General features: G+C 45.9%; 2 protein-coding genes across 3 annotated transcripts; both read right to left on the bottom strand.

The window, feature by feature from the left end:
* Window positions 1-17730: 17730 nt before the first annotated feature.
* LOC105493980 (intestine specific homeobox) lies at window positions 17731-43960 on the bottom strand. 2 transcript variants are annotated; one of them, XM_011762028.3, is made up of 5 exons: window positions 43598-43960; window positions 42747-43319; window positions 24232-24383; window positions 22385-22501; window positions 17731-21449 (listed from the first exon to the last, which is right to left on the bottom strand). In XM_011762028.3, the coding sequence occupies exons 2-5, from the start codon at window positions 42973-42975 to the stop codon at window positions 21210-21212; spliced, it is 738 nt and encodes a 245-aa protein (XP_011760330.1). In that variant the 5' UTR covers window positions 42976-43319; window positions 43598-43960; the 3' UTR covers window positions 17731-21209. The 2 variants fall into 2 exon arrangements, with proteins under 2 accessions (XP_011760330.1, XP_011760328.1); XM_011762026.3 differs by having other exon boundaries at window positions 42747-43960.
* LOC105493979 (GSK-3-binding protein FRAT2) lies at window positions 27230-29431 on the bottom strand. Its single transcript, XM_011762025.3, has one exon. It carries the CDS (start codon window positions 29317-29319, stop codon window positions 28618-28620), a length of 702 nt encoding a protein of 233 aa, XP_011760327.2. The 5' UTR covers window positions 29320-29431; the 3' UTR covers window positions 27230-28617.
* Window positions 43961-71345: the final 27385 nt, after the last annotated feature.

Genomic DNA, 71345 nt, shown 5'->3' with positions numbered 1-71345 from the left:
AACGACACAACGTTGATGAAAGCAATAGAAGAGCTGGATAAATGGAGAGACGTGCTGTGTTATGGATCAGAAGACTCAACGTAGTACATCTGTCAGTCCTTCTCAAATTGATATACATATTTAACACAATTCCTACCAAAATACCAACAAGATTGTTTTTGTAGATACAGACAAGATTATTCTAAACTTTATGTGCAAAGACAAAGGAACTAGAAGGTAAGGTAAAATCATTTTGAAAAACAAGAATGTCATTTCACAAGAATAAAATCATTTTGAAAAACAAGAATAATAACTCAGTTTCAAGACTTACTGTACAGCTACAGTAATGAAGACTCTGTAGTGTTGCTGGTTTACATTCTCTTTCACCTATGGTGGAAGAGAATGTAGAACCCAGAAAGAACGGAACACAAATATATTCAACCTGTTTTCAATAAAAGTGCAAAAGCAATCGAATTGATGAAAGATAGCCTTTTTAATGAGTGGTGCTAGAACAATTGGGCACCCATAGGCAAAATAGAAACCCCAACCTACATCTCACACCTTAGATAAAAATTAACTTCCAATGAATCATAGACTTAAATGTAAAAAGCAAAATGATGAAACTTCTAGAAAAAAATAGAACATCTTTGGGCTCTCTCGCTAGGCAAAGAATCTTAGACTTGCCGCTTAAAGCAAGATCTACAAGGGAACAACAATAAATCGGGCTTTATCAAAATTAATAACTATTTCTCTGTGAAAACCCTGTTAGGGGGATAAAAGGACAAGCTGCTATGTAGGAGAAAATCCTTCTGATCTGCATATCAGTAAAATGATAGTACTTATAATATTTAAATGACTGTCAAAATTCAGTACTAAAAAGCAAACCATTCAGTGAGAACACAGTCAAAAGATATGAAAAAATTTTCACTGAAGAAGATAAACAGGTGGCAAATAAGCATGTGAAATGATATTCAATGTCATTAGCCACTAGAGAAATGCAAATTAAAACCACAATGAGATATCACTATACATCCATCATCGTGGCTAAACTTAAAAGTAAAGTTAACATTGATAAGGATGCAGAGAAACTGGATCACTCATGGTTGCTGGTGGGAATTTAAGATGGTACAGCTACTCTGGCAAACAGCTTGGCAGTTTCTTTAAAAACTAAACATGCAATGTGGCCATGGCATTCCCAATCATTCAGAGAAATGAAGATGCGTTCACATGAAAACCTGTATTCAAATATTTAAGGCATCATTATTCACAATAGCCACACACTGGAAGGAACTCAGGTGTTTTTCAGGGGGTGAATAATGATAAAACAAACTGTGGTGCATCCACACCATGGTGTAGTGCTCAGTGGTAAAAAGCGATGGACCATTGGCACACGAAGCAACTTGAATGGATCTAGGGAGAGTTATGCTGAGTAAACAAAGCTAATCACTAAAGGTTACAAACTGCATGATTCCACTTGTATAAACGATTGAAAGGACAAAACGATAGAAAAGCAGAACGGATTAGTGTCTGCCAGGGATTAAAGACAAAGTGAAGGTGGGAGGGGTGTGAGTATGGTTATAAAGGGCAACATGAGGAATCTTGTGTTTTTGGAAATTTTATGTATCTTAACTGTGTCCATGTCAATATCCTAGTTGTGATAGTGTTTTGCCAGATCTTACCGTTGGAGAAAACTGGGTAAAAGATATTTGAGATCTCTGTATGTTATTTCTACCACCCCCCTTATCTTCCAAAAGTACCCCCAGAAGGCTGACTGCCCACTGTTTTGGGTGCAAATACCTGCCCCAACCAAGGGCGTGTGTTGTCATTGAACAGAAAGCCACTCAGTCTAGCTTCAGCCCCACAGTGGGAAGGAAACGAGAGATGCAGGTGCAGATTTCCTGAGCTTTGTTGTGTTATTAACAGATTTCGGTGGGGGTTAAAAAGCTTGGTGGTCAAAGTCTGAGACACACTGGGTTCCACACAGTTACGCTTTCCTGTGGAACCTGGTTTCTTTCCTGTAGATCTTCCCAGAACCTTGGACACGCAATGAGCTCTGATATTCTGTACGAGGGCGCCACACTTTACAAATTTCCCAAATCCATTTGTCCTAGGAAACGTTTAATCAAATACCTACAAACATCTCAAGAATCACAAGATATCCAGGGTTTCTATTTGGGAAACGTTGGACTAGATGTTTCTTGAGGCTTTCTAGCTCTGATATTTTGCGGTTCTGGAGAGGAAACTTAGAGGGATGGGACATGTTTCTCCCACTAAATCCACAGCAAGGGGTGTGTCCCACCCACATCTGCCGTAGAGAGCAGCCCGCCATAGAGCTTTAAAAAGCCTCCTCTTCTCCCATTGCCATGAGCAGCCATCTTTCCTTCTCTCGTCTTCCCTGTCTATTCCCCACCCCCAACCAGGTTCCCAGTTTATGGCCCCCTTCAAATAACATCTTGGGATTCTTGGGGCGATAAGAACCACCCTGTAATTGTTTGAGAGCTGTAAATGACTTAAATTGGTTAGGATTCTAATTACCACGAAATGACTTTATTGCCTCCTGGCTGTAGCCTTCCTCCCTGGGGAGTACAGGTCCCCATTCCCAGGGGTCACACAGCGGTCAGGGCCCAGGCTGCTGGGGAAGAGGTAAGAGGCAAGAGGCCTTCTTTTCCCAAACCCTGAGAGTGCCTGGGAGCAGCCCGGGCTGGCGAAAGTGACCGCAACGGAGGCCCCCTCAACCCCTCTCCTCCCTCCAGCCCTCCATCGGCCTCCTGGTGACCTTGGCAGACCCCTGCCACTCTCTGTCTGAGTCTTGACACTCATCTTCCGGACTGCTGCTCTATCCCAGATGGAATCCTGGAGCCTAAATCCATTTATTTATTCCAGCATTCACAAGTTTATAGTAGTGGGGGTTATTGTAGGGAGAGGCACAAAGCTAAGTAGTGAGAATGCAGGATTTATTCATTCATCTAATATTTATTGAGCATTTACCATATGCTAGACACTGCTAGAAAAGAGAACAGACACAGGGCAGAAGGGGAGGCTGTGTGTATATACACAGTGTATACACGCACGAGCTAGGCATACGTACATGCACACATCATGTGCACATTTATAGAGGCTTTGACATTATGCAAGCCTGAATTCAAGTAACTGCTGTGTAACACTGAGTAAGTTGCCTCCCCTCTCTGACGCTTATGATGCCTGTGTCATGGGATTGGTATGAGAATTAAAGCATTTGGCACATGGTAGGACCTCAGTACATGGGGCCTCTATAATCTCAATAAAGGTATATCATGTTGTGGGAGTGAAAAGGAAGAATCACTATAAAAGATAATATATAACTAATCTATGATATCTATCTATAAAGATAATATAACGCTTTTTCTAAGCTGCAAAGTCATATGCATGTAATAACCCCCAGCACATTCTAAGCAGTTGTGTTATACGAAGCGTGTTCTTATTTTAAAGGAGGGAGTGAGGACTGTGAGGGGTGGGAGGAGGGCAGCTGTTTGAATAGGGCCTTGAAGTTTGAGTAGAGTTACAATAGCTGAAGAGAGGAGAGGATATTCCCGACCAAGGACAGCGCAGGGAAAGAGTGTGCGCTAGGAATGTACCTGAGAGCTGGGAATGTTCCTGGAGCCTCAGATGATTCAGAGTGGTTGGGAGGCAGGGTCCTGCAGGGCTGTGGTGGAGGAGGGGTTGCAGAGGTGGAGGGAGAAGGGGAGTTCGGGAAACTTCCTCTTCTGGTTTTCATATTAAACTTAAACTTGCCTTTCTAGATTTTGCATTTTGGTCCCGGTTTTGCCTGGTGGGGCAGTGCAGAGCAAGTCTTCCCTCTTAGGCCAGACAAGCTGTTCAAATATTTGACCATTGGGGTGTATCTCAGAGGCCCCCAGCTGCCTCCCAAGCACCTAGTTCTTTCGTGTGACCCTCAGGAGACCTGATTTGGAGAACCTGTGCCTTCCAGATAACTTTTTTCTGTTCTTCTCTTCCTTTTATTAAAAAATAAATAAATAATATCTGGATTAAAATTTTTTATTACGGAACATTTCTAGCATATACAAAGGTAGAGAAGATAGCTTAATGAAACCCCATATGGCAGCAAGTTGCAACATCTAGTGACGTTTTGCTAGTCATTTTTTAAACTCTCTCCAACCCTTTTGTGTGTGTGTGTGTGTGTGTGTGTGTGTGTGTGTGTGTGTGTTTTCTGTAGTATTTTAAAGCAGGGCCCAAATATTATGTCTTTTTACTCATAACATTTTCACGTGCATCAGAGGAACATCAAAAAATCAAATTATGGGTTAAGCAAGCTTGTCCAATCCATGACCCGCTGGCCACATGCGGCCCAGGATGGCTTTGAATACCCCCAAACACAAATTCATAAACTTTGTTAAAAAATTATTATTTTTGCCTGTAATCTCAGCACTTTGGGAGGCTGAGGCAGTTGGATCACGAGGTCAGGAGTCCAAGACCAGCCTGACCAAGATGGTGAAACCCCGTCTCTACTAAAGATAAAAAAACTAGCTAGGCATGGTGGTGTGTGCCTCTAATCCCAGCTACTCAGCAGGCTGAGGCGGGAGAATCACTTGAACCCAGGAGGCAGAGGTTGCCGTGAGCTGAGATTGCACCACTGCACACCATCCTAGGTGACAGAATGAGGATGTGAAAAACAAACAAACAAAAACCAAAATAGTATGATTTTTTTTTGCAATTTTTTTAAAAGCTCATCAGCTATTGTTAGTGTTAGTGTATTTTATGTGTTGCTCAAGACAATTCTTTCATCCAATGTGGCCCAGAGAAGCCAAAATATTGAACACCCCTTGGTTAAAGGGTGCAATCATATGGTAATATAAGAGGAATATATTCAGTGTTTGATAGCAGAATTGTACTTGGAGGATGGATATCTTAAATACCCTGACTCGATCACTATGCATTATATACATGCAACACAATTCGCATGTATCCCATACATTTGTACAAGTAAAAAAAAAACCACATTATTATGACAATCAACAGAATTAACAGAAAATTTTAATATCTTCTATTACTCAGTCCATATTCAGAGTACCTTGATTGTATCTAAGGTTTTTCTTAGTGTTTTTTTTTTTTTTTTTCAAAATCAGAGTTTAGAAAAGATTTACATAGTGTGTTTTCTTGCTATGTACCTGAAGTTTCTTTTAATCTGGAATAGTTCCTCTCCCATTTTTTCCACGCTGTAGTTTTGTTTTTGTTTGTTTGTTTGTTTTTTGAGACAGAGTCTCTCTCTGTTGCCCAGGTGGCAGTGCAGAGGCACAATCTCGGCTGACTGCAAACCTCCACCTCCCAGGTTCAAGCAATTCTCCTGCCTCAGCCTCCTCAGTAGTTGGGATTACAGGCTTGTGCCACCACACCTGGCTACTTTTTGTATTTTTAGTAGAGACGAGGTTTCACCATGTGGGCCAGGTTAGTCTTAAACTCCTGACCTCAAGTGATCCTCCTGCCTCGGCCTCCCAAAGTGCTGGGATTACAGGCGTGAGCCACCATGCCCGGTCCATGCCATGGATTTGCTGGAGAAATGGAAACATTTGTCCTGCTGACTGTTCTATATTCTGAACATGGCTGACTACTTCTGCATGGTGTTTAATTTTTTTTTTTCTATCCTCTGTGCTTGCTATAAATAGGTACTTAAGTCTAGAGAAGAACTGGAGTCAAGTTCAATTGTTTAGGTGAGAACACCTCACAGGTGGCACTGTCTACTCCCTATCGCCTTAGGTCAGGATTCACGCAATGTGGTCTATTCCAGTCTTAGAGAGACTAAGACTGATTGTGGGTTCAGATGGTGCCAGCCTGATGTCTCGGCAAGTCATTTCTCTTGTGCTTGGTCCACTTTGTCTACATTTCTCTCTTACGAGGAAGCACCGAGAATGAAATGCATCACTCCAGTTAGGGCTGGATTACAGAGGAGTATCACCTCTCTTAGTCTTCACCTAATGCTCCCATTTATGCAGCTGAAGGTCCCATTAACTCATTAGGGGGGCTGTAACACATTGCTAACTTTCACTGAGCTCACCTAGGAATAAATCTTTTTCTCGTAGACGATTACTAACCCACCTCTTTTTCTTCATGAACTTTTCCGGTTGGTTTTCTGGTCTCAAGGTCAGGTCTTTATATTTGTTGACATGAAGTTTCATCTTGTTTCAGCCAGCTCTTCCAGGTTTTGTTCCATTGTGATTTTTCCATTGTAAGAAGGCTTGTAGGAGAAGGGACCTCAGAGAGCAATGATGTTCATGCTTTCACTTTACAGATGAGGAAAATGGAGTGCAGAGTGATTGTTTTGAATTAAGTTGTTCAAGGTCATGCACCATGGGGTAGACTGTTAGACTGGTGGCCCCCCCAGTGAATCACACTTCCAGATCTTCACATGCTTGTGTAGTCTCCTCCCACATGGACCCTGGGTGTGGTCTTGTGACATCAGCAAGCAACGTAAGCAAAAGCTCAATCAGCACTTGCACACTGGGGCTTGTCTCCTTGGAATGCTAGCCCTGGGAAGCCAGCCACCTCACTGTAAAAAAGATCAGACTTGACTACACGGTCAGGAGGCCTGGAGGGTGAGAGGCCTCAGCCTGCATGTTCTAGCCCCAGCGGCATGAGGGACCTCACCCTGTGCTATGTGAGCAGAATAACCATCAGCTGAGCCTGGTCAACCCACAGAATCATAAGAAATGATCAATTGTGGCCAAAAGCCTCTACTTTTGGGGTGGTTTGTTATACAGTAATAGATATGGAAACAGAGCTGTCTATGGAAGCTGGGATAAGAACCCACTTCTGACTCAGAGTGCCAATCCCTCTCCACAGGGCCAGCTTGTCTCCTCGGGCCATTCGTCTTTAAGGTGGGCATTCACTCTTAAACCTTTGCTCAAGTCAAATCTTCTTGTAGAGGCTTCCCTTCATTACTGCAACCTGCAGCCCACCTGCAGTGCTCCTCTTCCCGTTAACCCTGCCACATCTTTGCTTTTATTCTATGTCACTTATTATGTTTTGGTATCCTATACAGTTTACTTGTTTATTGTGTTTATTTTGTTTCTTTCTTTCTCTGCTAGAGGGTAAGCCCCTTATAAGGCTACTGAACACACACACACACACACACACACACATATATATATACACACACACGCACACACATATGGGTAATCTCTACCAGGGCGGGGCTTTGGTCTGTCTTGTTCACCACTGAATCCTAGCACTTGGAACAGGGCCTGGCACATAGCGACTTGATATTATTGGTTGTATGGATGAATGAATCTACTCTTTCGCTAAGATTCTGGTTCTCCTCCAATGTTCTAATCATAACGTCTGTATCATTATCCAAGCAGTTAGTGGAAGTGTTGAATATTTCTTAGGGTGATAGCAATCTGGTAATTAATGCCATCATTTCACAAATATTTATTGAGTCTTTACTGTGTGCCAGGCACTGTTCTAGACACTTAGGACCCACCAGTGCACGAAGCAGTCAGGAGTCTGAAGCTTGCATGCTATAGGGGAGATAGGGAGCAAACTAAAAGAAAAGTAAATCATAGGGTATACCAGGTGCTATAGAGGACAAGAAAGCAGAGAAAGGGCTATGGTTATGAGGAGGTGGGAGTGGGAGAGTTTTCATGGTAAGCCGTCTGGTCAGGGAAGGCCTCCCTGGGAAGGTGGTGTTGGAATAAAGGCTTAAGGAAGGTGCGGGAGGGGTCATGTGGGATTGTGGGGAAAGAGGGTTCCAGGCAGTGGGAACAGCTAGTGCCAAGACCCTGAGGCAAGAGTGTGCCTTTCGTATATATCCTTTAGTCTCTTTAACTTTTCCACTTGGACTTGCATCAAGCCAGTATTTCTCCAAGTTTTCCATGAAAGTAAAAGTCTTCGTCAAATGCTTCGACAACACCCATTTGTCTGTTGCAGTCGGTGTGACCAAGGTCCCAGTTTGTTTGGTACAGTCCTGGTTTATACCTAGTTGTCCTACTATGACTATTAACAGCCTTTCCTTTTCATTCTCAAGGGTGTCCTGGTTGGGATGCTAAATTATCTGGCCATCCTGGTTATGACTATCTGAACTTGTTTCCCCTGTTAAAGGATCATTTTCAAAATTAAAATTGTAATTCTCTTAGAAACATAAAACAAACACCTGGCAGAGATTTCATTTAACTCATTAATTAATGAGGGAGCCAGTAAGATGTTACAAGTGGTTCAGTGAAAATTGGACTTCAGGGAGAGCTATATTCTCTATTGGACAAAATTCATTTGTGCTACCATGGACAGGAACCCCATGCAGCGCTATGAATGGGAAACATCTGGATCATTGGGAGTCCTCTGCAAGTTAACTTCTATCTATACAGAGCTGCAGAAGAGTCCAGCCAAGACAGCCCTAGGTGCAGACTCTGCAGAGTCCGCTTGCCCCTGGGGTCCACTAGGCAATGCCCGACTCTCCATGGGAAGGACACCCAACAGGGCCAGCCTCAATATGTGACCTGTGTTGTTACCCAGGGCTCTCTTCTTAAGAGGAGCACACACTTAGTTTAATGCTCTGCTGTTGCAGTCTTGTAATTCTTAATCCTCTTTTTTTTTTTTTTTTAAATTATACTTTAAGTTCTAGGGTACGTGTGCACAACCTGCAGGTTTGTTACATATATATACATGTGCCTTGTTGGTGTGCTGCACCCATTAACTCGTCATTTACATTAGGTCTATCTCCTAATGCTATCCCTCCCCACTACCCCCTCCCCACAATAGGCCCTGGTATGTGATGTTCCCCTTTTTGTGTCCTAATCCTCTTTTAAAATGGGGCCCTTGATTTCATTTGCACTGGGTCCTGTGAAGCTTGCAGCTGGTCCTGACACCCAATCTTCTATTTTGCCAGTGGTTCACAGTTTTCCCTGACCTCCCCCATGACTCCAGCCCCTTCTGCTCTTGCTTTGTGTTTAGTTCCAGATAGATGTTTGAGGTGATGGATATGTTAATTACCCTGATTTGATCAGTACACCATGTATGCATGTATTGAAACATCATATTGTATCCCATTATTATGTATAATTATTATGTGTCAATCATAAAAAAAGAAACCAAACAATTAATTTGAGTGACTCGGCCCACAGGGGACCATTTTGTTAGCCATGGCCCCAGAGAAAGATTAGTAATAACTTCCATTTGGAACCTTTCTCTGCAGACCCTGAGGCTCATGGCAAACCATGCTTATTAGTCCTGGCCTTCACCTTTCGGGGAGAAAGGAGCTAGTGCTATTTGAGCCAGTTTCTGACTGGGATCCTGGGACATAGAGAGGAAGTGACTCATCTCCTGGGAACTCAGGCAAGGAGTCTAGGCTCAGAATCTGGCTTTCTGCAAACTGGAGAGCGTTTTCCAGAATATCAGAACTGGAAGGTACCTCAGAAGTCATATTGATCAGTCTTATTGGACAGATGAGGAAACTGAGCTGCTTAGAGTGGGTGGCAAATCGGTCACTGCCTGCTGTGCGGGATGGGGATGTGACCAGAACTCAGGATTCCCAAATCCCAGGCTAGAAGTTTACATTATATCATGAATGTCTGAATGAAGAAAGAGTTCCTAAAGACCCATGTGGAAGAGGTTAAGTCTGACCAGGGCCCTGGGAGAGGGGAAGCAGGAAATGGGGCTGGAACGGGAGGTGGGCTCTGATTTGTGTAGGTGGAGATAAGATGGACTTGGTGTGAACAGCAGAAACAAAGACTAGAGGGCAGGAGAGTCACTCATGGGGGCCAGATGGTGAGGGCCCTGGTGTATTTCAACATGGTGTGGTATAAAGTACTATGTGTATGGCCCGAGGGGTAAGAGTCTAGGCTTTGGAGCCACACGGAGCTAGGTTTGAATCTCAAATGGAGATACGTTGCTAGATCCTGGGCAACATAGTGAGACTCTACCTCTACAAAAAATAAAAAAAGTTAGCCAGGTGTGGTGGCACATTCCTGTAGTCCCAGCTACCTGGGAAGCTGAGGTGGGAAGATGGCTTGAACCCAGGAGTTCAAAGCTGCAGTGAGCCATGATTGCACCACTGCACTCCAGCGAGGGCAACAGAATGAGACCCTGTCCAAAAAAACTGTTGCTGGGAGCAATAAACAAAATAATACATGTTAAGTGCCTGGCATTAAGTGCTCAATAAACATTTGCTGGGCTGGGCATGGTGGCTCATGCCTGTTATCCCAGCACTTTGGGAGGCTGAGGCAGGTGGCTCACCTGAGGTCAGGAGGTCGATACCAGGCTGGCCAACAGGATGAAACCCCATCTCTACCAAAAATACAAAAATTTGCCGGGCATGGTGGCAGGCGCCTGTAATCCCAGCTACTCAGGAGGCTGAGGCAAGAGAATCGCTTGAACTCAGGAGGCGGAAGTTGCAGTGAGCTGAGATCATGCCATTGCACTCCAGCCTGGGCAACAAGAGTGAAACTCTGTCTCAAAATAAATAAATAAATAAACAAACATTTGCTGTCATTATTGCTGTTATTGTCATTATTGCTAATGTAATGAACATTATGGCTGGTCTTCCAACATTCATTTGCTCTGTGAGAATGTGTCTAAGTTAATCATGCCATCCTCTTCTCTTTGCTAGTAATTGATTAGGATTGGGTTGTAACACTGTTTTGACCAATAATGTGAGGGGAAGTCCACCAAGGGGCTTTTTGGGAAGGTTTCTTCATTTTCAGATCAGTTATTGCTCTCTCCCCGTCTGGACATTGCATGCCTGGACATGCCTAAAACTGCTGAGGATGAGGCCAGCCCTGAGGCTGAGAGAGCAGCCTAACCGTAAGCCATGAGTTTCTGGTGATATTGTGGAGCTTCCGAATCCACCAACCCTGCAGCTTACTCTAAATCTGGACTTCAGTGAAATAATGGTTTCCCTTGCCATTTAAACCAACTTGAGTTGTGTTTTTTGTTATCTACATCTCAAAGCATAAGACATATAGGATCCATGCAAGAAAGGACATCTTTTCTCTTACTTTTCTATCACTGGCAGCCCTTAGTAGCATGTCTGGTGATATTCAGGGTGCTTAACAGATGTGAATTGAATGAATATTGGTAGTTCACAATATCTGTTTCTTGTGTTCTCCAAGAGTCCATTAGATATCCAAGGTCCAGAGAGGTAAAGCGACTGTCCAAAGTCAAACACCTTGTGGTTTGGCTCAGATTAGAACTCAGCAATTCTGGCTCCCAGTCCAGTGACTTTTCCACTGTGCCACACTCTACCCGTAAGGTCATCAAAGGGCCCAGAGAGTGTGGCAGACACAGTTGTTTTGGATTACCCGATATCCATTCCCAACCTCCTTCTCCATTGCCAGCATCTACTATAGAGGTTTGGGAAATCTAAGTACTTGCTTTCTCAGCTTCCCTTGCATCTAGGTGTGGTTTTGTGACCAAGTCCTGGATAAAGAATCCTAAGTGGAAATCTGCTGGGGGATTTTTAGGAGAGCTTTGTTCTTCCTGATAGAAGAGACAGATGTAGCTACACTCCCTTTCTTGCTTCTTCCTAACTTGAATGCAGATGTGATGGCTGGAGGTGAAGCAATTACTATGTGACCATGAGGGACAGGCCAAGAGAATCATGGATAGGCTGATCCTACTTCTAGTTACTTGTTATTTGAGAAATTTAAAGCTATATTTGTGTAAGCCACTGTTGATTTAGTCTTCTGTTTCCTGCAGCTGAAAGCACTCTAAGTCGTACAAATAGGTAACGTTTTGAGTTCTGTAATAAAAGCCTATTGGTCATCAACCCAGCATCCATTTCCCTGTCTTCAATATCAGCATCATCGTTTTCCCAGGGATTCGTATTTCTCCACTCTCAATCCACATGGTTTTGGCGGAGCTGACTCTACCTCTTCCTGTACCCCAGGAGGGATGTGCAACCCAGCCTTAGTCAGAACTTAGCTCCCTCCTGCCTCCCCAGTCTTAGGGATAGATACATTGAGGGATGGTGTGTACCTCAGGGATGGCCAATGGCACACAATCCAGGACGTTTGTGGTGACCCTTGGAAACAGTCTCTTTCCTTTGGCATGAGGCTGGGAAGATGTGAGCCTGAGCGGCTGGCTGGTGGAAGGAAAAGCAGAGTGGAGAGATGGGGACTGAGCCTAGATACATGACTGAGCCTCAGACCCTGCCCTAACTGGACTTTTCAGTTACTTGAACTTATAATGTCTGGCTGAAGTCAGAACTTAAGCCAGTTTTTGTCACAACCATAAAAGAGTCTCTTTCCTTTCAGGAGTCTAGACTCGGTGATTAAGAGGGGCCAGATAGGGCTGGGCGCGGTGGCTCATGCCTGTAATCCCAGCACTTTGGGAGGCCGAGGCAGGTGGATTGCCTGAGGTCGGGAGTTCAAGACCAGCCTGGCCAACATGGTGAAACTCCGTCTCTACTAAAAATACAAAAATTAGCCGGGCATTGTGGTAGGTGCCTCTAATCCCAGCTACTCCAGAAGCTGAGGCAGGAGAATTGCTTGAACCTGGGAGGCGGAGGTTGCAGTGAGCCAAGATCATGCCATTGCACTCCAGCCTGGGTGACATTAAGACTCTATCTCAAAAAAAAAAAAAAAAGGTGGGGGCCAGAAAGGTTTAAGTAAAAGTTCTGAGCACAGAGCAGGGACTCAAAACCTTGTCAAGTGAATCCTGTGTTTTGCCGAATTCTGCGGATGACTTGCTTATAAAAAGGACACTAGAACCCAGTCCTCTCCCCACCCCGCCACTGCCGTTCCCCCTGTAACATCTTGCTTAGATATTGATTAGAGGCCTCAGCTCAGGCATTGCCATCATCTGTATGTGTATCTGTCCGAGAAGCTGTGAACCAGCTCCCCGGCCTAATCTCCACAGCAGGTGGGTTTTTGTTTGTTTGTTTGTTCATTTATTTATTTCTTTTGAGACAGAGTCTTGCTCTGTTGCCCAGGCTGGAGTGCAATGGTGCCTTCTTGGCTCACCGGAACCTCCGCCTCCCAGGTTCAAGCAATTCTTCTGCCTCAGCTTCCAGAGTAGCTGGGATTAGAGGTGCCTACCACGATGCCCAGCTAATTTTTGTATTTTTAGTAGAGACGGGGTTTCACCATGTTGGCCAGGCTGGTCTTGAACTCCCAACCTCAGGCAATCCACCTGCCTCAGCCTCCCAAAGTGCTGGAATTATAGGCATGAGCCACATGCCTGCCTGGCTGGAGGTGTTTTTTTTTTTTTTTTTTTTTTACCTGCTCATCTTCTGCCTTGATGCCCCTGAGATTACTTTACAAACCCATCTTATGTGTAAGAGCTGTTGCTTGGGCGGGGGGGCTTCTTTTCTCTAATTCTAGGCCTGCCATTTTTCTCCATAATGGACCTGATCTCCTTTTGCTTTGGGTCCCAGAGTTCCCTGTTAACTTCTCCTTGTCCCCTGAGTCCTGCTCTCCCTCCTCTGGATAACCCCTTCCAGCCCTTCACTTCTCCCTCCTGTTATTTGCAGGAATGGCTCATTGGCTGACCCCCCAGTCCCCATGGGAGACCCCTCCAGCATCAGAAGAGGCAGAGTAACAGTTTCTTTGGTAGCAGAATGTAAAATTGTAAAATGTGAAAGATAGGAGAAACACTATTAATTGTTCTGTTATTTATTGACATTTTAATTTATAGAATTATAGACTTACAGCAAAAATTCAAACACTGAGGGTCATCAGTGAAAATAAACATTTCTGCCTCTATTGCATGATACTTCAGCTCACTCTCTGGATGTAATTGTTGTCATGCATTTTTGTGTATTCATCTAGAAATTTTCTATGCATAAATAGACACATGCACATGTGTGTGCACGCTTCATGTGCATAAAACAAATATTGAGTGCCTATGATGTGCCAGGCACTGTTTGGTTTCCTTGAAACCAGCATTCTACTGTTGGGAGATAGACAATAAGTAAATAAATAAATGGATAATATGTGAGGTGTTGATGTGCATTATAAAAACGATAAAGTGGGGTGTAGGGCTAGAGAATGAGAGTGTGTGGGGGTGGATCTGTAGGTGGTATTTGAGGGAAGACAAGGAGAAAGGGAGTGAGCCGTGCAAATACCTAGAGAAGGATGCTTCAGACAGAATGAGTAAATGGTAAGTAAAAAGCCTTGGGGCAGGACGATTTGTGTCTTGGATCAGCAGGTGGGCAGGAGGCCAGCATGGCTGGGGCAGAGAGCACCGGGGAAGTGATAGGAGACCCAGGGCCTTCCAAGCTGGCCGTGCGAAGGACTTTGACTTTATTTCTGTTGAGACATAAAAGAACTTAGGGTTCTGAGAGGTGTGATCTCACTCGCATTTTGCCAAGAGTTCTTGGGCTGCCCAGTGAGGAATAGAGCCCAGTGGGCAAGGTGAGAGCAGGGAGACTAGGGAGTGTCTGTGGGCATTAGGGCACACACACTGGCGTCTGGTGTCAGGGAGGTGGGGTTGAATGCTGCGTTTGCCAGTTGATTAGAAAAGAAAGTTACTGAGGATGCTGTTGGGATTTTAGCCTGGGCAACTAGAAGAAAGTCATTGCCATTTGCTGGGAGGGGGAAGGCCGAGGAAGAAGCAGGTTTGGGGAGGGTAGTTCATAGAGTTTGTACATAGACGTGTTAAGCTTGAATGCCTATTTGACAGACATACAAGTGTAGCTGTCAGGAGAGTTCAGGGAAGAGGTCTGGATGAGATGGGCCTTGGGAGTCATGGTGGGTGGTAAACAAGGCATGTGATATGGTTAGGCTTTGTGTCCCCACCCAAATCTCATCTTGAATTATAATCCCCATAATCCCCATGTGTCAAAGGAGAGAACAGGTGGAGGTAATTGGATCGTGGGTCGTTTCCCCCATGCTGTTCTCATGATAGTGAGGGAATTCTCATGAGATCTCATGGTTTTATAAGCGGCTCTTCCCCTTCACTCAGCACTTCTCCTTCCTGCTGCCATGTGAAGGAGGTGCCTTGCTTCTCCTTCCCCTTCTGCCATAATTGTACATTTCCTGAGGCCTCCCCAGCCATGTTGAGCTGTGAATCAATTAAACTTCTTTCCTTTATAAATTACCCAGTTTGGGGTAGTTCTTTATAGCAGTGTGAAAACATGCTAATACAGAATGGCACTTGGCAGCACTTCCCACAAAGAGGAGGAATCTACTTTCCCATGCCTTCACTCTGGGCTGGTTTTGTGACTTGCTTTAACCAATAGAATGAAACAGGAGTGATGTATGAATTCTGAGCCTTAAGCTTCAGGAGCCTTCCTTAGCTTCTGCTTTTGTGCTGTTGGAATCCAGTGACCCCTAAATGAAGAAGCTGATGAGAGCCATGTGGCCCACTCACTTTCACCTCAGCTAACAGCCTGCCAACCCAGACCTGTGAGTGAGGACATTCTAGATCACCCAGTGGCCATAGACTGACCAGCTGAGATTAGTTGAGTCAGCCCACACCAGATGAAGAACCTAGTCAAGCCACAGAACTATGAACCACAGAAGTGACTGCTGTTTCAGGTCACTAAATTTTGGGGTAGCTTGATATGGAGCAGAAACTGACTTATGCAAAAACCGTTGGCATATAAAGGATGTAGATTAGTACAAGCATGGAGCACGGCATGAAGACTTCTCAAAAAACTCAACATAGAGCTACCGTTTAATCCTGCAGTCCCACTACTTGGTATCTACCCAAAGGAAAATAAATCAATATATCAAAAAGATACCTGCACTCATACATTTCTTGTAGCACTATTCACTATAGCAAAAATATGGAATTAACCTAAGTGTCTGTCAATGGAGGACTGGACGAAGAAAATGTAATGTTCAAACACAATGGAATACTATTCAGGCATAAAAAAGAATGAAATTACGTCTTTTGCAGCAACATGGATGGAACTGGAGCTCATTATCTAAGTGGAGTAAATCAGGCACAGTTAGACAAATATTGCATTTATCACTCATAAGTGGGAGCTAAAAGATATGTACACATAGACATAGCAAATGGAATGATAGACAATTGAAAGGATGAGGGGGCGAGCGGGGGATAGATGATGAGAAATTACTTAATGGGTACAATGGACATTATTTGAAGGATGGATACCCTAAAAGCTTTGATGATCACTATACAATCTATGCATGTAACAAAATGGCACTTTTATCTCATACATTTATACAAAAGCTTGTTTTTATAAAGATATCATGTTTTTCTTAAGTGAGATCATAATACTGTTCTGCAACTTGATATTTCTATTTAATGATATATCTGATGATAATTTCTCATGAGGCATATTACAATCTATTATTTTTAACAGCCAGATGAATATATTACAATAAACTCAACCAGCATCCTATTTAGATGGTTTCTAGTTTTTGCTATTATAAAGCCTTGGTGAACATTCTTATATACAGTATTTATATACATGTATATTTATTGGATAAATTCTTGCAAATCCAATTACCAGGTCAAGAGATTTACATTTAGAATATATTAATAGTTGATGCCAAATTGTCTTCAAAAATGATTTACTAATTCACACTTTCTTATATATGAGAGTGCCTGTTTCATCAATTCCTCACCAACATTTTAAATATTTGCCAATCTGAAGGGTTAAAAATATATTTCATTACTAACTTACTTACATTTTTAATTATGAATGAGGTTGAGAATATCTTCATATGTTTAGTACCTATTTGTATGTTTTTCCTGTGAATTTCTTATTTTTGATTTTTGCCCATTTTCTATTGTTTGGTTAGCCTTCTTTTTTTCTCTTTTCTTTTTTTTTTTTTGAGACAGAGTCTCACTCTGTCACCCAGGCTGGAGTTTCAGTGGCACGATCTCAGCACACTGCAAGCTCCGCCTTCTGGGTTCATGCCATTCTTCTGCCTCAGCCTCCAGAGTAGCTGAGACTGCAGGCGCCCACCACCACGTCCGGCTAACTTCTTATATTTTTAGTAGAGACGGGGTTTCACCATGTTAGCCAGGATGATCTCAATCTCCTGACCTAATGATCCACCTGCCTCGGCCTCCTGGTTAGCCTTTCAAGAAATTGAACTATAAAAGGTCAATGGATATTAAAGAAATGTTACTATAGTTCAAAACACTTTACAGATATGGGCTTTTAAACTTGAGTTCTAGAGGAGCTTGAAAAGTAATAAAGATTTCCTACACTCCTGAAGTGTTTTATAAGCACAAAACTATACACACATCATCTAATATAATCTTCACAGCAGTCTTCTGAGGCAGGTCTTATCATCCCCATTTAATGGATGAGGAAAGTGAGATTCAGATAGACAAAGTAACTTTATGAGGGTAAAAATTTTTGAAAGATTTTGAAAAGGGCCTATAAAGATTACAGGGTATATTGTCTAGCACACTCTTTCAGAATATCTGCATCTTTATTATCTTTGAGCTACTTTTCAACTTAAATGAGTAGAAAATGGTTAGAAATGCAAAGGATTCTTGTCACGAGAGATGCAAATAAGTCATGTTTAGTGGAGATGAAATTGATTATTTCCCTATGGCTATTGACTCTTGTTTTTCTTTATTTGTAATTCATTTCAGCATTCCTGATTGCCTGTATGCTTGTCTGGTCTTTGAATATGTGTGTGTGTTCACCTGCACCCCTGACCCACCTAGGAGTTGGACCGGGAGTTGGGAAGCCTAGGTCTTAGTCCTACACTCCTTCTAATTTGCTGTGTAACCTTACCATTAATCTCTCTGGACCTCAGTTTTCTCATCTGTTTTGGAGGTAGCAAGGCTAGCTCTGCCTTCAGGCATGCAATATGCCAGAACTACAGACAACAGCCCACAGGATCCAATATGTTGAGCTGGTTATAACATCTTAGTAGTTCTCTCATTAATTAATAAGCTGAATAAAACTTGGGTATTTGTTCATTTTCTATTGACCTTAGTTCATTTTGTGCTGCTATTATAGCATACCACAGCCTGGGTAATTAATATATGAACAGAAATTTATTGGCTCATGGTTCTGAAGGCTGGGAAGTCCAAGAACAATGGACTGGCATCTGGTGAGGGCCTTCTTGCTGTCAAGGCATGTCATCCCATGGTGGAAGGAAAAAGGTGGGGGAGTGGAGGAGAGAAGGGGAGAGAAGGTGCCAGGGGTTGGGGGGTGGAGAGAGAGAGAGAGAGAGACTGAACTTATCCTTTTATGAAGAACACATTCTGGTAATAACAACATTAATCCATTCACAAGGACAGAGCCTCATGGCCTAATCACCTCTTAAAAGTTCTATCTCTTAACACTGTTACAATGGTGATTAAGTTTCTGACACACACTTTTTGGGGGGCACATTCAAACCATAGCAATATTTTTTTATTTTACCTTTCTAAAATAGTTATCCTTGATCTTCTCTCAAGTCTGTAGTCCTCATAGCTAGAATATGAAGCTGTCAAGATCTGACTCAGATACGTCTGACAGGGATTCTTTATTATTATTGTTTTTAAGCCCCAGAGCTCTTTGAAAAACTGATGAAAGCAATGAACCCTTTCCTTAGAAAAGATAAACACACAGATACACACAATTTTGCATAGTCTCTTGGGAGCTCCTTGACTTCCTGGAGACTGGTTTAAGAACTCCCGGAATAGAGCCTGAGATCAGAATGGATGTTCAAGCTCAGAAGTAGAAAGAGGTAGAAGGTGTATTTGGGAAAATGAGTTTTTCTTAATATGGCTTGAGTGCCCACCATGTGCCAAAATGTATTAACTCATTTAATTGTCACAGAAATACTAAGAGGCAAGAAATTGTTGTTATCCAGGGAACAGGTACAGAGAGGGGACATGCCACTTGCCCAAGGTCACACAGCTGGCAAGAGTTCTAAAGTGATTCCTTTATCCCACACACATAAGGTAAAGGGAATAAAAATAGTTATTGGGGAGAAAATTCCTAGGGGGAAAGAAATGGCCTCACAAAATCAATGTTTACCTCAATAGTGAAGCTGAGACATCTGGTCATCTGAATCTCTATGGCTGGGAAAATCCTGTTTCAAAAGGAGCCTGGGGAAGAAGAGTATGTTGCTGAGAAGGGGGAGTGGGACCCCAGAGAAGAGAGGACCTGCATCTTTTCCACTCTTCTTACAAGTTTGGAGATCTGCAAATCTCATCCATGACCTGCCTATCACCAGGGCAAGAGAAATGGCTGTGGGAGGTCTAGAATGAGTGAGACCTGCTGCCTGGCCCAGGGCTCCCATGACCCTAGAAGTGTGTGGGAGAGTTGTCAGCTTTTCCTCTTGCTCACGAAAGAGAGAGGAAGCCAGCGAGGATTCACAACTATGGTGAAAGGCTACAGCGGAGGATGTGGAGTGAACCCCCAAAAGGCAGTTGAATGGGGTGGTGAGTCCTTAGGGCAGAGGGTTCATGCCCAAGACCAGGCTAGATAAGACACTAGCAGGAGACTGAGAAAGCTGAGAAGCAAACATACCCTCTGGGAGGCTAGAGGTGGCATTTGCATAAACACTTCTCTAACCCTCCCCCTCAGCCTAGCAAAGACCCCTGTGGGAAGAAGGGGAACAGAGGCTAGAAGTTACCAGAATACATTTCCTGCAAAACAACATAGAAAGTAAATCCAGTTATAGCAAAATGATAGAAATTTTATTTTGCACATTTAGGTTTAGGATCGTAAAATGGGTACCTGCTACCCAAGTGATGAGCTACTGCCTTTGTTTGTTAACTGCTCTTTCCTCCCTCAGCCTCTAGCCGCCTCCTTTCATCCAGCGGTGCTAGAGACCTGGTGTTGATATCCACATTCATAGGCTCTGGGTGATCTGGCACTTTTAAGATGGCAAAGCACTTTTGCATCCTGTGGGCTGTTGTCTGTAGTTCTGGCATATTGCATGCCTGAAGGCAGAGCTAGCCTTGCTACCTCCAAAACAGATGAGAAAACTGAGGCCCAGAGAGATTAATGGTAAGGTTACACAGCAAATTAGAAGGAGTGTAGGACTAAGACCTGGGCTTCCCAACTCCCGGTCCAACTCCTGGGTGGGTCAGGGGTGCAGGTAGATTGCAGAGGATCTGGGATTTGGGGAAGATTCCTGGAGTTTACTTTAGGCTTGTGCAAGAGGTCATTCCAGGCTTCCCAGCTTAAGGGAGCAGGGCCCTGTCCTTCATCTGCAAGGACAAGAATCAGAGACACCTTTGCAGAAGGGACACTCAGCGGATGACCTCCCTGAGAGCAGGAACTACTCATCCTGGGCTGGGATCCAAAGCAGCCACTTTTGCAGTGGAATCTTGGAATAACGATATCACTCCACACTGGGCCTCGCCCTCACTTTGCAAAGTACACTCATGTCCTCTCGGAGCCTCCTGAATGCTCTTTGAGGCAGGCCAGGCTACCTTCATTTTACAGATAGGAAAACTGAGGCTCAGACAGAACATGTGGTTTGCCCAGGGTCTTTGCATGGAAATAGGGAGTTGAATGAAAGCTTAGACTTTCGAGGACAGAGTGAGGCTGGTCTTCCAGCTGGTCCCTTTTCATATATCCTAGAAAGATAAACTAAATGAAAAGAGCTTACCGTTCTACTTTTCATCTGTGCCAGAAATGACAACATCCCTTCCCCATCCAACGAGATAACTAAAGACACTAAATCCTGTTCAGAATTTTAAAAACTTTCTGCATTTTTCTCTCCCTCTGAGATGCTCACAGTCATAAAGAATGTGTTAGATTTGGGCTAACAATAAGGTTGTTGAGCAAGTATTCTGCTTTCAGAGGTGGGCCAGAACCACCCTTTGACAACCGTGGACAGAACCCAAATTGTTTATCTCTACATCCTGTTCTGTTTATGGAGTCCTCAGTAGGTACTCCTGTGTCATGGATGAACACATGCATGAACAACCTCTCCTTGGCCTCCTCTGTGCCTCGGTGCCCACCATGGAAGGGTCTTCAGCAATCATCTTATCCAGCTGGCTCCTCTTACAGATGAGGTCCAGAGAGGGTGAGTGCCCGGCTGGAGGTCACACAGCAAGTTAGAGGAAGCACAGGTGCTTTTGGAGGATTACCTCCCTATTTCGGAGCTCAGCCTGAGATCTCATCCAGCCTGTCTTCTGAACCAGGAGAGCAGCTTTAGCCAGGACAGACGAAAGCTGTCCTTTATTGTTTACTTTGCTTTCGAGTCTGGTGCAGCCTTCCAACTGGCATGTTCAGGGTAGCTTCCTGGGCTGTGGACCATTTTTGGATTGTGAGATCGATTCCCCCAGAGGCCCAGGGCACATCTGCTACCTGCCTTCACCTAGATAGGAAAATGGCTCATTTGGGAGAGGATGTCTAATCTCTATGTTGAAGTAGCACAGATGCTGCCCCATTTGGGGTGTGGAGGTGGAAGGATGCATAACACAGGGATGCAAGTTTGATGGATGGGAGGACTTGGGACAGGCTGTGTGTCCCATGGGTGCCCTGGGAGGAGGGTGATCCAGGCAGGAAACCAGGCAGAGGCCAGCTGATCTTGAGCCGATGGACAACAGCTTGTGGGAGGAGCCAGCCTGTGCAGAGCAGTGGATGTCCACATGGGCCCCTGTCACAAGGAGAGGTCAGGAGAGAGAAGTGAGTCCTCAGCTGTCTCTGCAGCTTCTCAGCCTTTTCCTCCCTGGCTTGGGCAGCTAAGGGTGGGTAATGTGATCCACTTGTTCTGGTTTGCTTAGGACCTTCTGGGTTTAGCTCTGAAAGTCGTGTGTGGACCCATGCAAACCTGGGCGGTTGGTTACTGTAGGTGGGGAGAAGTGCATGGTCTGGGGATTTAAAACCTGGCTTGAATCCTGGTACTTACAATTGTTTGACATGGAAAAGTCACTTTGCCTCTCAGGGCCCAGCTTCTGCATTTGCAAAGAATGAATAAATGAAAAATCCCAGGCATTGCCGTGGGTATGTAAAAACCTTTAACTCTAGGGCGGAGAAGTAGTGTCTATTTTGTTTATTGCTCTATCCCCAGTGTTTAGCACCTGGTGCCGACTCGAAAATATGTGCTGTCTCCATGGATGGCTCCCTAAATACTTAGGGAGCACTTCCTAGGTGCTAAGCATCCTCTATGTCTCGGTTATTTCATCCTCATCAAAAAACTTGATTACACTCTCTGAGGGATTAGGTGACTCTTCCAAGCCACACCTCAGGCAATTCAGAGCTGGGATTCGAACTCAGGCACTCTGACTCCAACGTCTGTGTACTGCACTTCCCTCTGTGATCCTGTTTTGTAAACTGAGAATTTTTGCACGGGAAGGACAGGCACCATGATGATCACTAAGGGAGGAGGACATGAGGACAGAGAGGCAGCCACTTGTCCCAGGCCTCACAGTCTTCCAGATTTCTCCTTGACCCATGCTGTTTCTAAAAGATTTTTCCTTGCACCTCTTCCTGTAGACAGAGCCCCCGAGGTGCTTCTTCACATCTGGGTCTGACTGGGATATTCCCAGACAATGGCTCCCTCCACCCTTCCTTGAGTCCTCAGCCACTTACAGCCACATCCAGATTTGTGGGCAGGGCCACGCTGGCTTCACTCAGCTGCTGTGGAGCCCCCAGGCTGCCAATCTTCTCCTGCTTCCGCCACTTGGCTCGCTGATTCTGGAACCAGATCTGTAATTAGGGAGACAGGAAGGGGATAAGCAAGAGTTTTCCTCCATCTAATACCACCTCCCCCAAATTCATAATAACTATGCCTTCCAAGGGACTTCACTTTACAGTTTGTAAAGCTCTGTGGCATCCAGGATGTCTTTGGATCTGGAGGTCAGCTTTCTGAGAGGGAACCAGGGTTTCCACCTTCAATGCCTACAGGGCCAGGGGGCCATGCATGAATGAAGCAGCTGGTGCTGCACAACTGGGAGTGTTGGGGTCTGTGGTGAATAGAGCCAAAACGGGGCAGCTTCTCAGCTCCTGTCAACAGTCACCACGTGGAAATGTGAGGTTGTTGCAGGTCCGGTGTTGCAGGTTCATGCAGTCTCCAAAGTGGAATCTTGATTTTTATGTGAAAGCTTCTGAGTTTTAAACTACTGTGCAGACCAAATGGAAATCATGTGTGGGTCACCAGTGGGCCACCCGTTTTCAACCCCTGGGGCCCCTTGGCAGGCTGAACATTGGCAGCTCCCTGCATTCCTGAGCAGGTGCTGATGGTCCCTGACTTGTGGCCATTTATCTTTGGTAATTCTGCACAGGCAGGTGTTGAATTCTGGGCTTCGTGGCTGATACAGGGGCTTCCCATTTAGCCAGTGCCTGATTCTAGATGGGAAGAAAAAGGAGAGAAGTCTAAGACAGGAGTGGTCCTCAGCCAGAAGGATAGAATAAAGAACCAAATGTTGGCCTGATTTTGAATTAGAATGAGTCCATCGCATTTGTGGAAAGAAAAAAAGGAGTGCGACTTACAAAACTATTTTAGAGAGAATGCTAATGGTGCCACAGTCGGATCTGGTGGAATGTCACGTGCTAGAGTGGCACTTGCAAAGCTGGGTGCATGTGAAGAGGGCAGGAAATACCTCTCGTGAGTGACAATGGGCTACTGTATTTCTAACCCTGCTAGGAAGCAATACATAACTGGGGTGAAGAGATCACAGATGAGAGATTAGCCTGTTGGTGCTTGAACCAGGTCTCCAACTAAGACCATGAATTCAAGACTTTTTCCACTTTGCTACACTGCCTCCAAAGGAATCCCCATGTGTTCTAGATCAGGGGTTGACAAACTGCAGCCTACAGGCTAAATCTGTACTTCCACCTGTTTTTGAATGGCTCATGAACTAAGAATAGTTTTCACATTTTTAAATGGCTAGAAGAAAAAAAGAAGGGTAATATTTTATGACACGGGCAAATTACACAATATTCAAATTTCATGTTCATAAATAAAGTGTGTTTACATATTTTCTGAGGCTGTTTTTGTGCTACCTTGGCCTGTTTGAACAGTTGCTCTGACACTGACAATATACCCTGCAAAGCCTAACGTCATTACCATCTGGCTCTTTGCAGAAAGGTTGTTGACCCCCGGTCTAGATGGCTAAGACCTATTTTGTGAATGAGGCTTCATGGTGAACGACATTTTGGAAGTGTCGCCAAGTGGGGAGGAAGGGTATGGAGCAGAGATCCGTGGTGATCACTGATGCCACTTCACTCCCTTTCCATTCCCAGAGGAGAGAAACCATTTTGGAACTAGAGTGACCTCATTTCACAGAAAATAGTATTTGGCCAAAATGACTGTACTCATAGGATAAAGCCGACAGAAACTTTTAGATGGGGCAACCCCAAAGGGCCCAGGATATATTGTGTCTCACACATGGTCCCAAGGGCATGGAGGCTGGGGGCTGAGGAAGGGATGGCTGTACCTGCACCCGAGCTTCTGGGAGGTTGATCCTGGCTGCCAGCTGGCTGCGGATGTGAACGTCTGGGTAGTGGGTAAAGTGGAAGATCTTCTCCAACTCATGCAGCTGCTCGGTGGTGAAGGTGGTTCGAACCCTCCGCTTGCTCTTCCTCCCTTCTGCATGGGAGAGGGTCCAAGTTGGGTCAGTGGCCTTGATGTCAGCACCTAGGCGAGGTTTTTGTGTTGCCTTGTCCTACCCTTCCACCCCACTGCTGCTCCCGAGCCTTGGCCTCTGGCTCCTCAAGCTTGGAGCTTCACAGTATTCTCTTTCCTAAAATCCTCTGCCTCTACACCGACCCTCACCCACCATGGACAGTGAGGCCAAGTTAACCTTCTAGAAAATCTTCTCTGATTGTGCCTTTCTGCTACTCAGTTGCCTTCAATGACTCTCTTTTGTCTACAGCAGGAGATGGCCAACTATGGCCACCAGGCCAAACCTGGCCCACTGTCTGTCTTTAAATAAAGTTTTATTAGAACACAGCTTCTCCCTTTGGTTTACATATTGTCTCTGACAGTTTTTGCACTATAACAGCATAGTTGAATCATTGCAACAGAGACCATGTGGCCTGCAAAGACTAAAGTAATTACCACCTGGTTCTTCATAGAAAAAGTGTGTCAGTCTTGGTCTGCAAAGTAAAGGCTGAGCTCGGTAGCAGTCAAAGCTGTTGACGGTCTGTCTCCAGCCCACCCGTCCAGCTTCCATTTTATTCAGGGCTGGCTGCATCATTTGTGGGGCCCAGTGCAAGATGAAAATGTGAGGCCTATTGCTCAAAAAGCCAAAGAATAGCTTTTTATTTTTTCCATCGTCTCTTAAACTGTCATAGTGGGTTTTTATTTGCTATTTCATGTCATGCATCCCTCAGAGAGCACAAGGATACTCACAGGGTGAGAATAGACCTCACAGGGACCTGGAGACCCACCCTAAGACTTGCAGTCATGGATACCCCATGAAGAAACTTGGTTCCACTCTGCAACTCAGTGCTTGACCTCAACCCTCCGTGAACCCCTGCCCAGTCCCCTTCCCCACCAAGATGGAGGGAACAGCAGTTGCTGGGTAGGAGCAGAGAAACAGTTGACCAAGAGCCCGTCCTAGAGAAGCTGGGAGGTTATGAGAAGGCATTGATCGCTTCTGGTGCATTCACCACTGTTCCACTGGATTTCACTAATCAGATATTCAAATGTGCAGTTATTAAGATTTCAAGATGGTGACAATATGCATTCAATCCCACTCTCAGGGCCTCCTTCTAAGCACAGGGTCCTGAGCATCTGCATTGGTCACACACATGCCCATGAAGCCATTCCTGCCTCCAGTACTTTGTCGACTCACATACCTTGCTTCATTCAAGTTGGGCTGCTTACCATATCCATAACACATCATGTGTGTGCTTATCACTTTGTTTTTTCTAAGGCAATCCCCTCTGTCTGGGATCACCTCTTCTCTCTCATCTGCAATTCTAATGTCTGCTGATTCTTTAGCACCTGCATTCATTCTTACAATCTCCAAAAATTATGTCCTAATCTTTCTAACCCTGGGTGATCTTCCTTACTGGCAATATCTTCATTCTACTTGCTAGCTTTGTCATTCATTCATCCACCTTTTTTGTTAAGCACATACTTCTTTGTGCCAGGCACAACAGTAGGCAGTGAAGTGTAGAAAAGCTGAAGGCTTGGTCCTTGATTGGAAGCACTCATCATATGGTGAGATAGGGGGTACAGATAGGCTTGCTCATGACCTAGAATACATGGTGGTCACTGAGCTAACAGAGGGAAGTGGACACCTGTTGGGATTTATCTGCCCAGAAATGCCTCTTTTCTGGGACCTGCCCTACCCTCCTTTTGGAAACTATTCTTCACATACACCAACCAAGTAGTTGTAGTGGGAACTGGATTGGTTCAAGTGTGGGAAGCTGAACTGGACCTTTTGGAATCAATCCCTGGAAAATTTTTGTTACACGACTAGGAAAGAGAATCAAATCCCTCTAGTGGTTCAGCGGTGGTGGATGTGAGACGTAGGATGAGATCCATCAACTACCATCTCTCTTGTCATGCTGCTGAAGTTGTTTGCAGGGAGGTATAGAGCTAATTATGGGATATATTTTGGAGAGAGGCTGTCAGGTGAGGTTGGTGGATTATCTTTTGGCTGAGATAAATCAGGGACAACAGTTTGGTTTTGGCTCGAGCAAAAGATGTGTGTGTGTTCGTGTGTGTGTGTTCATGTGTTTGTATTATGGGGAAATTGGGTGTTCATTTTGGACATGTTAAGTGTGTGATATCTATTGGCTAGCCATAGGAAGCTATGGAATAGGAAGATGCATTGATAAGTTTGGAGCTCAAAGTGGAACTGAGGATGGAGGTTCAAATTAGGGAATTGTCAGCATCTGTTTGGCCTTTGTAGTCATGGGAATGGGTATCACACAGGCAGAAAGTGTAGGTGGGGAAAAGGAGAGGGCCTGGGAGCAAGTCTGTGGTGCCTTCACCATGTAGAGGTTCAGCAATGGGGAAGGCAACAAAAAGACCAAGAAGGGAGGCCTCTGAAGGAGGAGGAAAGTGAGGACTGTTTCAAGAAAGAAGGCACAGTCAGCTGGATCCATGCTGCAAACAGACCAATTACAATGAGGACAGAAAAGTGGTCCTTGAACCTGGCCACACAATGGAGAGTAAGGAAGATTGCCCCATCGGCAGAATGGGAGACTCAGCCAGCATTGCCTGTAGCTCCTGGTTGGAGCCAGGTGACAGACGACGCTGGAGGAAGGACCAAACCAGGTGGCAGTGGGTTTGTTTACCTGACCATGGACTTCTGAGGACAGAATTAAAATCCTTGTCTTAATTGGACTACAGATTGTCCCTGTGATGTGATTTTAGGGATTGTAGAAAAGGCACAAACCGTCTCCCCAGATCACCTTCATTTTTGGGACCCAGGGGAATTCGTACCATTCTAGCTGACACCTTGCCTCTCCTGACTTTTTCCTCATTCCTTTTTTTTTTTTTAATTCAGCAGACATTTTAATTATGAAATCCTATAAATCAGGACCACCACAATTTCAGACACTCCGTTGCGAAGTGTACATCAACAGCTACATCTGGAGGATGAACAAGCCATTGAATCTTTTAAAAATTGGTTTAGCTACCTTAAAGTCTGGGGGTGGCACCTTACAAAAGCGCCGTCAAGTTTCACAAGGGTACAGCCAGCGGCTTCTCCTCTAGGAGAGTCACATTTTAAAACTGGTTTCAGACACAAAAGAAGGGCTGGCACGGGAGGAGGAAATAAATAGTGCGGGTGAGGAACCGCCAAGGCCGAGGCCCATGGCTCCATGGAGGGCCAGAAGAGAGCAGAAAAACGTCCAGGGTCTCTCATGCATTCCTATAGACACCAGAAAGGGTGGAATAAGAAAGCTCAGCTGGGAGGACAGGAGAGAGACTCAAGAGATTGTTTATGACTGTTTCTGAGACAGTTCCTGGCATGGCCGTGAGTGGCCTACCGGGAGTCCTGGAAGCCGGCGAGGAAAGCACAGAAAACAGGAAAGAACTCCCTACACGTCCCTCTCTGCCTGTTTGTGTCCTCGGGAGACTCCAAGTGGTGGTAAAGCACCGACAGGGCTCTTCCTGGAGCAAGAGAAAGAAGACTCCGAGTGAGTAAGGTCTCCCAGGAAGCCCACAGCAAACCGTGACTTTGACCACAGGTGGCAAGGTCAAGTCATTCACAAGTCCACATTCAAATCCAACTCTCCCACCTGCAAAATTCTTCACCTCCCTCCAGTCCCTTAACTGGAGTTCACATCTCCCACGTTCACCAGCCACGGAATCGGTGGGAGAAAGGGGCAATGCCAACCCACCCACCACCAAACTTTTACATTCTTCTCCACTCTGGAATTTCTTTGCACAGCAATTGTAGCACCACTTTCACTAAGTTCCTCCACAGGAAAATAACAAGAAAATGTATGCGTGTCGTTAGTTTTCAAGTATTGTTATAAAGCCATCACGATTCCTGCCCCTGAGCCCTCTTTAAACAATCCAAGCTCACGACGCCCCCAAGGGCTAAGTGAGGTACAAGTCGATGCAAGTAGCTGCCATGGTTCTCCCAGTTTATCCCAGGTCCTTGGGCTTGGATGGCCCGGGAAATTCTCATGCCCCACGGACGCACCCTGGCGCACGCATTTCTCCACGCTTAAGTTTTCTCCGACGGCCTCGCCGCAGCTGGTAACTTCTCGCGGCTTGAGATCTCTCCCCACGCGCCTCCCCGCAGCCAAAGTGGTCGCTCCCAGGCTGGCGACGTCGGTTTCAGCTCATAGTAGGAACTGGACGCTGTTGGGTCTAGGCAACGGCCTCCACTTTCTCCTCCAGGAGGCCTGGGTCAGAGCAAGGAGCCTGAGGGCTGCAGGGCAATGGGGTCGGGTCCGCTGCAGCCTCCCCCGGGCCCAGGGGCGCTTGCGGGGCCCGTGGCTGCAACCGCGGCGACGGCTCGTTGGAGCCTCCGCACGGCTTCCTTGATGAGGTTTCCCGAGAGCACCAGCTGCTGCAGGAGCCGATGCGGGTCGTCGTCGCCGGAGCGTGCCCCGGCTTGGGTCCATCGTCGCTGCTGCAGGCGGCGGGAGGTGACCGCGTCCCTGAGCCATCCTCGCCGGCACGGCCCCGGCAGCGCGCTGGGGCCTGCGGCGAGCTCGGCCACGCAGTAGGGAGCGGCGCGTCCCCGCACGCGGCCGCGGTCCCCCAGGGCGCAGCGCAGGGCCCCAGGGGGCGCCGGGCCCACCGTTTCAGCCGATGCAGGCGGCAGGAGCAGCGGTACCGCCGGGGGCCGGGCCTTGTCCGCCGGCACCGCCGCAGCCAGGGACCCCGGGGCCCGCAGCGGCGCCCCCGGGGGCGCGCACGGCGAGGCCGGGCTGTCCTGCGCCGCGTCCAGCTGCAGCGTCTCGCCGATCTGGGCCACCAGCCGGTCCACCTCGCCCGAGCTGCCCAGCGTCACCGACTGCTGCAGCAGGAGGAAGCTGTCCTCCTCCTCTTCCTCCCCCTCCGCCTCCTCGCCGGCTTCCTCTTCCTCCTCCCTCTGGCACGGCATGGCCCCCAGTCCTGACACCCGGAGCTGTGCGGGCGTCGCTGGGGGCTTGGTTGCCCGCGGGCGCGGGGCTGCGGGAGAAGCCGGGGCAGGGGCGGACGCGGAAGCCGGAGCCCGCCAGGAACTCTAGCCGCGCGACTGCCGCCGCGGGAGCCCCCTCATTCCTTATAAGAAAAGTCGCTCTCAGGAATTAATTGAGAACCTAGGTACTTCCTGTCCCAGGGTCACTCATACTCATGCTCAGAGAACGCTAAGCCTCCCGGGGAAGGAAGCCTCATGTGTCTTCTGTCATCCATCTCTAGGCTGTGAGCCCCTGGAGGGCAGGGACTGTATCTGAGTAGGGACTGTATCTGACTGTATCTGAGACCAGCTGAGGAACTGGCTCCCCGTGAGAGCTCAACAAATATGTGCCTTGAATGGATAAAAGTAGAATTCAGGCTCTGCTCTCAGTCCTGTTGGACAGAAAAGACTTCCACAGGATTTGTCTGAAACTCTGTACTATGTCAGATGTCACACATCAGAAAGGATGGCTGATGTGAGCCGAAGCTGCTACAAAGGAGGGGTGGGAGTCTGAGCTCCAGCTGAGGTCCCTGGACTCCCACCCAGCCCACTTGTTTTTTACCCCAAATAAGAGTGGTAAAGTCATCACACACTAAGAATTGGAGTAGACACTCAGTGAAAAATAGATTTCACTTCTGAGGGTTTAACACCTGAAAAAATCAACTAACTTGTTTTCTTTCTTGGTGCTTATGATTGATCCTGCTGTCATTGGATAGTAGAAAACCCAGTGAGCTGGACATCAGAAAATCCGAGCTCTGTTCCTGGTTCCACTATGCAACTTGTGCCACATTCTAGATTCATTCTCTGGGCCTCAGTCTCCCCATCAGTAGAATGGAGGGGGAGAGAGACATTGAATGATCAGGTCACTAAGGCAAAATCCACCCTGATATTTATAATCCTCCTTCTCTGGGATGGAGGATGAATGGCTCAAAAGTCCTTGCCTCAGGCTTGCCTGCAGGACCCGTTTACTTGGTGAAAGGGACAGGGCCAGTGAGATTTCTCTCTGGGAAGCCACCAGGCCCGGTTGCCTCAGTTGTAGAAATGGGATTTCAGGTTTGCTTTTGTTCTCAATCCTTTCTACCACCCTTCACTTTTGTTGTTAATCCATTTTTATCCTTTCAAAGTACTTTTGCTCACTTTTGTGGATTCTTGGAAGCTTCTTGGGAGTCGCAGGCAGTGAGGCTTTGAACATTACTCCCCACTAGAGTAAGCTATTGGCCTGTGACCCACCTTTATAGGAGAGCCTCATCTCTGCCTCTCCCTCTCGACCCCTTTCCCTCCCCAAGTCCACACTGCCTTTTTAACTTCGTGGTTCTTTAAAAAGATATTTATTCCATGTTTAGAGCTGGTGTTGTGTTTAAGGGATACAGCTGAAAGCAGTCAGAATTGATGTAGAGAGAAATGGCAGGTGTTAATTCATTCCAAGAGCTCAGTGAATGTTGTCTCTGTAACCAGCAGCTAATAGGCACTGAGGGCCTGTCTGCAGGTGTACAAAATGAACAAGCCATGCCTGACAGTATTGGATTTACTCCTTCATTCATTCACTCAGTCAGTCAGCATATTAGATGATAGTAAATGATATGGTACAGTTCTGCAGGAAGCTGCAAAAAAAAAAAAAAAAATTACAAAAGGGAAGATTCCAGGTTGACCTGGAAAACTGAGGTGTCAAGGACAGTAGGGAATTGAGGTCTTCCTGGGACTATAGAAGTGTGAGAGAGAATGTGGGATGTGGAACCAGAATACAGAACATGAAACAACGTGGAGAACACAGGAGTAGAAACAGAAGACGGGTCGTAATGAAAATAAGCCATCTCCTCCATTTACCCCAGAAAGAAACGCAGGTGAACAAGGATTGATGGCTAAGAATAGAATCCATAATAAAATAAATATTTCAAAGCTTCCATTTGTGTAACTAAAGGAGCAGCTTTTAAGACATGATGGCTTTTTTTCCTGTTCCCAAGAGTACTGGAAGAAGGTAATTTAGAGGTGGGGTGAAGAAGGAAAGGATCTAAACTCTGCTCTGCAAAACAGCCTCACTGCTGACTTCATGGAGGAGGGGCTGCCTGCCAAGTCATAGGCTGGTGAGAAAAATATGTTTTCTCATCAGCTTTGAACTACACATTCTCAGGATAAATGTTTGTCTTTGAGAGGTGATGATTATGGTGATGATGATGTTGTCCCTGTGTCTCACAGTTTTAGTGGCCTCTCTCGGAGTAAGGAGGGGTGCCTAAAATTCATACTGGTGAGGAAGTATGACTGGAAAGACCCAACCAGAAGGCCAAGAACAGTTTTGGGAGAGACAAATAAACTTCAACCTGGAGTCAGGGAAATGAGGTTAGGATCTGAGGCTGTGCCTTGTGAAGGGTTTAACTCCTTTGAACCGCACTCTCCAATATGATAGCCCCTAGCTATATGTGACTATTTAACTTAAATAGAGTACAAAAATTCAGTTTCTTAGTCATACCCTCCATCGCTCGATAGCCACATGTGGCTAGTGGCTACGATATTGGACAGTGCAGATATAGGACATTGTTATCATCACAGAAAGTTCCGTTGCACAGTGCTACCTTAGAGGGTTTCCCACTGGATTTTTGGAAAAGTCATATTCTGGGTCTAATTTTAAGTTTCTCCCTGCATTGCAAGTTCCTCTAACTGCCACATAGTAGAATGCTAGTTACATTTCTTTTACCTTTTTATCTGTATTTTCTATTTTTCTGTAATATACAGGAATTTCTTGTGTAAATAAACAATCAAATAAAACAGCAGGGTGGAAAGAGATGAGAATAAAGAAATCACTGAAACAATTAGGAAAGATCACTGAAATCTCCCACCTGGAAGGAGAACTGGATCAGGAGTGAGAAAACCCTTGGGTTCCCATCCAGCCCAGCATCTCCCTACCAGGTTCTGGGCAGAGAAGCCAAGAAGCAGGTGGTCACAGCCCGGCCTACCTGGGGAGTGGGCATGTGGGGACAACAGTGGAGGGGGATGGAGGCAGCAGGAAAGAAAGAAAGTATCTGACAGGTATACTAGGAAAGAAAGTATAGTGTCAGCTTTGATGGCTTTGGGGAAACCGGAAGTATAGGGAAGGCGAGAGGAAGAGAGAACTGCCCCACACTCACATCTCCGCTGGTGCCTGGGGAGAAGGAGGATGACCAGGGGAGGGGATGGTGCCCAGGAGCTCTGGGCGATGAGTCAGAGCAGAGTCCCCTAATTATGGCCCACAAAGCAGTGTGGGAGTGTAAAGAGCAGTGTCCAAGGGGGCAGCTCAGGAATGATGAAGGTCAGCACTTCAACTTTCCTGCAGGAAAAGAGGAGACTGTGAGGGCACCAGGAAGGCTGATGCTTGGGTTACAGATCACAGAGGGTTACAAATAAGGGAATAAGGTGGGAGAAGGCAGAACAGCATAATATGGAACAGAGAAGGTAGAATGCAGTTCAGCGTGTAGAATTTTGGAAACTCGTTAGGCAAGAGGCTGGAAAATACAAGCTCATTGATGGCCCTGGCCCATGCATAGGATAGGATTCTCAATCACCAGGAGAAACCAGGGTGTTCTGGGTCCCTGCTAAGAGGGGACACTTCTGAGGCAGCATGGATCATCCTGGAAGGAGCACTGGATCAGGAGTGAGAAAATCCTTCGGTTCCCATCCAGCCCAGCATCTCCCTACCAGGTTCTGGGCAGAGAAGCCGAGAAGCAGGTGGTCACAGCCCAGCCTACCTGGGGAGTGGGCACATGGGGACAACAGTGGAGGGGGTGGAGGCAGGAGGGAACTGCCACCCTTTTCAAGTTGCTCCTCTCCCCATTGTTAATAGTACAAGCTGTGACTTACACTTTAATAGGTCTTCGAAGAGAATGACCTATTAATTTAATTCAGCAGAACTTAATTAAACCTGAGCTGTTTAGCACATCGATCATAAGAAATACAAAATTTACACAGGTGAGTAGGCCACCTAATTATAAACTGATGTTTCTCCGTGCTCAGCACCCTCCCCTGATTGCTTCTTCTCTGGGGTCTGCTAATTGGTCCTGGTTGTGCAGCTAAAGGCCCCGGGGACGTTGCCGCTGGGCAGTCTCTGGAAACGGGCCTCATCCTTGTCTTCTGAAAACAGTGGGTTCACCATGGAGGACACCCAGGGCCCTCTTTGCTGCCCTCCTATAGGGGACACCTCCTGACACACGAAGGTGGGGTGCAGGGCAGGAGTCTCCCCATGGCTGACCTGTGCTGGCCTCATTTCCCTAGTCAGGCCACAGACTTTCTTTGGCTCCCTGTGCCCAAAGGGAACAAGGCAAGCTTCTTAGCATGGCATTGAAGGCCTTTCCTATTCCATCTTTCTAGCATCATCTGCTTTCCCTCAATTGTCATTTCCATAATTTTAGTCCCACCTGACCATTTCCACATTCCCCAAATCAGCTATGCACTTTTATTTTCCAGGCCCTTGTTCTGTGCTCCCTGAGTCTGGAATGCCTTGTCCTCCTCCTTTGCCTAGTGAACTCCTACTCATCCGTCAAAGCTCAAATAAATCAAATATTTCTTTCCAAGGTCTGTTGTGAATCTCCTAAACACAATAGTTTTTTTTTTTTTTTAAATTTAAGAGTGTGAAATTTCAGCTTATAACAAACTAGCTTCCATATTTGTAAAATCTTTTTTTCTATGAGTCTCTATGAGTCAATCAGTCAAAATATCTGTAGTGATTATTACTGGATGGTGAGATGGTAGAATTATAGTTACATTTCTTTTACCTTTTAATCTGTATTTTCTATTTTTCTGTAATACACAGGAACTTCTTGTGTAAATAAATAACGAAATAAAACAGCAAGGTGGAAAGAGATGAGAATAAAGAAATCACTGGAACAATTAGGAGGAGACCCTTGCGAAACTCACCAGAAAGGGAGTGCCACTCCCAGGGGTGACTGGCTTAGTACTCTCTAGGCAGTGTGAGGCTTGCATCTTTCACACCTGTGGTCTCACTTTCATAATATTTTGCATGTATGAATTTTAGCATATGTACTCCCCCCACCACACACCCACCCACACACACACTCACCCACACACACACTCACCCATACTTTTTACTTATGTATTTAAAAATTTTTTTCTTTCTTCCTTTTTTATTTTAAAGCAGCTGTACCCTTTGTTTAAATGAAATTATAAGGAAACCCTACAAAACAAACAGCAGTAGAGCTCCTTTATTGTAGTGTATGTGGGGCCTACTCCATCTTCACTTCATCCAAGGCGGCTCTGGTCATGCATCTCAATGAAAGCCTGAAGTTCCCAAAACATTTTAAAATCTAAGGCTTAAAAAATGCGGATGTACATACATAAAGGCCAAAGTTCTTGGCTTGACACACTTGACCTTCCATCTGCCTTACTTCTTTCATCTCTTGTGACTGTGCTCCATGATTTTAGACTCCAGCCACTCGATTTTGTTGTTTCTCAAGGATTATTCCTTTTTATACCTCTTGGGTGCTGCTTCACAGGCTTTCCTCTTCCTGGAATGTCCTGTCCCTTTCTCTGCCTGACTCCATCTCAAAAGCCACTTCTTCTCTGAAGGGCTGTCTCTGATGGTGTTATGCAGGGTTCATTATCTCCTATTCTGTGTTCTAAAGCACTTTGTTAGGTTTGTATATCATATTTGTGCTATGACAATGTGACTAATGACAATGCGCTTAGGTCTGGTGAGACTAAAACATGAAGCATGGGCACAGATTATTGGGACAGGGTAGCAATGGGTTGATTTCATGTGCTATAATATTTCAACAGTTCTAACCCTCTTCCTTGCTGGGAAGTTGTGTGCATGTGTGCATGTGTTGCATGTGTGCATGTGTGTGTGTACACGTGTGTGTTTATGTTTCAGACCCTCTCCACTTCCTCTCCAATCTATACTGTGTTGATGCAGGGGAATAATCAGACAACACAAGCTGTGCAGTCAGGAGATGTTTCAAGGTGTGACACAGGAAGTGTCCTAGAACTTATTCCTGTTCAATGGGGGAAATCCATATTTAGTTACCCTTCTTGCCAAGAACTGAGGAGGAATTTAATTGTTCTCTTGCTTAAATACCTACAGAAGGCCGACCAAGGTGGCAAATGTGCCGAGTGCCCAGATTAGAGATACACAAAGCCACAGGGCTTTCAAACAGGAGGAAGAGACATTTCTGGCCAACAAATTATTAACAACTGCCTCCTTACAAGGAGTGGGGAGGAAACCTCTTTAGCAACACACCATTGATAAAGAAACTTGAAGGTTCCATATATGGAATCTAAAATGATGTACAAAGGGTTCCAAGGGTCCTGAAATAGGGAACCATCATCCCTGCATGGAACAGTGAAGTAGAAGAAGGAGAAGAGCAAGATGAAGACTCCAGACAAGGCCCAAGCACACACAGCTCCTCCAGCCACACCCTCTGGTCTCAGTTGACTGGTTTGGAGGTGGACATCTCACTCAAGCTCGGCCAATGGGTGTCCCTCCTCTGGGGCTTTTGAACGTGGGATTTTAGAGGGCTTGAGGACATCACTGGAGACTGATCTAACTCTTGGAACTATTGGAAGCTATTAGGAGAATGCCAATTAGCAGCAAGAAAGAGGTGAGCTCGCATGCAGAGAGAAACAGCTGCAGAGACTTGATGACATTATTGGGTCTGGATCCCATCACAGCTGAAGGTTACTTATCATTCTGCCCTTCACGTGGCTTAGTCTGGAAACTGATTTCTTAATTTCCTCCAAGGCAATACGTGTCCCTCTCCATTTTAGCTAACCTAAGATAATTTTTGTCAATTGTAACCAAATAGCTCTCATTAATACTGATCATTGTACACGTTTTTGCCTAAAATCTGAAAATGATTCTTCATTCCCTGAGGAATACAAAGCAAAAATAAAAATCTCTACTGTAGCCTACAAGGCCGCGTGGGTTGGCTCCTTTCTGGCTCCTAGACCTCAAATTGTATCCTTGGGCATCATCTATTAATAGGCTCTTGCCCTTGGGGCTCCCTCCATGTGGAATGCCCTCCCTTCCACCCTACTCAGTCTTCAGATTACAGACCAACCATAACTTCTCTGGGAAGCATTTTCTGACCTCCCTGACAGACCAACCTCCCGTGGAATAGTCCCTTGGAGTACCATGTCACCATCTCCCCAGCACTTGTCACAATTGTAATTGTACTTTCATTTGTGATTATTTGGTGGTTATTTGTCTCACCTGCTGTCAGATCAGTGGCAGCATTAGATTCTCATAGGAAAAATAAACTCAGGGCTCCCATTGATTCTACATTATGGTGAGTATGTAATAATAATAGAAATAAAGTGCATAATAAATGTTATGTGCTGGAATCATCCTGAAACCATTCCCCCACCCACTGTCCATGGAAAAATCATCTTCCACAAAACCAGCCAAAAAGGTTTTGTGATGCTCTACACCATCTCCAGTGCCCAGTTCAGTACTGTAGTGGCTGTCAGAGGGGTTTGCAACTTCATGGACACTTCTTTCAAATTCTCCCAACTTGGTGACTCATTTCTAATGAATGAAATGCAGTGAAAGTGATGCGATGTGATTTCTCAGGCTGAGTCCTAAAAGGAAGCTGCTTCCACTTGGCTGTCCCTCTAGGATTGTTTACTTTGAGAAAGGCTATCTGCCATTTTGTGAGGACACTCAAACAGCATGTGGAGGTTCCTATATAGGGAAGAACTGGGTCCTCCCACCAGTGGCTGTTACCAACTCACCAGCCATGTGAGTGAACCACTGTGGACATAAATCTTTTATTCCAGTTCAGCCTCCAGACGACTGCAACCGCAAATAACATCTTTACTGCAATCTTATGAGGGACCCTGAGCCAGAACCACCCAGTTAAGTTACTCCCAAATTCCTGATCCACAAAACTGAGTGAGATAATAAATATTTATTATTTTAAGCCACTAAGTTTTGGGATGATTTGTTGTGCAATAGGTATGCCTCGCACTGAGTAGATATTCAGTGGCTATTTGTTGCGTGTCTGGATAAACAATACAATGGATAAATCAAACTTAAATTATAGCCAATCTTTTAAGTCTCCTCCTCTGCCTATTTGGATTTCTCCTAGCTCTGACATTCTGGGCCTTATAATTATAGTTGATGTTGTCAATGGCTGGCTTGTATCACCCAGGCCTTTCTGTGCTCCATATCTGCTTCTTACTGGCAGCGTTTGTCTTTAGGGATCAAATCCTTGGATAATTCTGGGGAGTATGTTTGCTCCATTTCCCAAAGGATTTGAGCTTCAATTACCCATAGGGGCCACTGGCTTAATGACATACCCTTTATTCATTGCCTCCCCTTCCTTGTATTATTTCACTACTTCCTTGCGTGTCCCATATCAACTACTTGTGCTCAGATCCTTTCCTTAGGGTCTGCTTTTTTGGGAGACCCCACACTAATACAGCGCTCTTTTTTGCAGGTAGGGGCCATGCCTTGCACTTTCTTGTGCCCCCTCAGGGCTTGAGACTGAGCCAGGTTCTCAATTCTAGAGCCAGTCTCCCGGTATCCCTGTAGGAAGGTCCCCATAGCTCTGGTGTCAGGAACTGAGAGATGGAATCCATTGGAGCAAGACCAAAGCACACTTCTCTCGGGGAAGTGCCCATTTTTAACTCCACGTCCTTTTGCCCTGTTCTTGTCTGCTCTGATGGGAGCTCTTGGATCTACCTGGGTAAGAGCCAGAGCTGTTAATCACCAGGTGATGAGATACACACAGGCCTTAGTCACAGCCTCAAACCAGGGCTGCCTCTCCCAGTTCCCATAGCAGAGCAGCTGTCTTTGATTTCAGGTAGTTCAGGGGAGGAGGAGGGCTAGGGAAAAGAGGGAGAGGAGAAGGAGGACGAGGGGAGAAAGTGGTGAGGGACAGGGAAGGGAAAGGAGAAAGAGGAATATGAGGGGACAAAGAAGTGATGGAAAGTGTAATGGGCAGAATGGGTAGAATAGTGACCCCCAAAAGGATATGTCTAAGTCCTAAACCCTGGGAATTGCTAATTTTTTTTTTTTTTTTGTAAATAGAGTCTTTGTAGATATAATTAAGGCTCCGGGCATAAGATCATCGCAGATTTAGGTGGGCCCTAAATCCAATGACAGGTGTCCTTATGAGAGAAAGGGACATCTCTCTCTCTCTCTCACACACACATACACACACACACACACACACACACGGCAAGGCTGTGAGAAGATGGAGGCAAAGTGGAGTGATGCGTCTACAAGTCAAAGAAGGATAAGGGTTGCTGGAACCCCCGGAAACTACGAGAGAGGCATGGATCAGATTTTCCCTTGGAGCCTCCAGAAGGAGCTATCTCTGCCAACACCTGAATTTCAGACTTCTGGCTTTCTGAATGGTAAGAGAATATATTTCTGTGTTTTAAGTCACTCGGGTTGTGGTAATTTGTTACATCAGCCTTAGAAAATTAATACAGACAGGGAGGAAGAGGGGAAAGAAGAGGAAGAGGTGGCAGGAGGAGCAGTGGCTTCTAAATGGCAAAGACACCAAAGCATTTCAAGGGCAAGAAAGGTTTGGAATTTGAAGAGGAGTTGCCTGCACCTCGAGGGTAGACAGGGCCGGGGAGGGTGTGATGGGAGGTGAGCCTGGGATGAACAAGGCCAGTCCGGGAAGGACTTTGAGTGCCACACTAATGTGTCAGGGGCAGGCCCTTGATGAACTGCAGCATGACGGCCAAATCTGGCCCGACCGACCCCTGTTTTTGTATATAAAGTTTTATTGGAAATAAGCCTACCCATTTATTTACACATTGTCTACAGATGAGTTTCAGCTGTGACGGAAGAGTTGCATAATTGTGATAGAGACCATCTGACCATCAAAGCTTAAAATTACCATCTGTTCCTTTGCAGAAAGTGTTGCCATCCCTTGCCACAGGATGCTTCTCAAATGCCAAGAATTCTACCATGCCCCTAGCCAGCTCCACCAGACAAGGTGGGCAGAAGTCAGCACTGTCCCAGGGTGGCACTGCCAGGGACTTCCATCCCCCTCCAGGTGAGTAGTCACTGCATCTTGTTTTATCCACCTTCACCTTCCCCAGCCCCCAGCCTGGCCCAGAGTAAGCATTCAGTGGTTATTCACTGAATGAATAGCTGGTGAGCAGGCAAGGGAAGATCCCTGGGTTCCCCAGAGGCCAGGCAGTCCATACTGGTTTACCCACTGGGGTGGTCTCTCTTCCTTGTCAATTTTCCATCACCTTTCCCCCGGGGCCTATGATTTCCCCACAGAGGATTATCAGTGGTAGAGGTGCAAAGATGGTCTCTCTCTCTCTCTTCCCAGGGTCTGAGCTTTCAGTATAAAGAGGCTTCCTCCTGAATGGGTCTCCCTTAACTTTGGAGGGTCCTGGGTTTTGGAGGGCTTCCCTCTCCTTGGAGGAGAGAGAGCAGGAGGCTCGGTGTGGAATCTTTTCAGATAGAGAGGCCCTCTTGGATTTTCCCATTGACTTTTAAGACCTGGGAGGGTCCAACCTATAGATCATGAAGGTCCCTGCAGGAGTGGGAAGATGTCAGGGGGGACCTTTGTCCCTGCCATGAGAAATGAGGACAGTAGAGCACTACACTAGCCTTGGAGCCCAGATAACTAGCCTGATCCCATCTCTCGCATGTACTGGCTCTGTAGCTTGGAACAAACCACTTTACCTTTTTGAGTCTCAGCTTCCTCAAAGGACCACTTCCTTGGGCCACCAACATCAGAATCATTTGGGAGAGTTTGTTAGAATGCAGATTCCTGGGCCTTTTGACTTAGAGTCAGAGTCTTGGGTGCTGGGCCTGACAGGTTGCATTTTAATAGCTCCCTAGGTGAGATGGCAAAGGTTGTCTGTGAGCCAGTCTAGGAAGCCTTTTAAACGTTAAGTGGAGACAAAGAGGAACTTATTCCTCTACCATTATTCTTGGGGAAGGAGAGGGCGTTGCTATTTCTGGTCCTGTTGTTCTCTGCTGAGGGGTCCTGCACAAGAGGAGGCACATAAAACAGGGAAGTAGAGAAGCATCAGCCAGCAGCAATAAGCACCGGGCTGGGCATGAGGGCTCCTGTGAGCGTAGGGAGAGGCCTTCCAGCCTCTCTGCTCCTGCCCTGCCTGGGATCATGACCATCCCTTCCATGGGGAGAAAGATTGTACGGTGGAAAATCACCACAAGGGAATCCTCCAAGGTTTTTCAGCAACTAATTTGCTGTGAAATTGGTCATGGCATGTCAGAGCTGGGAGAGACCTTATGAATATTCTAGCCCTGCCCTTTCATGTTACAGGTGGGGAGATTGAGGCTAGAGAGGGCAGTGACTGGCCTGAGGTCCTCTTGTGCACTGGGGCCAGATCTGGGCTTAGAGGGCAGGTTTCCTGAATCCCTGCCCTCCTCACCCAGTGTGTTTCACAGACTCCAGCTCATTTGCAATTTCTGCATTTCTTTTGTATAGTTTCTGGCATGTTCGGATCCCATCTGTATTATTTGTTTAGCATTTTCCCAAATAGACCTTTTTGTTTGACTCAAATGATAAATGTATTTTAAAATAATACCTTATATCATGACCATACATGGCTAGCAGTGTCTTTCACCATAAATACAAGGTTAGTGTAGAAGTAATTACAGGACTATTGAGCTAGATCATCTTTATCTATATACCCACCAAGGTCATCTTGAGAGCTGCCAGTGGGACCCTCTCCAAGCTTTCAGAAATGCTGAATTTCAGCATAGTGGGAGATGGATGGATTTAAACTATGTTCAGGGATAATCTAGAGTAGATGGTCTCAGGCCACCAGGGTTCAATTCTAGTGTTCATTACTCATATGGTTTTTGTGGGGGATTTATCTTCTCTTCTTGGTTTCATCATCTGTAAGATGGGCTCCCAAGTGTGACAATGAGGTGGGAAAATGGCCACAAAGGTGCTGTGGAAGTCATAAAACACCATCTGATGTCACCACCGCTAGTCTGGTCGGCACTTACTGGGATCTGTTCTGGGACCAGATGGATAGCTGACACGGAACATGCCAGAATCTTCCGTGGAGGCCTAGAAAGAGTGGCTTCCTTTCTGAAGCCTGCCGTCATCGGGCTAGGGGAAGGGAAGCTGCTCTGGTAGGAAAGGCGAGACCTCTCTCTCACGACACAGGGTGATCACAGATTTGTACAACTGCAGCAGGAGAGACTCAGGACCCCAACTGGAAATGTGTCTATGAATCTTTAATGGACTGGAAGATATTAATGAACTTCCAAAAATTAAGCTAGGGACCCTTTCCCTTTGGAAAACTCAGCCACGGGGAAACACAGCAGCCTCCTGCCTGCGGACACACAACCCTCCTGGTCTTCCTCAACCCTGCAGCTGAGTGCGATCCCTCATCAGCTCTCTCCATGGGAGACTTGCTTGGTCGGGGGGATGTGGAGCTCTATTTATGGCAGGTAATGACATTAAGGGCTCCCTGAGCTTCCTTTCCAGCATTTTCTTGGATTAAAAGTGGGGAAAGGGGGAGAGAACTGAGAACCTCATGTGAGATATTCCAGGCTCGGTGACTGTCAGACTCAGAAGGCCCTTGAGACATCACCAGCTTCACCATTTCTTATTCCCTCACCCAAGTGTTTTGCCGAGAATAAACCTGAGGCTGCAGTGGACAGGGACTTTCCTGAGGTCACACAGCAGGCCACAGCAGAGCCAAGGCTCACACCCTGGGTTCCTAACTCTTAGCAGGTGTGTGCGTCCACCTCAATGCCCCAGTGCGGCTTTCCTCCTTTCCTCAAGCCGGCTCTTGATCTACCTGGTCACTGTTATCTGGGGACAGGCCTTGAGATGGCCACTGGCTTGGGGAAGGTGATTAGGGTGGACTTTTCCCAAGCCAAAGCTCCAGCCCCTGGGCAAAGCTTCAGCCCCTGGAAGTTTTGCAGACTGAACTCGGCTTATGAGGAGGAGATTGTGCTGGACCCAGCAGGGATTTGGGGGAGTCAGAGCCGGGTCCTGATAGCGGGGCTTCTGTTTACCAGCTACGTAACTTGGGGACATTATCCTCCTCTTCTCTTTCACAGATGAGTTTTCTTATCTGTCCAGTTATGATAATCGTGCTTTTCTACTGAAATTAAAAGAGAATGCCTATGACATTGTCAATGCTGAATAAATGGTAACTAGCATTGTTAGCTGGGGCCTGGTTACAGTAACAAGCCCTAGGTTCTTGCATTCTGCAACTAACTGAGCTTTGGTGTCTGCAGCTGAAAAACCACAGTTTTGGGTTAGATTGAAAGGTGTATCAGGAAACCAGCCCAGAGCCAGGTCTTGCTCTGAATTTTAGAGTCCTCTATCCAGTTGATATGGACGGAAAAGCGTTTTCTCTGCCTGAGCCCAGCTGGGTCTTGGAGACCAGGAAACAGAAAGAAATGATCAGGAGACACTTACCCTGGGGCTGGTCCTGTGGAGGCTTTTCTAGCCCAGAGCCTGAGGCTACAGCTTCTCCGGGGCCCTCTCCGCCTGGCCCTTCTGGTCTGTCCACGTCATTTCTCCTGGCAGGCCTCTTTAGGATCGCCTCGATGGAGAACGACAGGCCCAGCTTCTTCGGGGCCTCAGAGCACCCCAAGCTGTTTCTCTCCATATCCCTGCAGAGAGCAGGGCCCACCTCAGCACACATTGAGGGGCTCAGGGGTGACTCTGTAGGCCAAGGAGGGTGCCAGTGGAGACTGGCGTACTTCCTCCCCTGAACCTCCTGGGGTCAAGAGGGCGCGTGGAGGTGAAGAACAGAGAGTCTCCAGTTAGATGATCCAAGCAGGATTTCGCGTCTGCAGAGACTTCCATGGGCAGGTGACAACAGAAGAGCTGGAAGGAGGGGTATCCTGTGCCTACAGCTCACAGCCCTTACCACTTTGATGTCAAAGGAGTCACCATGGCTGAATTGGGGTTCAACCTTCCAGAGAAGGGTCTTCTCGGATGCATTGCCTACACAGTCACCAGCTTAGACCAGGATCCCTGAGGTCACTGCCCAGTGGCGAACAAAGAGAAGAGGGAGAAACAATAAGGCACAGGAAAGAGGAGGTCAGTCTCCAGAGGAGGTATGGAGGCAGGGTGTCCACCTTTGCCCTTTCTCTGGCTTCTGGCCCTTTCCTGTGGCTCTAGCCGGCCTCTGGGAGGCTGGAGTGCCACCCTTGGCCTCAGGCGGCCAATTCAGTCCTGGGCTTTACTGCAGCTTGAGCCGTCTTCCCAGACACCCATCTTTACTTCCTTCAGTTCTGCTGCGTCCAGACTCCAGAACATACCTTCAGTGCATCAGTGCTCCTGCTGTCCTGCAGGTGGAGGCTGAGGAAAGGGGGTCCCTGGGTGCTGCCAGGCCTGTCTCTTCTCTGTGCCAGGGCTGGGCTGAGCTGTGAGTCTGATTCTTCTCAGGTGTCTCTGGGCTGGCCCTGGCTTTGTTCTATTCTATTTTTCCTGACCTCACTTCACATGTGAAGCCCTCTCTCCACAGGCACCTGACCCAGGGTACCTCTCTCTTCCTTGTGGCGTCCTTTCTGCTGCTTCTCCCAGTCTCCTGAGACAGAACTGAAGGGGCCCTTTCTCTCCGACTGGGAGCTGACAGTTGTTGATCTGTCCTTACCAGGAATTTTGCTCCAAATTACTGTGTAACCAAGGAGGAGGGGGTAGTAAAACAGGCTGATAAGAGAAGAAACTCTCCACGCCTCTTAAGGCTGGGGATGCAGGTGTCAGGGTAGGAAAGTGGCAGGAGGCAGTGGGGATCTGAAGGACAGGTATTGGCGGCCCCAGGGAGGGGCTGTGCTGGGGAACTGGCCAGAGCAGGGGAAGGGAAGGTGGGAGCAGAATGGCCAGGAAGTGTACCCAGGCCCAATAAAACATGTTTACTCAGCCAGGAGAGCCTATGGTCGTGTGTGGGGGAGGCTGGGCTGGGGTGCAGTCTGCTGCCTGTCAGCCTCAGGCATTCATTTGCTCTCAGATGTGCTTTCCACGGCTTGCAAATATCAGATCAGGAAAAGCATTCCGGGGCTTTCTGATGTAGGGAAACTGAGGTCGAGGAACAAGATGGTGCAGAAAATATGATGGCAGGGCCTGATCACAGCCCTCCCCTGGGGAGCTCCATGATGCCTTGCTGGCCACGAGGAAACAATTTTCACAAGAGGGATGGATACCCTGGAAGAGACTGTGAATGTGAATTTGGATGTTAGAATACATATCTTTCATAGAGGGCAGGGGTGGGAGGTTGGGGGTAGGGAAAGCTGGTCTCTACCCCCTGAGAAGAGTGAGTCAGGAGAGGGAGGGACTCACCCCGAGAGAAGGAACAGGTAAAGATGCCCCATTTTAGGAGCTGTGCTCCTTGGAGGTGTCAGGCTGTCTGATTTAGTTAGGGTGGACTAGGCTGTGCTGCAGTAACAAGTAAACCCTATCGTCTGGGGAACGTATACTATCTCACCCACATCACATTCTAATGTAGTCATTTAGGGACCCAGATTCCTTTCAAACAGTGATGCCACCATTCTCCAATCATTGGCTCCAAGTTTTCTGGGGAAAGGGAGATAGGAAAGAAGAAATTATTATTTTTTTAAATTTTACTTTAAGTTCTGGGATACATGCGCAGAATGTGCAAATTTGTTACATAGGTATACACGTGCCTTGGTGCATTGCTGCACCTATCACCCCATCATCTAGGTTTAAGTCCTACATGCATTAGGTATTTGTCCTAATGCTGTCCCTCCCCTTGCCCCCAACCCCCTGACCGGCCCCAGTGTGTGTTGTTCCCCTCCCTGTGTTCTTGTGTTCACATTGTTCAACTCCCACCTATAAGTGAGAACATGCAGTATTTGGTTTTCTGTTCAAAGGAGAAATTTTGATGAATCAGAAGTAGAAGGGGTTGATAGACCTTCTGCTCACATTCTGTGGCCAGAGGGTGTCACATGACCCTGCTTAGACCTATCCCTCTCCTAGGGCTGGACAGGAGAATTTTCCTGTGCCAGGAGAAAAATGAACTAGTTTGCAGCGAAGAGGCCAGAGTCCCCTAGAAGTCAGGTCCAGCATTGGTCCCTGGAAGGGGTTGTTGGATGGGAAGACGAGGTTCCTTACACTCAGGGCAGAGGAAGCTCTGACGGGTACTTGAGATGCTTGGTCAAGGGCGAGGACAGGATCTTTGGGGGTGGAAGTGGCAGAGGTGAAAAGAGAGAGTCGATGGAGCCCTTTCTCTCTGCTGGGCCTCAGGCCTGCAGCTGTGTGCTCACCGTTTCACTGAATCCATTCAACAGCCTTATCAATTAGGTGTCATTAATGCCATTGAACAGCTGAGGAGATACGCCCAGAGAAGGGGAGTGATGAGTGTAGGGCTACACAGCTAGCCACCAGAGGCAGCAAGATTCAAACCCAGGTGAGTCTGGCTCTGCACCTCACACTCCTCCCACTTTGCTGTAATCCCCAGAGACCATCTGGCTCAGCCCTCTCATTTCACAGGTGAAGAACTGAGCAGCAGAGAGAAAAGCTGCCAGAGTTACACCTGTTGTTTTCAGCGCCTTGCTTGATTTTCTTTCATTTTGCCTGTTTCCACAGTGTGATTGGCCCCTGGACAGGTTAACAGAACACCCTTCTGTGGTGTGGACCTGGACACTTGCTCCCGTCTCTCCCACGGTTAGCCATAACCCTGATGTTACTGACTTCAGTTATTTTATTACTCACATGTGTGCTCATTCCACGAATACTTCTTGAGTATCTACTATGTGCCAAACACTCTGGAGATGTAGATGAAGGAGACATGGCCCCTGCCCTGAGGGACTTACATTCTGGGGTGGGGGGGTGGGTTGGGGTGGGGGGAAGGGGGACATGGCTGCAGAAGTACAGTGACACAAAGCAGGAAGTATCAGTGGTCAGCGATGGAATCTTGTGGGTGGTCAGAGAGAAGTCAGAGATTGTGTGGCTGTTGGATTAATGAAAGTTTTGAAGAGGAAGAACAACAAAGGAAGGAGAGGGGCCGTCATATATAGGTCCCTTTTCTAAACTGTCTTATTGAATCTACTGTAAAATTCACAAGCAAATAAACTCTGCTAAGGTGGATATCTTAGCCTTGTTTTACAGCGAAGCAACTAAATTTCAGAGGCTTTAAGTAATGTGCCCAGGGTCCCACAGCCATGTAGTGGCACAGCTAGGATTCCAAGCTGAGTCAATTACCTTGGTCTTTCTAGTGTCCCTTACTGACCCTCAGAAGCAGAATTTGAATTGGACATCAAAGAATGAGTAGGTCATATGGTGACCTACTCTGTAGGAACAAAGACTTGGAGCGGGGACACATTGAGGCATGCATAGTTGATATGGTTTGGATCTGTGTCCCCGTTCAAATCTCATGTTGAATTCTAATTCTCAATGTTGGAGGGTCGGAGGTGGGGCCTGGTGGGAGGTGATTAGATCATGGGGGTATTTTCTAATGGTTTAGCACCATCCCCCTAGTGTTGTATTGTGAAAGAGTTCTCGTGAGATCTGTTTGTGTATAACACCTCCCCGTTCTATCTCTCTCTCCTGCTCTGCAATGTGAAGATGTGCCTGCTTCCCCTTTGCCTTCTGCCGTGATTGTAAGTTTCCTGAGGCCTCCCCAACTGTGCTTTCTGTACAGTCTCTGGAACTGTGATTCAATTAAACCTCTTTTCTTCATAAATTACCCAGTCTCAGGTAGTTCCTTATAGCAATGTGAGAACAGACTAATACAATGATGCACTGTTACTGTTTCATGGATGAGAGAGGGGTTTCATTTTATGAAGAAGTATTTAGGAAGAGCATGTGGGAAAGGTAGATTGTGGTCAGCCAATCATTTATGCATCCATAAAATAATTTTGAAGCATCCACTATGATGTGCTAGGCCGTGATCTTTATGCTGAGGAGACAGTTGTGGTTAAAAGAGGCAAGGTCTATATTCTCATGGAACTTACATTGAAAATAGATAATAAACAGGTAATAAATTCATAGCACATAAATGCCCAATGTAATTTCCATTTGCGATGTTGAAAAATAAACTGCAGCACAATACAATTTTAAAGTGTTTATTTGAGCAATAGCAATTCATGAATCAGGCAGCTCCAAAGCAGAAGTGGTTCAGAAGGTCTGTTGAAGACATAGGCTTTTAGAGAGAGAGGAAGAAGTGATACAAGGAAAATATTTGATTGGTTACAGTGATAAAGTTGCCTTATTTCATCAATTCCACTGAAAAGTCCCTTGTTGTGTAAGTTTGTTGGCAGCTTTTTTTGGTTGGACTTCAGTTCTGTTTTTCATTAACATAGGCATTCACAAGAAGTAGCTTAAGTTTAGTTTTACTTGTGTTTGTAAATCAAGCAATGATAAGGTCACTTATGAGGCCTAACTGGCTTTGTCGGCTCAGGTATTATCCACTTTAATTTACTTTTGCAATGACAATGTTATAAGTAAAACAAAATAATAAGCTAGAGAGAGGCCAGGTGAGGGAACACAGTTTGATTTTTCCAGATATGAATTTTATCCCCCAGGCAGTAAAAGAGCCATGGGCATTTTTGTGAGTGATGTCTCTACTATCAACCAAACAGAAGGTTAAGGAGGCATTGGGAACCCAAGTAAAGTGGAGGCAAGTTATAGGCTGTGTGTGTTGGAGTCTGGGAGGGAGTGTGGATCAGAATGATCTTAGCTGCAAGTGATTGAATACCCAACTTAAAGAGGCTTAAACAATGAGGGTTTGTTAATTCACATAACCATGTGTGTAGGTAGGAGGATGCAGAGTGGCTTAGTTCAGGCACGAAAACAATGTAAAGAACCAGGCACTTCAGTCTTTCTTCTCTGCCATCCCCAGTGCATTGGTTTAACATATCCTGTTTTCATTTTCTTATTATTTTTAAAAAATTATTTATTTTAAATGACAAAAATTTTATATATTTATCATGTACAACATGATGGTTTGAAATATGTATTCATTGTGGAGAGGTCAAATCAAGCTACTTCACATATACATTACCTCAGAGAGTTATTGTGGTTTTTTTTTTTTTTTTAATAGTGAGAACACTTACAATTTATTCTTAGCAATTTTTTTTTTTTTTGAGATAGTCTCACTCTTGTTGCCCAGGCTGGAGTGCAATGGCGCAATCTCGGCTCACCGCAACCTCTGCCTCCTGGGTTCAAGTGATTCTCCTTCCTCAGCCTCCTGAGTAGCTGGGATTACAGGCATGCACCACCACGCCTGGCTAATTTTGTAGTTTTAGTAGAGATGGGGTTTCTCCATGTTGGTCAGGCTGGTCTCAAACTCCCAACCTCAGGTGATCCACCCTCCTCGGCCTCCCAAAGATTACAGGCATGAGCCACTGCACCCAGCCAGCAATTTTTAAGAATACAACACGTGGTTATTAACTATAGTCACCATGTGGTACAATAGATCTCTTGAATTCATTCCTCCTGTCTAACTGAAATTTTATATCCTTTGACCAACATCTCTCCAGTCCCCCCTCCAGCCATATCCCCAGCCCCTGGCAATCACCATTCTTCACTCTCCTGTAAGCTTGACTTTCTTAGACTCCACATATAAGTGAGATCATGAGGTATTTGTCATTTTGTGCTTGGCTTATTTCACTTGACATAACGTCATCCAGGTTCATCCTTGTTGTTGCAGATGATAGATTTCCTTTTTTAAAAATGTGAATTTTAATTAATTAATTAATTTTTATTGATACATAATAGTTGTATATATTTACAGCATGCATGTGGTATTTTGATACACGCATACAGTGCATAATAATAAAATCAGGGTAATTGGAATATCCATCACCTCAAACATTTATCATTTCTTTGTGCTGAAAATATTCGCAATCTTCTTTTCTAGGTATTTTGAAATATGTAATAAATTCTTGTTAACTGTCATTGTCCTACTGGATTTCCTTCTTTTCAAGGCTGAATAGTATTCTGTTGTGTATATATGCACCACATTTTCTTTGTCTATCATCCATTGATGGACACCTGGTTGCTTGCAGATCTTAGCTATTGTGAATTGTGCTGCATCCATTGCACTGGTTTTATCTTTAAGTTTGTCTGACATGGCTGGTAGATGGTTGCTGCAGGTCCAGGCCTCACACAAACCTTTCCAAGATGGGAGGATAAGACTTGTCTTTTTCATTCTTTTTATTTATTTTTAATTTTTTAAACTTTTATCCTAGGTTTGGGGGTACATGTACAGGTTTGTTATTAATAATAAATTAGTAAATTGTGTTTCATGGGGTTTGGTGTTCAGATTATTGTGTCACCCAGGTAATAAGCATAGTACCCAATAGATAATTTTTTCCTTCCTCTCCCTCATCCTTTCCTCCACTCTCAAGCAGGCCCTGGTGTCTGTTGTTCTCTTCTTTGTGTCCATGTGTGCTCAATGTTTAGCTCCCACTCATAAGTGAGAACATGAGATAGTAGGTTTTCTGTTCCTGTGTTACTTTGCTTAGGATTATGGCCTTCAGCTCTATCCATGTTGCTGCCAAAGGACAAGCTCTATCCACGTTGCTGCCAAAGGACAAGATTTTTTATGGCTGCATAGTATTCTATGGTGTGTATGCACCATATTTTCTTTATCCAGTTTACTGTTGATGGGCATTTAGGTAGATTCCATGATGCTGCTATTGTGAATAGTACTGTGATGAACATATGTGTGCATGTGTCTTCATGGTAGAATTATTTATATTCCTTTGGATATATACCCAATAATAGAATTGCTCAATTGAATGTTACTTCTGTTTTAAGTTCTCTGGGAAGTCTCCAAACTGCTCTCCACAATGGCTGAACTAATTTACATTCCCACCAGCAGTGTATAAGCATTCCCTCTTCTTGGCAACCATGACAGCATCCGTTTTTTAAAATGTTTTTTATACCAGCCATTCTCACTGTGTGAGATGGTATCTCATTGTGGTTTTGATTTCCATTTCTCTAACGATTAGTGATGTTAAGCATTTTTTATATGTTTGTTGGCCATACGTATGTCTTCTTTTGAAACGCGTCTATTCATGTCCTTTGCCCATTTTTTAATGGGGTTTTTTGGTTTTTGCTTGTTAATTTGTTTAAGTTCCTTATAGATGCTGGATGTTAGACCTTTGTGAGATGTATAGTTTGCAAATATTTTCTTCAATTCTGTAGGTCTTCTGTTTACTCTCTTGATAGCCTCTTTTACTGTGGAGAAGCACTTTAGTTTAATTAGGTCCTATTTGTTAATTTTTGTTTTCCTTGCAATTGCTATTGGTGTCTTTGTCATGAAATCTTTGGCAGGGCTTATGTACAGAATGGTATTTCCTAGGTTACCTTCCAGGGTTTTTATAGTTTTAGGTTTTACATTTAAGTCTTTAATCTATCTTAAGTTGATTTTTGTATATGGTGTAAGGAAGGGGTCCAGTTTCAATCTTCTACATATAGCTAATCAGGTATCCCAGTGGGAGAGGTGCGGCCAGGGCTTTACACTCCATGGAACCAGTGGGATTGGAAACAGGGAGCAGCCCCTTCCCCTTTCTGAGTTGGTGTGGTGGGAGCTTCGCATTCCCTGGGCACAGCTGTGGCCACCCAGCTGCAGCTGAAGACCCGGGCCTCCCTGTACTTTTAGCGGGCAGGAGCAGGCAGGAGCCCCACCCTCCCAGGCACAGCTGCAGTGACCCAAACCGTGGCTGCGGACCCAGGCATCTATGCATTCTCAGGTCCCCTTGCCCCTGCAGGCTCAGAAATGCCTGCTTCCACTGCCTGGCCTCTCCCTGTTCCTGGTTCCTGCTCTAATCTCAGAGAAAAGTTCAGGACAAGCCAGGGTGCTGTCGCAACCTGGCTGGGTATGTGCATGCTGGGGACAATGCTGACATGCCAGCCCCCTGCCGCCTTGGCCTGCTCTGGATTTTGAATGCTAATGAGCATGGGAGGGAAGCCGAGGAGGGGCTTAGGATAGCTCAGTGCTGGCCTGCAGGCACCCCTCAGCACCAACAGCATGAGTGCAATGAACAGCAGCAGGAGGCAAACAGACTTCTGAGCAGAAAGGGGTGAGTCTCTGGTGAAGCCTCACCTTCAAGCTGGGGAAGCCCTGAAGCCTAGGGGCTGGGCTGCCAGCCCTGTTAACCAGATTGGGAACTTGTATTTTTTCTGGGCCCACTCATGAGCCAATCAACATGAACTCCCTCCCCTTTGAAGTCCATAAAACCCCCAGACTAAGTCAGATTTACAGAGAAAATGGGACAACCAGCTGCAGAGAGGAGCTACCCACTCCAGGGTCTCCTCTCTGCTGACAGCTGAACACTCATCAGAACATCCTGGCTGCAGAGAGGAGCTACCAACTGCAAGTCTCCTCTGAGCTACTCTACTGCTCGGTAAAGCTCCTCTTCACATTGCTCACCCTCCACTTGTGCACGTGCCTCATTCTTTCTGGGAATGGGACAAGAACTCCGGACCTGGTGAATGGTGGGACTGAAAGAACTGTAACACAAATGGGTTGAAACATGCCCCTTGCTCACCACGTTGTAGGTGACGAGGAGAGATGAGCTGTGAACATTTGGGGAGTCTGGACCTAGGAGCTCCCTGAGCCAGGGCTGTGACACCCTCTTTGGGGCTCTGAGGTTCCTGGTGTCTCCAAGCTTCTGGGTGCCACCACATTACCTGGTGCCAGCTGTGAAAGCTACTTGCAGGACACCTCGTCCAGCCACAGCCTTACAGGGAGCTGGCACCCATGCCAGCACCTAGAGCTGCCTGCCTGGCCACAGCCGGTGTGCCTGGCTGTGCATATGGGACAGAGACCATGCTTGCTTGCTCACACAGCCCTTATTGCTCCGCTTGCCCTTGGCAAGCATAGAATCCAGGCCAGTAGTGCAAGCTGAGCACAGCCTGCCAGGCCAAGTGGGCCCAGCAGTTTCCAACTGGCAAAGTGACACCCTAAGGATCCCATAACACCATTTATTGAATAGGAAGTCCTTTACCCACTGGCTGTTTTGTTGGCTTTGTTGAAGATCAGATGGCTCTAGGTGTACAGTTTTATTTCTAGGCTCTCTATTCTATTTCACTGGTCTATGGGTCTATATTTGTACCAGTACCATGCTGTTTTAGCTACTGTAGCCTTGTAGTATAGTTTGAAGTTGGGTAGTGTGATGCCTCCAGTTTTGTTATTTTTGCTTAGAATTGCCCTGGCTATTTGAGCTCTCTTTTGATTCCATATGAATTTTAAAATAGTTTTTTCTAATTCTGTGAAAAATGTCATTGGTAGTTTGATAGAAATAGCATTGAATCTGTAAATTGCTTTGGGTAGTATGGCCATTTTAATAATATTGATTCTTCCTATCCATGAGCATTCACGGTTTTTCATTTGTGTTATCTCTCATTTTTTTGAGCGGTGGTTTTTAATTCTCTTTGTAGGGATCTTTAACCTCCATGGTTAGCTGTATTCCTAGGTATTTTATTCATTTTGTTCTCACTGTTTCTAATCATAGAGAAAAACCTTTCCTAGAAGTCTTCTAGCAAATTCCCTTTCTTTCCCATTGGCTAGGATTGTGTCACATGTCCCCACTTAAACCAGTAGCTGGCAGATATAATGCAATTACCATTACAAGTTGAGTTACTCAGTATTTGCTCCCTTGGACTACGCAGTGGGACAGCTTTCCTTACCACTCTCGGGAGCTTAGTTCCTGGGAAAAATTGGGGTTTGTCAGCCAGAAGAAGACAGGTAATTGCTGTTTGGGGGGGTGTGACCAATTGTATCTGTTTCAAGGTGTGCGTGACAGACAAAATGGTTTTTCTTTTCAGAAGATGGTGCCAGAAAAGGCTGCATGTGTGGGGCATTAGCACTTCCTGAGCAATGGGAGACATGGACTAATTACCCTCCTCAAGTTCATGGGAGAAGGTAGAAAGGAAGAAGAGAAGGAAGGAAAATCCCCTTCTTGAGTGTCTCCCCTCTATTTATTCTACAGCATGCCTTCACATTTGTTTACAGTTGGACTATGTCCTAAGCCCATTGTATTATGGCATTTGGCACTCACAGCTTCTGTTGGAAGTGGGAGTTATAATCCCTCTTGCACAGTTAAAGAAACTGAAGCCCAGTGAGGCAAGTGACTCCCTCAAAGTCTCTCCATTATCTCCTAGCAGGAGGGAGAGTCCCAGCTTTAACCCGATCTTTCTATCGCCCAATCTCAAGCTCTTTCCACCACTCCACACCTCTTTTCTGAATTATTTTTCCATCCTAAGTTTTAAGAAAGAGCTTTCAAAGAGGCATGTCTATGAAGATCTCAGCGGGTTGGTTGTTGAGAGATTTGAGGCCTTTAGGGTTCCTACTCTCTATTACTTCCCTCTAGAACATTTTTTCCAGGGATTAACCCTCTGTGTGTATCTGAGATTATGTGATACAGCTTCCCGAGCAGGAGAGGGCTAGATCCTATGTGCTGAGGGATCAGGGACAATGAAAGGAAGATAGCCTATCATGACGATGGTCTGGTGAGAGGATCAGTAGTTCTCAGTGGACCCTTAGTCCTTGTATTATTTATTTGCCCTTGAGACCTGCATTTGACATGGCTTCCTAGGGAAACTAAGATACTTTAGTCTGCCATTCTGAGCTCATGTTTGACTGATTCTTTTTCACCCCAGATTTTGTTGAGAACATTTGAAGCCCTCTCATAGCCTGCTGAGTTCTAAGCCCCCTTGCTTGGGAATGAGATCTGGTTCCTCCCCGCAGGCTGGGCAGATCCTGGAGAGAGGTGCAGTGCTCAGAGCACAACATAGAATGTAGAACAAAACCCTTTCAGGGTTTAGTAACCAGAGAATCTGGACTTGACTCAAAGTGGACTCACATCCCTCTGGGTGGCTATGTTCAGCCTGCTTGGACCTTGAGTTGTGTAAGATGGTTAAAAGCCTCCATTTATATCACATATTTCAAGTTAGTCATAATAATGTCTGAAGAACAGAATGTCAGGGTTGGTGTAGGATTTTCAGGGTTCCACTTAAACTGCTCCGGAGTAGAACTAATTTACCATAGATCATCTCCTTATGAACAGATGTGTCAAGCTGAGCAGACAAACTTTCACCAATGGATTTATAAAGCACTAAGCATTAGTATATGGCATGAATCCGGGGAAATTATCCACTCAATCCTTCATTCAGCAAACATTCATTTGGCGCCTACTATGTGTCAGACACTACACTAAGTAGGAGAGATATATTGAACCAGACGGACATGGCTCCTGCCCTGATGTGGTCATAGATCAGAGAGGACACTAATGATAAACAAATAGAGAAGTGATAAAATAGTTACAAATTATGGTAAGTAGTTTGAAGGAGTCAGTGTTGTAAATTGTATTACAGTTAGCCTTTCTTATTTATTACTAAATTTAGGATGCTGATTTTCACCCAGAGACAAAGTAATAATATGTCTCCCTTCTTAACCCTTGGTATTGCCGTGCTTAAGGCTATTAATTCATGGTTGCATCTCAAAAGATGGGGCTGTTGAGAAAAGGGGAATGGAACTTGCAAATTGCTGGAAATTGCTTTTCTGAGAATCTCTTGAAATGCTGAGAGACACCTTGGGGATACTCCATTACTACTGTTGATGGGGTTGTCGGAAAATTAAAACTGGCTTTTAGTTCATTTTGATTTGATTAAATGTGGATTTTGTCCTTCATTCTTGGTTTGATAAATAATGTCAGAGAAAAACCCAAAACAAATGAACGAACAAGTAAAACAATTCTTAAACTGTGGCCACTGTTAGCTGTGTGAAAAGGAGTTTGGAAGTGGCACAATAATCAATATAAAACCTAAATCTTGCCATATAGTCATATTGCATCTTGTTGGAGATTAATTTTCAAGGATGTGACTCAAGGTTATGAACGTTAGAATTACAATACTCCAGGAAGTCCCTTAGGTAAGTACCTTACTGAGATGTGTGCATTGGCTCTGGGGAAATCCCAGCTGGCAAGTTTTTCTTCTCTAGAGTTGGAAGAAATTGCTGTTTCTTCAGATAAGTCCTAGATGGGACATAGGGTTCATGTGTAATCTGTTGACTTAGACTCATGGTGGTGAGATGAGAGACCCAGAGAAAGGACTGATGGAGGGCATGTGTCTCCCATCTCATGCTCACTCAGGGTGGTGGCTCCCAAGGCCGCAGCTAGGTGATTCTGCAGCTTAGAATCACCCAGGGAGAATGTTCACAAACCTGGGCGCAGTGGCTCATCCCTGTAATCCCAGCACTTTGGGAGGCCAAGGTGGGAGGATCACTTGAGCCCAGGAGTTCAACAGCAGCCTGGGCAACATAGTGAGACCCCACTTCTAAAAAAAAATAGAGAAAAATTAGCCAGGCATGGTGGCACGCTTCTGTAGTTCTAGCTACTGGGGAGGTTGAGGCAGGAGGATGGGTTGAGTTCGGGAAGTTGAGGCTGCAGTGAGCCGTGATTGTGCCACTGTACGCCAGCCTAGGTGACAGAGTGAGACCATGTCTCAAAAAAAAACCCCCCACAAACCCCCACAATTCTCTGTGGCTGGGCCCCACCCACACTAATTATGTCCGAATCCTCTGGGGAGAGAACTCACACACAACTTCAAGCTAATACATCTTTCAGGGAGAACATATTCTGGGGATGGTTACCCTTAGCAGGAATTTGGAGGGTGAGATTTCTGAGGTCCAGTTTCAAAGTGATACCTTAAATCCCTGCTTCTGAAACTTCAGTGTGCATTGAAATTTTCCAGAGTCTTATTGAAAGTGCGGACTCTGATTCTGTACAGTTGGTTGGTTAGGCCTGGCATATCTAACAAGCGGTCAGAGAATTTGCATGCACCAGTTGAGTGGCAAAGCCCTAGGTGATGTGTAGAATTAAGTACCGTGACATTTGAGAAGCGTTTCCTTAGAGTGTGACCCCAACCCTGGCTGCACATTAATATCACCTGGGTAACTTAAAAAAAAATACCAGTGTGAGGCCTCTCCCCCCGGGGTCCTCCTGATTCAGTTGGTTTGGGGTGGTTCCCGGCGGCAGTAATTTAAAGAAAGTTCTCTAGGTGATTCTAATGTGCAGTTAGGGTTAAGAACGTCTGCTCTAGAGGCTCGCTGGGTTTTTTTGTTTGTTTGTTTGTTTTTAGCTTGAGATCAATGCTGCTCAGTAGAAATATAATGCATGTGAATTACTTCCCTATTACTCTGTGATTAATAACCCAGGGCTTAATTATTTCACACAGTTTCTGAGGATCAGGAATCTAAGAGCAGCTTAGCTGGGTGGTTCCAACTCAAGATCCTGGATGACACCGTGGTCAGGATGTAGGCTGGGCTGTGATTACCAGAGACTGGACTGGGGCCAGTGAATCTGCTTCCCAGAAGTTTCCCTAACATGGCTGTGGATGGAGACTCAGACCTCACCACATCGGCCTCTCTATAGGGCTGCTCATAACATTGCATTTAACTTCTCCTGGAATAAGTGAAAAGAGAGAGAGAGAGTGAGCGAGCAAGACAGACAGCAGTTGCAGTCTTTTATAGTCTAATAGTGGAATGACATACTGTATTAGTTAAGGTTCCCAGGAGAAACAGAACCAATAAGATATAGGTATATAAGGGGAGACTTCTTATGGGAGTTGGCTCATGTGATTTGGGAGGCCATCTGCAAGCTGGAGAATCAGGAAAGCTGGAGGCAGAATAATTCAGTCCAGGTTTGAAGCTGAAGCCTGAGAACTGGCTGGGGATTGGGATGATGGATGGGGTACTGGGGTAAGTCCCAGAATCTGAAGACACAAGAACCAGGAGCTCCAATATCCAAGGAAGGGCAGGAGATGATGGGTTTTCCATCTCAAAGAGGGAGGGAGGGAGGGAGGGAGGGAAAGGGACGGGGCAGGGTAGGGGTGGGGTGGAGAGAGAGAGAGAGAAAGAGAGAGAGAGAGAGAGAGAGAGAGAAAACAAGTTTGCCATTCCTTTATCTTTTTGGTCTATTTGGGCACTCAGTGGATTGGATGATGCCTGCCCTTATTGGTGAAGGCCATCTTCTTTCCTCAGTCTACTGATTCAAATGCTAACCTCTTCTGGAAACACCCTCAAAGACATACTCAGAAATAATGTTTTGCCAGTTTTCTGGGTATTCCTTAGCCCAGTCAAGCTGACACATACAACTGGACTATCACCCATGTCATCACTTCAGAAGTATTCTATGTGTCATGTAGACCAACCCTGATAGCTCTGAGGCAATGTGGAAGGGACTACACAAGGCTGTGAAGACCAGGAGGAAGAGATCACTGGGGGTCATCTCGAAAGTGGTTACCATGAGGCATGAAAGTAATTTCAAATTCTCTAGTGGTCATAATAAAAAAGTAAAAAAAGATGGCATTAATTTTACTAATATATAGTATACTATTTACCCCAAATATTCAAACATTATCATCTCAACATGTGATCAACATAAAATTATGATAGTGATGATAAAATCATTATGAATGAGTTGTTTTGCATTCTTTCTTTGTATTACCTTGAACTCCTGTGTATTTTAGACTTATGGAACACCTCGCTTTGGATTTGCCACATTTCAAGTGTGCAGTGGCCAAGTTTGTTTCCTCTTCTTAACTCCGTATGTACCTCTTGTCTGGGTGGATCCAAAGGGTAGATTATCCTACTTTGTAAAAGAATCACCTTCCATTTCTCTCTAAATGATAGACCCATTGGTTTACTTCACATTCCAGCTAAATTATCTGCCAACTTCCCTCTTACGAATTGCAAGTTGCATTTCTCAAGCTATATTTTGTATGAGGAGTCCCTGGGTTTTTCAACACATTTATCCCACATTATTGCCCTTTCTATACCACTTGTGCAAACATTTGTCAGGCACGATATAAGAATTACAATAGCAATGACTGATTTTGGCCTTTGACTCAGTGGAGAGAAACTAATTATATGGAGAGAAACCAATTATGGGCTAAACTACAGGAGCTCAAGATCGATCCCCACCCTGCCACAGGTGCTTATATAGAACTTGCGCCTCAACACAGCATGACGGCCAGGTCAGCAGAAACAGTGTCCTGATGAGTCAAATAGCAATTCCAGCTACAGCACAAGAGCAATGTACTTCCCTCTCTGCTTCCTTTAACGGGTATTTTATGACTTGAAAGATTTTTGGATGAGCTGAATGCATTACTCTTTGCTATAGGGAACAGAAAGTTACAAGTCTTTTCTATGCAGATGACATGGTTTTATTGTCATGAACCAGCACTAGCCTCATTACTGTCAAAAAAAATGGCTCAGGATGAACTACTGCCACCCCCCAATTGTCATTTTTGGCAGATGTCCTCCAACATTGAGTTGGCTTTTATTCAACAACTTGTGAATTGCATTCGCTCATTTAGTCACTTAGGGCTCCATTTTCCCACTAAGCCATTTGAGGGACTAACCAGGATGTTGTATTTGCTTAACATTAGGCATCTTATGGGTGCAGTATTAGGACTTTTCTAAGTCCTTCTTGGGAGATTAGTAAAATGTACTTTGAAAAACATTTAAGCTAAAATGATTATGGCTTAGCTTGATGGGCTAGGACATTGTTTCTTGTGTGGGAGCAGATCCATAGCCATTTTCTCTAGGAAAACAGCTTTCCACAGGCGTCCCACAGGTATTGCCACAGGCATTCCCATGGTATTCTCACAGATATACCCAGAGGTGTTCTCACAGGTATTCTCACTGGTATCCCCACATGCATTCTCACAGGTATTCTCACTGGTAATCACATGGGCATTCTCACAGGCATTCTCTCAGGTATCCCCACAGGCATTCTCACTGGTATCCCCACAGGCATTCTCACTGGTATCCCCACAGGCATTCTCACTGGTATTCACACAGGCATTCTCATTGGTATTCACACAGGCATTCTCACTGGTATCCACACAGGCGTTCTCACAGGTATTCACACAGGCGTTCTCACTGGTATCCCCACAGGCATTCTCACTGGTATTCACACAGGTATTCTCACGGGCATCCCTACTGATATTTCCACAGGTATTCCTACAGATATTTCCAAAGGTATTTCTTTTTTTTTTTTTTGAGACGGAGTCTCGCTTTGTAGCCCAGGCTGGAGTGCAGTGGCCGGAACTCAGCTCACTGCAAGCTCCGCCTCCCGGGTTTACGCCATTCTCCTGTCTCAGCCTCCTGAGTAGCTGGGACTACAGGCGCCCGCCACCTCGCCTGGCTGGGTTTTTTTTTTTGTATTTTTTAGTAGAGGCAGGGTTTCACCGTGTTAGCCAGGATGGTCTCGATCTCCTGACCTAGTGATCCGCCCGTCTCGGCCTCCCAAAGTGCTGGGATTACAGGCTTGAGCCACCGCGCCCGGCCTCCAAAGGGATTTCTATAGGCTTTCCCACAAATATCCCCACAGGTATTCCCACAGGTATTCCCACAGGCATTCTCACATGCACTCCCATAGGCATTCCCATAGATATTTCCAGAGGTATTCCCATAGGTAATTCCAAACTTATTTCTACAGGCATTTCCATAGGCATTCCCAAAGGTATTCTCAAAGGCATTCTCACTGGTATTCACACACGCATTCTCATAGGTATCCCACAAGTATTCTCATGGGTTTTCTCACTGGTATCCCAATGGGTATTTGCACAGGTATTCTCACTGGTATCTCCACAGGTATTCCTTCAGCCTCTCTTTGTTCAGAGGTTGGTCCATTAATTGATTAACACACTTGGATCCTCCCTCGGCTGGTAACATGGAATGTCTGTGTGACAGGCGGTCCTTTCTGTAGACTACAACTTCGAACTGTTTGCTCTCCACATCGTATCTCTAATTAGATGGAGAGAAATGCACTCCCCAGAATTCCTTTTAGAAGGTGAATAAGATCTTGAGGTTCTCATGATGTTCCTTTTATGAGGGTCCACGGTTAAATTCTCCTAAAACTACCATGCCAGGGAAAGCCCACTTCAGGAGCAGCTGGGCCATTTTCCGTCTTTTAGAATCACCCATCCTGACTGCTTGTAGGTGGCTGTGTTTCTGTTCCCTCCAACCCCCGTGGCTACCAGAAAGTAAGCTGAAAAATTCATCTGGCCAGCCAGACATGGTGGTTTACGTCTGTAATCCCAGCATTTCGGGGGGCCTAGGTGGGTAGACTGCTTGAGGATGGGAGTTTGAGACCAGACTGGCCAACATGGTGAAACTCTGTCTCTATTTAAAAATATACAAAACTTAGCCAGGCAAGGTGGCATGTGCCTGTAATCCCAGCTACTCAGGAGGCTGAGGCACAAGAATCGTTTGAACCCAGGAGGCAGAGGTCACAGTGAGCCGAGACTGTGCCACTGCACTGCAGCCTGGGCAACAGAGTGAGACCCAGTCTCAAAAAATAAATAAAATTCATCTGGCTTCCTGGATCTTAGAATGTGCTGGGGCGTCTTGCTCCCTCCCCCTTCCTTTTCCTCACACTGGTTTCTTTATTCCTTCCTTTAAAAGATGGGCTGGGTTGCATGTATTCAAATCAACCTCTTCAAGTCTTTTCCAGGATGAGGCAGAGGTGCAAATAAATACTAATAAGAATGGAGCAAGTCATTAATCATCTTAAACAACTAAGGCATATAGAGGGGACTGGGACCCAGGTATCCTTCCTGCCTTGCCAGTGCTTTCCTGTCAGACCATGATCCAGGCACACGGGTGTAACAGAAGACTTTAGCTGTCTTGGAGGCAACACATTCCTGCCCCAAAAGATAGGAGTCGTGGATAAATTGTAAACCCAGAATCTTTGATCCATGGGGAAGTTCCAAACACAGACTGCCGAATGCTGAGGGACTTCAGCAGAGGCAAAGAAGAAATTGCCTCTGACACACGTGTGTGTGTGTTTGTGGTGTGCGTGAGTGTACTCAAGTGTGGACAAGGAGAACTCAAGTCTTTCAGCCTGGCACACAAACTTATCACTATCCACTCCCTGCCTCTGTTTATTTCTCTGCACCAAGTCTACTCGAGTGACTCCTTGTCCTGTGACAGGCAGTGCATCGTCTGGGTGACTTTTTCTATCCTTCCTGGCTGGGTCAGCTTCCCTCCTCTGTTCAGCCCCACTTCTCTGTATCCCTCAGCTCTCTGAGCTTTCTACTATTATGGTTTCCATAAGCTGGCATGCTGTTTACTTGTGGAATCCCTCTGCACCATGAGACCCTTGAAAGCACACGGCTTACTCGTCTTTACTGCTCCACACCTAACACAGTAGCTTGCACGTAGTAGGTGCTCAGTGAGGGTCCGCTGAATAAAAACACATGTGTTAGCACATTAGTTTGCATTATTTTTGGCTGCATGTCACAGAATACAGAAATAAATGTCTTAAAAATAGGAATTTAGTTTTTGTCATGTAAATGGAGTCCCAGTATTGTCAGGCCAGGGCTGGGTTGGCAGATCCACTGTCATCAAGGTCTGCCTACCTCAGCGTCAGCTTCCAGCCTCATGGTTGTCTCATAGTCCAAAATAGCTGCTGGAGCTCCAGACATCAGGTTTACATTCCAGGTAGAAAGGAAAAAGGACCAATCCTTCAGCTGGGTGAGCCTCTGCCAAGAGCCCTTCTGGAGGGAACCCCATTCGATAACTTTCTCTTTCAACTCATTGGTTCCCCTCCTTGCTTAGGTGAAAGCAAGGCTGAAAAATGTGGTTTTTCACCTGTGAACATTGCTGCTCTAAATAAATTGGGGTACTATTGATTAAAAGCAGACACATGAATATTGGATGCACAGCCAGCAGCCTGTACTGCTGCTCGTAGTTGGGAATTATAATGAGCAAGTCCTCCAGAAACCTGGAGAAAGGAGGTTTGGTAATCCTTTCAGTGACAAAGTAATAATGAACACATAATACACTGAAGCAGAGATGGCTAAAGGCAACTTAGTGAGCCACAAAGCCTGTCACCTCTCAAGAATATGTCAATATGAAAGGGATTGTCAGCTGGGACATAGAGATCCTGGGGCACAGAGAAAGCCCACAAAGGAGCATTGGTAGGCAGTGCTTCTTCCCTACCCCTGGGGTCAGGGACTACAGCCAAGGGGAGAACGTTAGCAAGTAGACATTAGTTATTTTGATTCCACTGGGGATGTGCGTGTAACCAATTGTATATGAATTCAAGTCTGCTTCGCCATTTTGGAGTACAAATGGCTGTAAAAGGAAACAGCTCAAACCCTCAGCTCACTCATGTGAGCGTGCTGACACTCAAACAACAATATAGAAAACAGCAGGCAACAGTGTTATGAAGGAATAAAAAAGCAGAGTAAGGAGATGAGAATGGGAGGAGAAGGTGCCAGATGGGGAATGGCAGTATCAGGGAAGCAGCCCAGAAAGAACTCAAAGATAGAAACCAAGATGCCGAATCCTTGCCCCAGCTCTGCTGTTGACTTGCTTGTGTGTGGGTAGACCATTGGGTTTCAGTTTCCACCGTGGTGGAATGGGTCAATGGACCCGGTGACCAGAAGGGTGCAGTGATTGATAATAGCATGGACAGTCGAATGCGTGTTTCCTGCGTTTGAATTCCAGCTCAACAGTTACTGGCAATAACTGAGCAAGAAACAAATCTCTCTGAGCCTTGTCTGTAAAATGCGGATGAGAGCAGTGACCACGCAGGTGTGTTTTGAGGTAGCTTAAACGAGGCCATGCAAATAAAGTGCCTGCACGAAGTTGGTGCACAATTAATAGCAGTTTCTTCCTCTGCAAACTCCGACTTCACCCAGGAAAAGCTGTCCTTTCGGGACAATCTGCTTCCAGCTGTCATCGCCGCTGACTCCGGGCTCCCTTTTGCAGCCCATCTCCCTGGTGACAGTTGCTCTGATTATCTCAAAAGTTCAGCGCTACTACCCTTTTCATGGAGGGCCGGATGTGCTGCTGTCTGGAGTCCTTTAAACCCATGATTTATTAGATTGTTGTCCCTGATGATTTCTCAAATGAACCCGTAAATTAGAAATGTTAGTAAAGCATCCCTGGGGTCTTCAACTGATAACTTGCGTTATGGGGTCCGTTTATGAACCAATTATGGTCAATTGACACTTCCATCTGCATCCGCATCCATCAGGATGCAAATGGCTCTTGGACTCGTGCTCTGAGGGTTGAAAGGCAATGGCAGCTGGATTATGTGGTTCCAATGATGTGGGTCTTCCTTTCTTTTGCACCTGCAGGCTCCCTCTATTGTCAGATCTATGACTGAAATATACTTGACATTCCTTTACTCCCCATCTGCACTTCAGAGCTTTCGCTTGGTGGATGATGCATGCATAGATTTATTCATTCACTTACTCATTCCTTCCTTCTTGCCCTCTTTCCTTCCCTCCTTTGTTGAAGGTTTACTGAGGTACCTCTTACCTTTTTGGGTGAGTCTATAATTGTATAAATAATAAAGATGAAGGTCGTGATGAGTTTTAAATATCATATCTGTTTTTCAATATTAATACATGTCAGAAACTCCCTTTTCCAGAGGAGGAAACTGGGGCATACAAGCAATAATATAACTTGTTCAAGATCAGAGAGGTTCAGTGACTTGCCCAAAGGCACACAGTGAATAAGTAGGGAAGCCAGGGAACTTTGGGCAAATTATTTTAACACTGTGTGCTTCAGTCTCTTCTTCTGTAAAATGGGTCTATCGATGGAACCTGTGTCGCAGGGCTGCTGTGAGGCTTGAACATAAAGGGCATAGAACAGTGGCTGGTCTGCAGAAAGCCCTCAGGATGCCGTAGCAGCTGCTATCAGCGCTATACCTAAAATTGACCGTTTAAGTTAAAATCTCCCAAAAGCCTAATGAGGAAAAGGAGGTCCAGAGAGGTGAGTAACTTGCCCAAGGCCACACAGTTAAGAAACAGTGAAGGTGGAATTTGAACCCAGGTCTGTCCTGCTCTAGAGCCTATACACTTAAAAACCACTTTATCTTCCAGTGCTCATTGAAAAAATCAAAGCTAAAAGTGACTATTAGAAACTGCCTTGGGGTTTTCGATGGAAGGTTAAGTTCCTTCCCTTGGGGCATCAGGGAAGACTTCCTGGAGGAAGGGGCACTTGTGCAGTCTCTGAGATGACGGGATGGAGAATGTGCTGTGGAGATGGGGATGGCAACCTAGGGGGAAGGCCTCACCTGGAGAAGAGCTGCCGTGAATTTGCTGGCATTGGAGGGAGGCTGAATGTTCTTGCCAAGGACTCTGGACTCTGGGCCTGGCCACTGGGAGGGCCAAACCTGGCCCATCCTCTTGTGCTGCTCTCAACTCACCTATGTCCAGCTTTTCATGACCTAATAGAGGTGGGGATAAAACAATGTCTCCGTCTCGGCTGTCAAGAGCTTAAGATGAGATGAGGCCACTGAACATCACACGTGCGCAGTGGATGGCGACCTAGTGACTTGCATGATAGACCTCATTGTGGTTGAAAACAGAACCCTGCCTTTGGAGCAGCTCTTTGTCTGATGAAGGGAAAGAGGAACAGGGAAGGGGAGCACAGGTGGAGCTCTGAGGGACATTGGCTGAGGAGCTGAGTGGCTGCGTCTATCATTGCCACAGAGGGGTGGTCAGCTAGTGTGGGTTCACCAGCAGAGGGACAGACCAGAGAACAGGCAGCATGACAGAGCTTCAGAGGGCAGTGCAACCCATCTCTCACTCTGGAAGGGTCTGCTGGTGCTGCTAGAACTTTCTGGAAATGGCAGTATTTACACAGTGGATTTTTTTAGTAGGAAAGGCCTGGAGGGCCCATTTAACCCAGATGGGGAATTGCAGCCCTGGAGGAGAGGCCATTTCCCAAAGCCCACAAGGTCAGTTGGTGGAAAAGCCAAGAACTGTGGCAACTGGGTCTCTTGATTCCTGATTTTGTAGCATAGAATATTCCAGAGCTGGGGGACCCCTTGAGGAGGTTGACGGCAGTGTCACCCAGTGGCTAAGGCTCCAGGCTGCCAAGGTCAGACCATCTCAGCTTCACCTCTTCATTCTGCTGCTTGCTGGCCGTGTGAGCTTTGTCTGGTTACTTCTTGGGACTCAATTTCCCTCATGTCTTCAGTGCGACTAACAATGCCCACATCACAGGCCTGCTGTGAGCATTAAATGAGATCATATGAGGCCAGCACAGTGGATGCTGTGGCCGTTTCCATGCGCCCTTGCCTTGGGTTGGGGCAACTGACTAGGCTCCAGGCCTGGCTCCAGATTGACCTAAACCAGGAACCTACCAGTGATCCCTGCCTACTTTTCCTCACACCCCACACCCACTCCATCAGCAAATCCTGCTGGTTAGAACTTTCAGATATATCCTGAATCCCACAACTTCCCGCACCACCTTGGCGGCCCCTGGAGTGAGCCAGGTGCGTTCCTCCTGGACAACTGCACATGGCCTCCCTGCCTTCTTCTTTCTCTTCAGTCTGTGCTGCATCCAGCTGCTGTATCTGTCTCCATATCTGTCCATTCCTGGTCAAAAGCCTTCCCTGGCCCCACATAAAGTCAGATGGCCCATGAGACTCTGTAAAATCTGATCTTCATGGGCTCTCTGTCTTCCAGTTACACAGACCTCCTGGCTCTTCCTCAGAACACATCAGACACACTTGCATCTTTGCACTTGCTGTTCCCTCTGCCAGGAATGCTTTTCCCTACATAGCCTCATGGCTCATTCTTTCATTCCTTCCAGTCTGCCCAGACACCATCTTCTCAACCAGGCCCACCTTGCTCACTCCTGCTCTGGCATTCCTGATCCTCCTTTTCTTTTTTTTTTTTTTTTTGAGATGGAGTCTCATTTTGTTGCCCAGGCTGGAGTGCGGTGGTGCGATCTCAGCTCACTGCACACTCTGCCTCCCAGGTTCAAGCAATTCTCCTGCCTCAGCCTCCCGAGTAGCTGGGATTACAGGCATGTGCCACCATGCCCAGCGAATTTGTGTATTTTTAGCGGAGATGGGTTTTTACCATGTTGGCCAGGCTGGTCTCGAACTCCTGACCTCAGGTGACTCTCCCACCTTGGCCTCCCAGAGTGCGGGGATTACGGGAGTAAGCCAAGGCGCATGGCCTCCTTTTTGTTTTTTTATAACACTAGTCCCCTTCCAACATGCTATTTAATTTACTTACTGAATATGTTCATGGTTTAGGTCTTATCCCCCTGTCCCTTCCATCAAGCTGAATTAGGGGCCATGAGAATCAGGATTTTTAATCTCTTTGTTCACAGCTGTATTCCAAGCATCTAGCATGGTATTTGGCACAACAGATATTTATTGATCAAAAGAAGGAAAGAAAGGCTCTTGATTCAATTTTTCCTGGCCTGGGTCACCTCTCTGGCCATACAAGTATGAATGTATTTCTTTCATAAGCTTCCAGTTACCCATTGGAATATCAGTTCCATCTCTGTATAATGCAACCCTTATGAGTCCCTCATCCTCTTGGCTACTACCAACCTGTCACTGAAATACACAGCTAAATATAATGAAAGTAAGTTAATTGCATCTTGTGTTTAACACTGTTTTATTAGGATTTAAATTGTGCACTAATTTTTAGAGTGAACACAGAATGAATCATTCTCTTTTTGGTAGAATTTTTCTGACAAGATGGCATAACGGTGTGTTAGGACAACCTTCACTTCTTATTATATTTTCATAAGACAACTATAAAGAGGGTCATTTTTTTTTCTTGCAAAAATGCTTGAGGGTTTCGTAAGTTTTCCTAAGGGTTTTTCGTAGTACTTTGATATTGAAATTATTCTCTTTTGAGGTACTTATTCATTATCCTCATTGATTTTTCTCTTTGTTAATTATTAACAGGCCTAACCCTTCTACATAGCTACTAATAACTAGCAGTTTTTGAGAGCTCACCCTGTGCCAGGCTTTTCATACGTGTTCATGGATTTATTTTTACTGCGACTCAACGTGATAGGTCATATTGTGGTGCACATGTTTTTTGTTTTGGTTTGTTTTTTTTTTCTTTTTGAGATGAAGTCTCACTCTATCACCCAGGTTGGAGTGCAGTGGCGTGATCTCAGCTCACTGTAACCTCCGTCTCCCAGGTTCAAGCAATCCTCCTGCCTCAGCCTCCTGAGTAGCTGGGATTACAGCCATGTACCACCACACTAGGCTAATTTTTCTATTTTTAGTAGAGACAGGGTTTCTCCATGTTGGCCAGGCTGGTCGTGAACACCTGACCTCAGGTGATCGCCTGTCTCGGCCTCCCAAAGTGCTGGGATTACAGGCGTGAGTCACCGCACCTGGCCTGTGGTGCACATGGTCTAAGGAAATTGAGGCATAGAGAAGTTAAGTACGTTGTTCATAGATGTGCAGCTAGTAAGTGGGGAGCAGGGACTTGGAACCACACCGTCTGCTGCTTAACCACTCATTTGTCAGAGACTTTGTGTATGTCGTGAGCCATACGCTAATATCACTTTCACTGACCTCATGTGAGATTTGCATTTACAAATGACATTAATCTGCATTTCTTGTGTACACCATTATGGGATGTTAAAGTCCCACAGTCTGTAAGACTGACTGATGATTGACCCAAGGGTGTGATGAGCCATGATAGAGATAAGTGTTAAATAGGGTGGGACATTTGAGCAAGCTGGCCACTTCATTATTAAGTTTGGCCATGAAAGGAATTGATGTTTGGCCCTGGAAGGAATTTACTAGGGATGCCTAGAACATGAGAACTGCTCTAGGCAGCCCTAGTAAATTCACAGCTCTGCGTTTAAAGTGAAAGCCTGGGCCTCACCCCAGGCTGTATCCTGTATTCATTCTTTGCCATCATGAAAAGCCAATCACGACAGTTTGATGGGGCAGGGCCAGGGCTGGGGACCAAGAGTGTAGGTGGAGGCGTCAAATTAACATTTGTCGAGTACAAACTCTGTGCTAGGCCTTCTGGGAGATTTAATTAGTCTTTACTGTAAGCCAAGGAGAAAGGTATTGTCATAACCATTTTACAGATGAAGAAACTGAGGTATGGGGGGGTGAAGTCACTTGGCCTAGGCGCTCAGATCTAGGTTCAAATTTGGGTTGGTGGGTCTCCAAAACCTAGGCATTTTGCACTGTCCTGCACTACTTCCTTAAGAATTCAGATTCCGGGCGCGGTGACTCATGCCTGTAATTCCAGCACTTTGGGAGGCGGAGGCGGGCAGATCATGAGGTCAGGAGATGGAGACCATCCTGGCTAAGACGGTGAAACCCCATCTCTACTACTACTACTACTAATAAAAAAAATTAGCCGGGAGTGGCAGTGTGCACCTGTAGTCCCAGTCACCCGGGAGGCTGAGGCAGGAGAATGGCATGAACCCGGGAGGCGAAGCTTGCAGTGAGCCGAGATCGCGCCACTGCACTCCACCCTGGGTGACAGAGCGAGACTCCGTCTCAAAAACAAACAAACAAACAACAGAATGTAGAAAGATTAGCTGAAGGGGGACCATGGAGAAGGATGGCAGAGTTTGGTTGGGAGGCGGCCAGAGTGGTGGTGGAGGCAGGAAGTGAGATCACCCTGGACACAGTCTACCAGCATCTGTTCCCATTGGCTGCTGCCTGGGTTCTCCAATTCCTTACAGTTGGAAACAGGCTTGTTTTCTAGGAGTGAAAAGGAACGATGGCTATCTGATGATTTGATCACTGCTACTTACGAAAACTCCAGGATATGTCATTCCCCAATTTAGGAGCTGCAGCAGAGTAGCTTCTTCACCATCTCAGAAATGTCAGGTTGACCAGATGGAGAGGAGCCAGATTGAGGCAGAGAACACAGTGAGTTTTCCAGCAGAGCCCTGCAGAATGTAGAGGGAGTGTGTCTCTTGATTCATGTACCAATTACACACAGTGTATTACATTACAAAGCTAATAGGAAATAAACCAGAGCAGCATCTGTCTGCGCCGCGGCCCACGCACGCCTCTGGATTGCTCAACCCTGGCTGGCCACCTCCTGGCCTGGCCCCTGGAAGTTGAGTAAGTGGATTATGTTTTTGGCTTATCCAGGAATCATTTTCAAGGGTGTCATGCGCATTGAACAGCCAGTCTGTGTTGGTCAGGAGACCCCTTTTCTTTCCCTATGGCTTCCCTAGATGGTTTGGGGTTCAGGTTCATGTGTAGGGTCTTGGCTAAAGAAATAGAAAATGGGCCAGGTGCAGTGACTCACACCTGTAATCCCAGGATTTTGGGAGGCCAAGGCAGGCAGATCACTTGAGGTCAGGAGTTGGAGATCAGCCTGATGAACATGGTGAAACCTTGTCTCTACTAAAGATACAAAAATTAGCGGGGAATGGTGGCATATGCCTGTAATCCCAGCTACTGGGGAGACTGAGGAGAATTGCTTGAGCTTGGGAGGCGGAGGTCTCAGTGAGCTGAGATTATGCCATTGCACTCTAGCCTGGGTAACAGAGCTAGACTCCATCTCAAAAACAACAACAACCAAAAAAACCCCATGAATATGGGCCCCCTGCATCATTCCCTCTTGTGCTTCCAGAACTGCTGCTGGCTACAGTGCAGAGCCTGTGACTAGTCAGAGAAAGGCTCCCCTCAGAGCAGATGTAGCCCTGAGGGTGCAGCGCTTGATAAACAGAGTGAGAGAGGGTTTAGCTGGCTCATTCAGCTGGTGCTCCGGTGCAGAGCACAGCCTGCCTGATCGTGGACAATCTGGGGGAGATGAGAGGGGGCAGAGCAGGGTGTGGGGAGGAGAGGGAATAAACCTGGAGGAAGAGGTGCAGCCAGACTCAGAGACTGAGAAATGGGCCTGTGCCTCTGCCTCTGCCTTGGCTCCATTCCCATCCCCCAGTTCCCCTACTATGCCTTTTTCCTACTTGTCTGAACATCTCCTTCCAATCTCCCCACTCTGTGCGAGATGACTCCGTTAGGACTTCGGGAGACAGTCTTGGGGTTCAAATGGACTCTGGAGGAAATGAAAATGATTAATAGCATAAGAAAATATGCTCAACCTCATCAGTAACCCAGGAAATGGGAATTTAAGTGACAACAGGATGCCTGGGAATTTTATACGAGAGAGGGATGTGGTCAGAATGCTTTCTGAGGCAGTTACCTTTGCTCATTTTGAATTTTTTATTTGGCATATAACTCCCTGGGTATGTCTCAAGATGTGATTCAAATTTTATATTTTAAAAAATTCTGCAAAACCATAATACTGAAAATGGGCCTTGTGATCACTGGTAGATGGTCCCCAAACCCCTGCTGTTCTGGAACTGGAAGGCAGAGTTAAAGAAGAGCCATCCCATGGTCTGGGGTTAGAATAAACAGAGGAATGAGTGTGATTTAGGGTGGTAGAACTCTGCAGGCCAGCACACCTGGGCTGAATCCAGGTGTGACACTCCCTGCCACATGACCTTGGCTAGGACAAGGTGGACACCAAGTTCTGCCACAGGATGATATCCCTGAGCCCCTGGGAGGGGCATGAGGGGAAGAGTGCTTGAATTCCAGCTCCATCCTTTATTTGCTGAGTGATCTTGTGATACGGTTTGGCTGTGTCCCCACCCAAATCTCATCTTGAATTGTAACTCACACAATTCCCATGTGTCATGGGAGGAACCCAGTGGGAGGTCATTGAATCGTGGGAGTGCATCTTTCCTGTGTTGTTCTCTTGATAGTGAATGAGTCTCATGAGATCTGATGGTTTAAAAATGGGGGTTTCCCTGCGCAAGCTCTCTTTTTGCCTGCTGCCATCCATGTAAGACGTGACTTGCTCCTCCTTGCCTTTCGCCATGATTGTGAGGCCTCCCTGGCCATGTGGAACTGTATGTCCAATTAAACCTCTTTCTTTTGTAAATTGCCCAGTTTCAGGTATGTCTTTATCAACAGCATGGAAACAGACTAATACGTCTTGTTTCATTTACCCTGAACTTCTGAACCTCAGTTTCCTGGCCTGTGAAGTGGGGCTGCGTGCACTTCCTCAACAGGGTCAGCACACGAGATTAAATGAGATAATGTATAAAGGAGTCTCAGTATAGTGACTGGAACATCATAGGTATTCAAAACGTGCCTTTAGATATGATGGAGGTTGACTGGGAGGAGGGGGTAAGGCATCCCAGGGAGTGGGTACTGCTTGCGTTGGGAAAAGCATCGAGCAGCTTGCCTTGTTGGGGGAATTGTAAGTTGCTCATGGAGCCTGCCGTGTACAAAAGGGTGTGGTGAGAGATGGAACTGAAGA

The sequence above is a fragment of the Macaca nemestrina genome, chromosome 15 (genome assembly GCF_043159975.1).
Source record: "Macaca nemestrina isolate mMacNem1 chromosome 15, mMacNem.hap1, whole genome shotgun sequence".
NCBI classification, from domain to species: domain Eukaryota; kingdom Metazoa; phylum Chordata; class Mammalia; order Primates; family Cercopithecidae; genus Macaca; species Macaca nemestrina.
The sequence above is the reverse complement of the archived record's forward strand: the minus strand, read 5'-3'. Positions and strand labels throughout refer to the sequence as shown.

What these genes read in the sequence shown, in the direction of transcription:
- LOC105493979 (XM_011762025.3), bottom strand. Translation starts at nt 29,319, where the DNA reads ATGCCGTGCCAGAGGGAGGAGGAAGAGGAAGCCGGCGAGGAGGCGGAG.
- LOC105493980 (XM_011762026.3), bottom strand. Translation starts at nt 42,975, where the DNA reads ATGTGTGCTGAGGTGGGCCCTGCTCTCTGCAGGGATATGGAGAGAAAC. An exon ending in TCCACAGGACCAGCCCCAGG is followed by an intron (nt 24,384 to 42,746) that starts GTAAGTGTCTCC and finishes TCTCCCATGCAG; the next exon opens with AAGGGAGGAAGAGCAAGCGG. An exon ending in TCCCAGAAGCTCGGGTGCAG is followed by an intron (nt 22,502 to 24,231) that starts GTACAGCCATCC and finishes CCCTAATTACAG; the next exon opens with ATCTGGTTCCAGAATCAGCG.